Source organism: Choloepus didactylus, chromosome 1 (genome assembly GCF_015220235.1).
Source record: "Choloepus didactylus isolate mChoDid1 chromosome 1, mChoDid1.pri, whole genome shotgun sequence".
Taxonomy (NCBI): Eukaryota; Metazoa; Chordata; class Mammalia; order Pilosa; family Megalonychidae; genus Choloepus; species Choloepus didactylus.
The window spans coordinates 94,557,789-94,629,877 of NC_051307.1; the positions used below are offsets into that span (position 1 = coordinate 94,557,789).

Genomic DNA, 72,089 nt, shown 5'->3' on the forward strand with positions numbered 1-72,089 from the left:
GCTATGGATTGCACAGAATTCTGCTCCCCTCATGTTCTGATAGTAAAAAGTTCCCTTTTTGCTTTGGCAGTCTGAATGGGTGTCTGTTGTCAGCAGTCGAAAGAGGTTTGATTAAGACTGATGTTTTAATCCTGGTTTAAATACTTTTTACCTTGCTCCTATAAAATGAAAAGACGGTCAACATCATTAGCCATCAGGGAAATGCAAACCAAAACCACAATGAGATATCACCTCTTATCCACTAGGATGGCTATTAAAAAAAAAAAAGGAAAATAAGTTACGGTGACGATGTGGAGAAATAGGAACCCTCGGACATTGCTGGGTAATGTAAAATGGTGCAGCACCTGTGGAAAATAGTGTGATAGTTCCTTGGAAAGTTAAACATGGAATTACATGAACATATGACCTGGAAATTTCACTCCGAGGTATATACCTCAAAGAATTGAAAACAGGGACTTAAATATTTGTACTCCAATGTTCAGGGCAGCATTATTTATAATAGCCCAAGGTTGAAATAAACCAAGTATCCACCTACAGATGAATGGATAAACAAAAGTGGTAGATACAGACAACAGAACATTATTCAGCCATAAGAAGAAATGAAGTTCTGGTATATGCTACAACATGGATGAACCTTGAAAACATCGTGTTGGGTGAAATAAGCCATACAAAAGGCCAAATACTCTTTAATTTCACTTATATGAAACACCTAGAATAAGCAAATACATAGAGACAGAAAGTAGATTATAGGTTACCTGGGGTTCGGTGAAGGAGTTATTGTTTAATGTGTACAGTTTGTTTGGGATGATGAAGAATTTGGGTGGTAGTGATAGCTCAATTCTGGGAATGTAATTAATTACACTGAATTGTACACATGAAATTGGTTAAAATGCAAAATTTCATGTCGTACCTGTTAATACAAAAATTAAAAATTTAGGCTCAATAGCAAAAATGATGCTGTACTTGTGTAATTTTCAAAAGATTCCTCTAAAACCTCCAAAGATTATTCACGATTATTAGTTCCTGACATTTTAATAAATATTAGAATCATTAGAGAGCATTGTGAGCCCTAGTATGTTTGTGTTTTCATTTCATTAAACAGTGGCATGAAAGGCACTCTAATGGACATCCAACGCAACCCCTTCACTTTTCTTTTTTTAATCTTTAGACTTAAGTTTTATTTTAAGAGATCATCTCCATTTTCTTCTGTACTAATCTTAACAGGTATCCTCCTATTTGGTCAGATTTATCCTTTATCAGCTAAAGCATTAAATGATGACAATCTTTCAATCCTTAAGAATGTTGTATTCATTATATTTGATTATTTAGCCTTCTCATGGAGGGGAAAAAAAAAAAAAGCCCAGGAATAAACCTTTATACTATCCACCTGCAGGTCCTGCAACACAATTTTAACAAAAGTTTTATTGATATTTGGACAATTTCTATGATGTGGGCAGAGACAGTAACAAGAGTGATGTTAATGTGGCAGTCTTTTTTTGTCAAGAACTATGATCTTTAATTCAGTGTTCAATCCATTTCAGTATCTGATTTCTATCATTCTGGTTCTTCTGGATTATTGCTGGACAGTGTATACACTATTTCTTCTCTGTAAGATGCTATGGCTTCTTCATAAAGAACTTGAAAATTTTCACACTGAGTATTGTCTTGTAGTTTCTTCTCACTATAAACCCTTGATTAGATTCATTTGTGCAATACACTATTTTCAGCACAAAAACTGTATGAAACCAGCCTTCAGGGAAGAAATCACTACCATGGTAATCAACACCTCTACCTTCTTTCATTTGGTTTTCTAACTCACCAACAACTGTATCTTCATCTAAAATGGGATAATCGTACTTTTCATCAGAGCCACCATATAATTGCCCTTCTTTAGCTAAGTAACCCACGTCACTGTATTTTAGTCCTGATCCTGACCCAAGTTCTTTGCCTCGTATGGTTTCCCCAACCTCAGGTGTACCAGTGAGCAGATGTTTAGCAGCAACATGGTCCTCACCACAATGGCTCCACAACACCTTCACTTTTTTTTTTTTTTTTTTTTTTAATCATCATTTTATTGAGATATATTCACATACCACGCAGTCATACAAAACAAATTGTACTTTCGATTGTTTACAGTACCATTACATAGTTGTACATTCATCACCTAAATCAATCCCTGACACCTTCATTAGCACACACACAAAAATAACAAGAATAATAATTAGAGTGAAAAAGAGCAATTGAAGTAAAAAAGAACACTGGGTACCTTTGTCTGTTTGTTTCCTTCCCCTATTATTCTACACATCCATCCATAAACTAGACAAAGTGGAGTGTGGTCCTTATGGCTTTCCCAATTCCATTGTCACCCCTCATAAGCTACATTTTTATACAACTGTCTTCGAGATTCATGGGTTCTGGGTTGTAGTTTGATAGTTTCAGGTATCCACCACCAGCTACCCCAATTCTTTAGAACCTAAAAAGGGTTGTCTAAAGTGTGCGTAAGAGTGCCCACCAGAGTGACCTCTCGGCTTGTTTTGGAATCTCTCTGCCACTGAAGCTTATTTCATTTCCTTTCACTTCCCCCTTTTGGTCAAGAAGATGTTCTCCGTCCCACGATGCCGGGTCTACATTCCTCCCTGGGAGTCATATTCCACGTTGCCAGGGAGATTCACTCCCCTGGGTGTCTGATCCCACGTAGGGGGGAGGGCAGTGATTTCACCTTTCAAGTTGGCTTAGCCAGAGAGAGAGGGCCACATCTGAGCAACAAAGAGGCATTCAGGAGGAGACTCTTAGGCACAAATATAGGGAGGCCTAGCCTCTCCTTTGCAGCAACCGTCTTCCCAAGGGTAAAACTTATGGTAGAGGGCTCAACCCATCAAACCACCAGTCCCCTATGTCTGTGGTCATGTTAGCAACCATGGAGGTGGGGTAGGCGAATACCCCTGCATTCTCCACAGGCTCCTCAAGGGGGCACTACATCTTTTTTTTTTCCTTGTTTTTCTGTTTTGTTTTTTTTTTTTCACTTTCCCTTCTTTTTTAAATCAACTGTATGAAAAAAAAAGTTAAAAAGAAAACAAACATACAATAAAAGAACATTTCAAAGAGACCATAACAAGGGAGTAAGAAAAAGACAACTAACCTAAGATAACTGTTTAACTTCCAACATGTTCCTACTTTACCCCAAGAAAGTTACCTAATATAGCAACATTTCCGTGAACTTGTTCCTACTATATCCATCAGAAATTAACAGACCATAGTCATTTCTGGGCATCCCCAGAACGTTAAATAGCTTATCTGTTCTTCTTGGATTATTGTTCCCCCTTCCTTAATTGCTCTCTACTGCTAGTTCCCCTACATTCTACATTATAAACCATTTGTTTTACATTTTTCAAAGTTCACATTAGTGGTAGCATATAATATTTCTCTTTTTGTGCCTGGCTTATTTCGCTCAGCATTATGTCTTCAAGGTTCATCCATGTTGTCGTATGTTTCACGAGATCGTTCCTTCTTACTGCCACGTAGTATTCCATCGTGTGTATATACCACATTTTATTTATCCACTCATCTGTTGAAGGATATTTGGGTTGTTTCCATCTCTTGGCAATTGTGAATAATGCTGCTATGAACATTGGCGTGCAGATATCTGTTCGTGTCACTGCTTTCCGATCTTCCGGGTATATACCGAGAAGTGCAATCGCTGGATCGAATGGTAGCTCTATATCTAGTTTTCTAAGGAACTGCCAGACTAAATTCCAGAGTGGCTGAACCATTATACAGTCCCACCAACAATGAATAAGAGTTCCAGTTTCTCCACATCCCCTCCAGCATTTGTAGTTTCCTGTTTGTTTAATGGCAGCCATTCTAACCGGTGTGAGATGGTATCTCATTGTGGTCTTAATTTGCATCTCTCTAATAGCTAGTGAAGCTGAACATTTTTTCATGTGTTTCTTGGCCATTTGTATTTCCTCTTCAGAGAACTGTCTTTTCATATCTTTTGCCCATTTTATAATTGGGCTGTCTGTACTATTGTCATTGAGTTGTAGGATTTCTTTATATATGCAAGATATCAGTCTTTTGTCAGATACATGGTTTCCAAAAATTTTTTCCCATTGAGTTGGCTGCCTCTTTACCTTTTTGAGAAATTCCTTTGAGGTGCAGAAACTTCTAAGCTTGAGGAGTTCCCATTTATCTATTTTCTCTTTTGTTGCTTGTGCTTTGGGTGTAAAGTCTAGGAAGTGGCCGCCTAATACAAGGTCTTGAAGATGTTTTCCTACATTATCTTCTAGGAGTTTTATGGTACTTTCTTTTATATTGAGATCTTTGTTTCATTTTGAGTTAATTTTTGTGTAGGGGGTGAGGTAGGGGTCCTCTTTCATTCTTTTGGATATGGATATCCTACTATCCCAGCCCCATTTGTTGAAAAGACCATTATGGCTCAGTTCAGTGACTTTGGGGGCCTTATCAAAGATCAGTCGGCCATAGATCTGAGGGTCTATCTCTGAATTCTCAATTCGATTCCATTGATCTATATGTCTATCTTTGTGCCAGTACCATGCTGTTTTGGCAACTGTGGCTTTATAATAAGCTTCAAAGTCAGGGAGTGTAAGTCCTCCCACTAGGTTTTTCTTTTTTAGAGTGTCTTTAGCAATTCGAGGCATCTTCCCTTTCCAAATAAATTTGATACCTAGCTTTTCCAAGTCTGCAAAGTAGGTTGTTGGAATTTTGATTGGGATTGCATTGAATCTGTAGATGAGTTTGGGTAGAATTGACATCTTAATGACATTTAGCCTTCCTATCCATGAACATGGAATATTTTTCCATCTTTTAAGGTCCCCTTCTATTTCTTTTAGTAGAGTTATGTAGTTTTCTTTGTATAGGTCTTTACATCTTTGGTTAAGTTTATTCCTAGGTACTTGATTTTTTTAGTTGCTATTGAAAATGGTATCTTTTTCTTGAGTGTCTCTTCAGTTTGTTCATTTCTAGCATATAGAAACATTCCTGACTTATGTGCATTAATCTTGTATCCCGCTACTTTGCTAAATTTGTTTATTAGCTCTAGTAGCTGTATCGTTGATTTCTCAGGTTTTTCTAGATATAAGATCATATCATCTGCAAACAATGACAGTTTTACTTCTTCTTTTCCAATTTGGATGCCTTTTATTTCTTTGTCTTGCCGGATTGCCCTGGCTAGCACTTCCAGCACAATGTTGAAAAACAGTGGTGACAGCGGGCATCCTTGTCTTGTTCCTGATCTTAGAGGGAACGCTTTCAGTCTCTCACCATTGAGTACTATGCTGGCTGTGGGTTTTTCATATATGCTCTTTATCATGTTGAGGAAGTTTCCTTCAATTCCTACCTTTTGAAGTGTTTTTATCAAAAACGGATGTTGGATTTTGTCAAATGCTTTTTCAGCATCTATTGAGATGATCAATTGATTTTTCCCTTTCGAGTTTTTAATGTGTTGTAATACATTGATTGTTTTTCTTATGTTGAGCCATCCTTGCATGCCTGGAATGAACCCCACTTGGTCATGGTGTATGATTTTTTTAATGTGTCTTTGGATTCGATTTGCAAGTATTTTGTTGAGGATTTTTGCATCTATATTCATTAGGGAGATTGGCCAGTAGTTTTCCTTTTTTGTAACATCTTTGCCTGGTTTTGGTATTAGATTGATGTTAGCTTCATAAAATGAGTTAGGTAGTGTTCCATTTTCTTCAATGTTTTGAAAGAGTTTGAGTAAGATTGGTGTCAGTTCTTTCTGGAAAGTTTGGTAGAATTCCCCTGTGAAGCCATCTGGCCCTGGGCATTTATTTGTGGGAATATTTTTGATGACTGATTGGATCTCTTTGATTGTGATGGGTTGGTTGAGGTCTTCTATTTCTTCTCTGGTCAGTCTAGGTTGTTCATATGTTTCCAGGAAATTGTCCATTTCTTCTACATTATCCAGTTTGTTGCCATACAGTTGTTCATAATATCCTCTTATAATTTTTTTTATTTCTTCAGGATCTGCAGTTATGTCACCTTTTTCATTCATTATTTTGTTGATATGGGTCTTCTCTCTTTTTGATTTTGTCAGTCTAGCTAGGGGCTTGTCAATCTTGTTGATCTTCTCAAAGAACCAACTTTTGGTGATATTTATCCTCTCTATTGTTTTTTTGTTCTCTATGTCATTTATTTCTGCTTTAATCCTTGTTATTTCTTTTCTTGTACTTGGTTTAGGATTGGTTTGCTGTTCATTTTCTAGCTTCTTCAGTTGATCCATTAGTTCTTTGATTTTGGCTCTTTCTTCCTTTTTAATATATGCGTTTAGTGCTATAAATTTCCCCCTTAGCACTGCTTTTGCTGCATCCCATAGGTTTTGGTATGTTGTGTTCTCATTTTCATTTGTCTCTACATATTTAGCAATTTCTCTTGCTATTTCTTCTTTAACCCACTGATTGTTTAGGAGTGTGTTGTTTAACCTCCAGGTATTTGTGAATTTTCTAAGTCTCTGATGGTTATTGACTTCTAATTTTATTCCATTGTGGTCAGAAAATGTGCTTTGAATAATTTCAATCTTTTTAAATTTATTGAGGCTTGATTTATGTCCCAGCATATGATCTATTCTGGAGAAAGTTCCGTGAGCACTAGAAAAGTACGTGTATCCTGGTGATTTGGGATGTAATGTCCTGTATATGTCTGTTAAATCTAATTCATTTATCAGATTGTTTAGGTTTTCAATTTCCTTATTGGTCTTCTGTCTGGTTGATCTATCTATAGGAGAGAGTGATGTGTTGAAGTCTCTCACAATTATTGTGGAAACATCAATTGCTTCCTTTAGTTTTGCCAGTGTTTCTCTCATGTATTTTGTGGCACCTTGGTTGGGTGCATAGACATTTACGATTGTTATTTCTTCTTGCTGAATTGCCCCTTTTATTAGTATGTAGTGGCCTTCTTTGTCTCTCAAAACATCCCTGCATTTGAAGTCTATTTTATCTGAGATTAATATTGCTACACCTGCTTTCTTTTGGCTGTAGCTTGCATGAAATATTTTTTTCCATCCTTTCACTTTCAGTTTCTTTGTGTCCCTGTGTCTAAGATGAGTCTCTTGTATGCAACATATTGATGGTTCATTTTTTTTGATCCATTCTGCGAATCTATATCTTTTAATTGGGGAGTTTAATCCATTTACATTCAACGTTATAACCGTGAAGGCATTTCTTGAATCGGCCATCTTATCCTTTGGTTTATGTTTGCCATATTTTTCCCTCTCTCTATTAATTTCCTTTATTGTACCCATACCGAATCTCTTTAGTACTGAACCTTTTTCCAAGTCTCTCTGTCCTTTCTTTGTTTCTCTGTCTGTAGGGCTCCCTTGAGTATCTCCAGTAGGGCAGGTCTCTTGTTAGCAAATTCTCTCAGCATTTGTTTGTCTGTGAAAAATTTAAGCTCTCCCTCAAATTTGAAGCAGAGCTTTTCTGGATAAAGTATTCTTGGCTGGAAATTTTTCTCACTCAGAATTTTAAATATATCGTGCCACTGCCTTCTTGCCTCCATGGTGGCTGCTGAGTAGTCACTACTTAGTCTTATGCTGTTTCCTTTGTATGTGGTGAATTGCTTTTCTCTTGCTGCTTTCAGAACTCGCTCCTTCTCTTCTGTGTTTGACAGTGTGATCAGTATATGTCTCGGAGTGGGTTTATTTGGATTTATTCTATTTGGTGTTCGCTGAGCATTTATGATTTGTGTATTTATGTTGTTTAGAAGATTTGGGAAGTTTTCCCCAACAATTTCTTTGAATACTCTTCCTAGACCTTTACCCTTTTCTTCCCCTTCTGGGACACCAATGAGTCTTATATTTGGACGTTTCATATTATCTATCATATCCCTGAGGTCCATTTTGATTTTTTCAATTTTTTTCCCCATTCTTTCTTTTATGCTTTCATTTTCCATTCTGTCATCTTCCAGGTCACTGATTCGTTGTTCAACTTCCTCTAGTCTTGTACTATGAGTGTCCAGAATCTTTTTAATTTGGTCAACAGTTTCTTTAATTTCCAGAAGATCATCCATTTTTTTATTTAGTCTTGCAATGTCTTCTTTATGTTCTTCTAGAGTCTTCTTGATTTCCTTTATCTCCCGTACTATGGTCTCATTGTTCATCTTATTTCTTTGAGTAGCTGCTCTAGGTGCTGTGTCTCTTCTGGTCTTTTGATTTGGGTGCTTGGGCTTGGGTTATCCATATCGTCTGGTTTTTTCATATGCTTTATAATTTTCTGTTGTTTTTGGCCTCGTGGCATTTGCTGAACTTGATAGGGTTCTTTTAGGGTTTGTAGACCTATTGAAGTCCTTATCTCTAATTTATCAGATCTACAGCTTTGCGGAGTACACTTTCTCTAACTAACCAGCAGGTGGCGTCCACGAGCCACCTGTTCTCCACAAGCCAGTTCTCCCCTGCTTAGCCTTTTTGGTGAGTGGGGGAGTGAGTCTTGTGGGGCCCAATTGGTGTACCAAGCTTGCGTGTGTAGTTGGTGTTGCCTGCCCTGTATGTGGGGCGTGTTTCTTGGCAGTCGGGGAGGGGGTTGGCCCTAACAATAAAATCTCCCTGGTTATCCTGGAGTTTTAAAGCTGCTGCAATAGTCTAATCCTTCAGTTCAGTCCTGCCACAGTTTGTCTCTGCCACTGACCCACAAGTCCTTGGTATTGGCGTATGGCTCCTGAGATTTGCAAGTGGTCCCCTCTTCCAGGCTGTGCACCCCGGGTCCTCTGTTGAGGGATGACTGTGCTGTCACAGGTGAGTGCCGTCCCTCCAGGGCAGTTCTGGGCTGCTGGGCTGTGTAGGGAGGCTCCCAGTCTGGTCAAATGATGGCTGAATGGGGCTTTGTTAATTCACACTGCTCCACCTTCCCAACTCTGGGACAATCAGCTGAGGTTGCAGGGAAAGCTAATGTCCACGCCCAGTTTTGTGGTGTGTGCCTGTTATTTGAAGCACTTCCGTCACACTGGGTTGTCTGGGGCAGCTCTGGGTTATGGGGCTGGCGATGGGCAGGAGTGTTTCCTGTCCACCAGGATGGTGGCTGTGAGCGGACACCCCCCTTTTCTTGGGAAGTTGTGGTGTTTAGTGAATTTTCTCAGCCACTGGATTATTGCCTTTTGTCTCAGAGCTCTCTTAGTTCTGCTCTTGACTTGACCTGCCCAAATTGCAAGTCTTTGAAGCTTTCTGTATTGGGCTTCTTAGAGTAATTGTTTTAGAAAAAGAAAAAAGGATTAAAAAAAAAAAAAAAAAAAAAAGGGCCCTCCTCAGAGATCTAATGGGTTATTGAAATGCTAATAGACAAAGCAACCAGGGCCATTAAGGAAAGGTCCATAGGGCAGAGAGATCAGCTTTTCTTCGGGATTTGCATATGCGCCTCAAGGCCTGAGCTCCGCCCTTCCCCTTTCTGTGTTCACCAGAACTCCAAAAATCCTCTGCTTTTATTTTGGAGTTTTTCGTGTTGTTTTTTTTTTTTCTATGCCTGTCTCCTCTCTGCTGGGCTGGCAGCTCTCAGATTCTCTGGTGTCTGGTCTCAGTCTATCTATGGTTGGAGTATGGATCAGTAGAATGGGTTTCCGATAAGGGCTACCACTGCAGTTCTCCCTTCTCCTTCCCGGAGCTGGCAGCCCCTCCTCCCACGGGACTGAGCCTGGCAGGGAGGGGCGTGGGTCCCCTGGCCGCAAAAAGTTACAGATTTCGCTGGTCTCAGCAGTTCGACATTTTCATGAGTGTTGTATGAAGTATGCCCAAAGACAGATTGCTCTGTGGTGTCCAGTCCACGCAGTTCCTGGCTTTCTACCTACTTTCCTGGAGGAGTAACTAAAACTTACAGCTCACCAGTCTCCGTCAATGAGCTTTTAAATTCAAGAATGGTATTACTCTTTCCTTAAATTCCAAGTGAGATCACTAAACATTTACTGATTTTCCATGTAATTGGTTAAGATTTTTAGTTGTAAGTGTTAAGAATCTCGAACTAGCTTAAGTGAAATGAATGAATGAATGAATGAAGGCAGGCAGGCAGGCTCATAGAACTAGGAAGTCCAGGAGCGGTTGTTTCAGTCATGGCTGGTTACAGCCTCAAAATTACAGTGAAGATTCTGTCTCTCCATCTCTAGGAAAGACTTTTTCCACAGGTAGGGCACCTCCAGACTCACATCCTGTCAGCTTAGCAACCACAACAGTACATGTAAACTTTTCCCCATAGTTCTAAAAGAATTATGAAATACTAGGCCTGACTTATGGAACCTCACTTGGAATTTGCCATTGGAAAGAGGGGTTTATTAGTAGGGGGAGAGACTAAAGAGATATGGAATAGTTAAGAAAAAATAGTAAAAAAAATCTATATATTGGGTCTTTTTCAGTTGTTAGTCAGATATGATTAATAACAAGCACTACCTCAAAGAAAACTATTCCAAATAATATCAAGATATTTCAAGATTCTTTAAATGAAGCTCCTTAAATTGCAAAATAAATAAATTAAAAAATAAAAATCCAAGCTTTCCATTTATAATATAAAAATTTAAAGCAAAGCCATAAAGTAGAAAACATCAACATCATTAAACCTTCTTGAGTAGTTTCATTTGTAAGAGCACTAGAAAAACAAAAATATAAGATCATTTAGACAATTCATTTGTTATCATGTAATCACTTGGCCTGATCAGGAATAAACTTTCAAGCATTAATAATTCAGTCCATTCCCAAATAGTAAGAATTTCTAACATATTATAAATTATCTATCTATACAAGTAGTCTTTATTTTGAAAAATGCCCCTTGTTGTTCTTTACATTTTTATTGTAAAACATCTGAAGTTAATAGCATGTAGTTCTTATTTCAGGGTTTATGTCAGATATTTCATACACATGCTTAATTTACTAAACACAGATCAATTTCTTCCTGAATCTGAGTGTCATGGAGGAATCAAGATTTGAACTCAGGTCTATCTCCAACACCTATCCTCCTGCTGTTATTATGTACTACCTCAGGTCACAAGCAAGCCCACTCCTGCCATCCTGGTACTATATCAGATATTTATCAGGCATGTCCTTAAAGGAATGAGAATTCAGTCATTTAAGATAATAGTCAGTCATTTAATCAAAGATATCAGAATGTTTATACACTGACATAACTTATTTTGGAAGACTGATTCCAATGATGCCTGGCATTGCTCAAAAGATTTTTTTTTTGGTAACATTTCCTTTGCCTTCAGAATAAAGATCAAAGGATTGACTTTGGGAGACTGTCACCTTAGGTAAATTCTCAGGGTTTATTAATAATAATAGTAATGTTTTTCAAAGTTGTGGCAATTAAATGAGAAAGATATTAAAACACTGTTAACTATGCAGTACTATCCTAATAAATGGTAAAAATATAACCAGTTTACAAGTTATGTAAGAAATCTAGTAAGTTCTCTGACCAAAGCACTGTGCATTAGTGTATCAACTTTATACTTGACTCTGAACAAGTTCTGGAGCACTCCCAATATGAAAATGTATGATCAAAAAGGGCATATCTGACATAACTAAAGTCTCTTCCCAGCTCTTTTTTTCTCTTATACCAAGTATTTTATTGTATGCTGTTCCCAGTGTATATAAAGTAATTACCCACGTGAAATAGAAACTCATGAAAATTCAGAGAGATAGACGTTAAGGACTGACAGAAGTAGAAATTTGTATACTATGGCACCTGTACTACAGGGATAAGGTTTTGTATAGGCTTCAAATTTAGCCCTCCTTTGAATATTCACTGATTCATGAAAAGTGATTTAGAAAACCTTTGAAAGATTCATTTTACTACAAAAAGGAGCAGACTTTCTGGGATCTGAAAGGATTTGTACTTGAAGATACTCTAGTCAGAAGGGGATCACGTTAAGCATTCTGCAGACAGAACTGTTTCAAATCTGCAGCTGCCCGGGAAACCTTTACACGGTTGAGCCCAGCCTCCAGCTGGAGCTGCTGAACCACTTTCTTCATAGTGGCAACGCTGGAGGAACCAGACATGGCGCATACAAAAACAGAGCAACTTGTCGGACCGTCAGTGGGTCAGTCTGTCTTTCCCTAGCTCTTAAGGCAATTCTCAAAAGAGATGCCAGTATCACTGAAATAAGCCAAGGTGTTTATTTTGCAGTAAAAATGAAGTTCTGGAATGTTAGTCACAAAATTCAAACAAATTACCAAAGAATTAAATATTGTACAAAGTTAACTGAAAAAGGTTCATTTCCCTTAGGTAACATTCTTACAAACAAAAAGTCAAAAATCTTGATCATATGGAAAACTAATATTAGGGACCTTGCTTTTTTAATCAGTTGCCTTATATAAAAGATATCACCTTGGTTCAGATATGGCTACTGTAGCTGAATCCAACTGCTTCCATTCGTGCATATTCATTTCTCCTTAATTGCCTTCTAGCATGAATGGAAGGAACTTCTTTTATTCAGAATTGTGTATCAACTTGAAAAATTTTTTTTTAGTTTGTAAAGCATTAGGAAGTGCTTAAATATGCTTAGAGTCCTTTTAAAGAAAATTAATTTGATTTGTACTAGACAGAAAGAATGTTTGCTTTCCTTCTAAGTAAAAAACTAACTTCACTCTATACAGAAGTCTCTCTCCATTTCATCTCCCTCCAACCACAAGGATGGGTAAATGACCCAGGCTTTACACTAGTCATAATAGTGACTCACTCTGTAATGAGCATGTGACACAATAAGGACCTATGGTCAGTCTTGGGAATTTTGCTGGAACCTTTGAAAAGAGACTCACTTTCAGTTGGGGTAGGAAACTATGAAGCTATATCCATGGGAAGCAGAGCTAACAGAGAGAAAAAAATATCAAACATCATGCCTTTCCCTGGATTTCTCAGTTATGTGAACCCATAAAATTCATTTTTAACTCCCATAAGCCATTCTGTCACTTGCAGCAAGAGTCCCAAACTGTTTTTCAGAAAACTAGATCTGCGAGATGTGAATAGGTATTTCATGCAAAAAGGATTCATGCAAAAACGATTGTAAGGTCAATTTTAGAAACTGATTATAGACAATTTAAGATGAGGACTTCTCAAACCCTTTAATAATACAATATTCATTGAGAATCTCCAAGAGGGCAACTTAGCATGCATAATATTCTCAACTGATTCGACTTTGATCCCCTTCTCTTAGAAACATGTGTAAAAGGTAATTGCCAGCAAAGCCTCTGGACTTTACACAAAAGAAAGAACGGGTTTCCTCTTCCAACTTGGTAAGGATCGTCACTCTTGGGATTAGAAATAACTAATGTTATAACCAATGCAGTGACCACATTTGGCTCAGGATGTGGGCTTCTCTAAGACAGGAAGCTGGACAAGATAATCAAGGTCCTTTTCAAGCAAGTAATTGTGCCTGCATTTCTCCTGGATCCTCAAGTTACTTAACATATCTGAGTCTTGATTCCTGTGGCATTAAAATGGTGAAAATCATCCACTTCATTGATTTGGAATACGAAATGATATATATGTAAAATGGCTGTTACATGGTCAGAACTCAATGAATATGAGTTTTCTTTCCCCTAATTTTTCTGTTTTTTGTTTTTATTTGCCTTTCTTCTTCTAAATTTTGTCATTTACTATATGAAGTATTACCCAATTGTCTTCTTTTACCCAAGTGTCCTAAAATTTCAACAATGGAATGGTATAATTTTACATATGACAAAATTAAAATGAAGAATCAGGATTTTTTTTAACCTAAAAAAAAAAGTTTGCCACAGTTCTTCAAATGTTTTTATTGGACTTAAAATTCATTTAAGGGATATAGAGATATACAACTAGTCTGATCAGCTACTAATATATTTTGGCATCCCTTTATTTTTGTACCTAAGAGCCAGTTCACTTTTTCTCCATGCTCAATACTTAGCTTTGGTAAAATTTTTCCATGTTCTTCATCTGTAACTGAAGCATCAGTGTTTCCACCCTGCTTGGTATAAGTTGCTCTTTTAGTTTTCCTCCTGTGAGTATGTTTTGTAGGACTCTTCTGTTTTTTCTCAACTTCACTGCTCATATCCCACAACATAATCTTTCCATCATTCCCTCCAGTAAGCAGCAAATAGGATTCTGGCAGAAAGCAGACTTGGGATACCCCCGAAGCATGGCCCCTAAATCCCAGTTCCTGTTCACACTTGACTCCCATCACCCTAAAAATTCGAACCTTACCATCCTCTGCACCACAACTAAAAATATTGCCACATGATGCCACAGAGACAGAGTGGGCTAGAGCAGGGTTTAAGAGCTGACCAGGAGATTGTGGGCTTTCTAACTCTTTTGTTTCATCCTCCTGTAAGTTTGTAATCCAGAGTGGCCGGGCTTTCTGAAGGTTCCACAGCATCACCTTGAAATAAGATCCAAAAGTTACAGTGAATACAGATTTCTAGCCATTTTGTTCAACTATCATGGTTATTCAACTTTTAATAAAGCCATCAAAGTAGTCTGAGAATGATTAATAGGAGACATTCTGAGCAATATTAAAAAAAAAAAATTAGCCACTACCAACCACAACATGCCGGTAGAATGCTACTCTGGGCGAAAACTAGAAGGCCAATGAGAAGTCAGGTAGAATTTACAAAAAAAGATACTAAATAAATTTTGATTAGCGAACTCTGTTAAAGTGTAACCCAAATTTTTAAGCAGCTGCCACTTTAAGTCATCTAACCTTGTCTCTTCAAGTACAACTGAAGATTATGAAATTTATTAATTTTAGTCTACGTTGATTACCAGAAAAAAGACCTAATTAACTAAGTAAGCTAAATCTAGAACATCAATGAAATAATTTCAGTCTGTAATCTTTCCTTTCCTTTCCCATTACTCAAACAACTCGTTCTAGGAGCTAGCTTGAGTCCCGGTCCCTCCAAGGTTTCCCTAACTATTCCAGTCTATTCCTTTTTCCCATGTCTAATTCCTACAGTAAAGAATAATTAGCCCATTCTATTAATTGGCATATAGACCGACCTTGTCAGTTTCTTGAGATTTAATTCATTCTAGCATAACTCCTTGAAAAGAACAGGTCAGTTGCTGAACTGGACACCTGGTATTATATTTGGCTTTTTGTTGTTGTTCCCCTACCATGCTTTTCGATCTACTAATTAATTTAAAGTGAAGTGGTAAATAAAACTGTTTACAACAAAACAATAAGCTTTGTGAAAGGAATTTACACTATCATCTAGTGACACTCTCTTCCCATCAAAACCAATTTAAAAAGAAAAATACTGATACTTTGAAAGATAATAGCTTTATTTTACCACGTAGTACTATTCCTGAATTAAGACTCACAATTTAAAATGGACAACAGGATAAGAATGACCTTGTTTAGAGTGTCTAAAGCATTTATCTGAATTAACAGGATTACTATTACTGATACTGTTAAGGATTTGGTTTTCTCTTCAAGGTAACTTCCTCTTCACAATATGATTATTCTCATTAGACTTTTTTCAAAAGAAATGACATCTAATAACACTTATATTCTGCTTCCGCAAGGGAAAGCACTGAATTCCTTTTGGCTTGGATTTATAGCATTTTACTAAGTGGTTAGCAATCACTACTTGGGTGAAGCCAAAACACTAACAAATTGAAATAGACTAAAGAAAAATAAAGAAATATCAGAAAATGTAACACAAATGAGTACTGAAACTAGATATGAAGATAGTCTACTAAAAAACTGAACACAAGGAAAATGGACATTTCAGAATCTGATAGGTTAACAGTATTGGCAGCTAATCCAGATCTCGCTCTACAGACCCTGTATTTTCTGGATTATATTTTCTGTCTACTAAGATATTCACATACACTGCATCCAAAGCATTTTCATCAGCTTAAACATTTTTGTATTTGACTTAAATCATTTAAATGTGTTAATAGCCCCCAGATTCTACTAATTCCTGAATCACTTCTAAGTATTGAGGATTCCCAGGTTGTTCCTGCCTGGACATTCTCCTTATACTTGTTTATTCTTCCTAATCACCAAAGACTCCAAGGTATTTCAGACTCAATTTCTCAACTACCCATTCAAGCAGTACTACTTTAAGCAGGAGAGCTAGATACTGAAGGAAAAGAATGCAAGGGTTTAGGATTTATGGTCTTGTCAAAGGGAGAGAAAACAGACAATTAGCAAATGTTCAGAAGTGAACATGATTGTATTCAAGTGACCCTGCTCAAAAATCACACAATTTTTCTTTCTACATAAAAAACTCATTTTCAAATTAAAGATCCTCTTTTAAAAATGCAAGACTCCCCCCTCCTTCATCCTAAATCCTTAGAAGTGTTGGTATTAGAGATCTTATTTTCAAATATGGAAATTGGAAAAAAAAAATCAAGGTGTATGCTACAGAAATACATGGTTTTAAATTTCCAAAGGTCCTTATGAAAAAAAAAAAAACTATAATTGAGTGGTGTGTAGACAGGTATTTATTTAACGGTATTTATTATAGCTTATACACATACTATAAATATTATTTTGTACTTATTTAATTAAAAAAATGAGCATATCAGTGTCTTAATAAATCATACTTTGTTCTTTAAGTCCCTTTCTCTTTGAATGAGCTTTGCCTAAATATTAAAACCTATCAAAAATCAAAGTATATGATTTTATAATTTATATAATAACAAAGATGGGTGTGTTGAACATGGGAATAATTCAATTCCTGCCTTGAGATAAAATGTATTTGCTCAGGGAGAAATACCCCTCAAAATTATCCTGGTAAAAATTCTCCATTTTTATGCCTACATTCTTGGGCTTCCCCTTAGGCTGACTATCCTTAAATTGCAGACTAACACTGGATAACCAAGTTTTAAGAGGTACATATTATAGAAGAAATTATAAAGTTTCAACTTTGGTTAAGAATGGAATCTCTTTTTTTAAAAAATTTTTAAACTGTATCAAAAAATTAAAACAAACAACCCCCCCCCCACAACTTTCAAACAAAACAAAGGATTAAGAAAAACAAATAACCTAAAATAATTACTTTGCATCCAACATGCTCCTACCATACCCCAAGAAAATTAACAAACCATAATCAAAGGCATAAGAAAAACCAAATAACCTAAAGTAACTATATTGAAGCTAAATTTTTAATGCAATAGTTTTTTAACTTTATCAAAAATTAAAAAAAACCAATTCAAACAAAATAAAGGAATAAAAAAAAATAACCTTAAATAACTGTATTGCTTCCAACATGTCTCTACCATAACCCAAGAAAATTAACAAACCCTAACAAAACAAAGGAATAAGAAAAACAAATAACCTAAAATAACTACATTGCTTCCAACATGATCCTACCATACCCAGGAAAGTCTGCAAACCGTAATTATTCCTGAGCATTCCCATAACATTGAGATTACCTTGAATAGTTTATCTGTTCTTACTAGACTATTGTTCCCCCTTCACTAGTTGCTATCTATCTCTAGGTTCCCTACATTCTACAATATAAAATATTTAGTTTACATTTTTCACAGAGTTCACATTAGTGGTACCATACAATATCTCTCTTTTTTGTGTCTGGCTTGGCTTATTTCATTGAGCATTATGTCTTCAAGGTTCAGGATGAAATCTCTTACATAGTTGTGCTGTATTAGCCACTGTTGTTATATCACAACCCAGCACAGACGGTAATCTACAGTGAACTTTTAGCAATTTTTGGCAGTCGAATTGACTATGCAATTATCTAAGGTTTCCTTTCACAAAATATTAATTTCCTAGACTGTTCTCTACCTGTATGTCACTAAAACCTCTGGCTAGAACTGAAGGCAAAATAGTAAATTCTGGGTACCTACTTATCTAATCTGAAGAGTACAGGTCACTCTTTGCATACCTAATTGCCAGTGCCATGCCTAGTGGTTAATTAATGAACCAGTGATTGAAAAACTGGTACAGGTGAAGAATAAATGATTAGTCAAAGATAAACTGTATAATCTGCTTACTTAAAATAGATAACCACCTGGTTTAATAGGTTTTTCTGCATAACCATGTAGGCAGATACCACCACTAGGGTGGACAATGTAGGTTTATAAAGGGCTTGGTCAAGACCCAGGAGTAGAAAAGGAGTTTAGAGTTATAGGGTTACTGTGTCCTGTACTGTAGAAAGATTCTCAATAGAGGCTCTATAGACATTTTTGGTTGGACAATTCTTTATTGTTTGGGGATGCTGTCCCAACACTGCAGGATGTTTAGTCCACTAAACATCTATTGAGTCCACTGACTGTGCCTACTGGCAGCTTGGGGGGTGGGGGGTGGTGCAATCATTATGACAACAAAAATCAGGCCCATTGATTTCTATTACGTGGGAGGTGGGGAAGGGCTGGTAAAGATCATTGGCCAAGAAGATGAAAAGAAGGGTCTTGGAAGATTCTGCAAATAACTGAAAATGCAGATTAAATGGCTAGAACAGTATATACAGGTCATTAATAAAACAATGGTTCTCCTTCTAGAAGTCACCTATTCCCAAACCAAGAACGTCTTCTACCACATTCTGATGATATTCTGCTTGAATACCTCTGGTGTCACAGAAGAAAAAACAGGCTTTAGAGCCAGAGCAACTGAGGTGTGAATCCCAGTTTAGGCAGCTGTGTGGATACTTAATTTGAATCTGTTTCCTCATTTGTTAAAAGGGAATAACTATCCAGCAGGGTGTGATTAGAATTAAAACTAATAAAACTAATATATTTAAAGCACTGGCAAGTACTAGGTGCTCTGCAAGTAAGAGTAATGTTATTCCAACCCCAGTGAGAACAGATTTACTCTCAAGAGGAAGAATATCCCGCTACGGAGAAGTTCAAGCTCTTTGAAAGCTTTCTTTTATTAAACCAACATCTACTTCCCTGTGATGTCTGCTATTTAGAACAGCATAATCCATTTTTCCCCTCAAGAAAATCAAGAATTAAACACTCCACCTAACGAGGTTTCTAGATACATTTACACTCCTGATGGCCTTCCTCTGGATTTAGGTTAATTTGTTGAAGCTACTTTCAAAACTCAGCATTGAATACAATGCTTTGATCTTCGTCACCAAGACACAAAATTTAATTAATGCATCCCAGAATTTTAATGTCAAACAACAGACTCAGCCCCTCCAACTTTTTTTAAAAACAACACAGAGTATGTAGAGAATGGGTAGTAACCTTTTGCCTTCAGCACTCCCCTCTGTTATTTCAGAATTAATATTTGAATTCTCGGGTTTCAGGAATATCTTAAAGCACAGAGAAAGACAACTTAAAGATTAATGATTACTTTGTGAATAAAATCTATTAGGCTTTGTCAGGCTAGCATTAAATGTGCAGTAGAATTAAAGCTTATGGTTCATAAATGGATGTTAGTAGAGGACAGAAAGTGCAAATATACATTTAGCTCAATCAATATGATTCTGTTAGCAAATCCCATTTAGCAAGTACTCTCTGCAAAGCATCACCTGCATATCCAGTCCACATGACACCAGGCTCTGAGGCCTTTGAGGCCGAAAAGCCACAGAAGAACAGATATTGGAATGTCTCTTCAGGGATCTGCTAACTTTCTTATTTTCCAAGTCTAGGATTTTGATTGCCCCAGAGTCATCAGCAGAAGCCAGCAGGTTTTCTGTTTCATTCAATGAAAGACAATTGATTTCTTCTTCATTCACATGAAAATGATCCAGGGAATCTTTGAGTGACCTGACATCCAGAATGCTAACGTTTTCTCCATGTGAGGCATAGAGCTTGTTGGGGCAGGTAGGGGAGAATAAGACACTCGTAACATCATCAGCTCCCTGGAATCGCATGTGTCCTACTGGAGTCCCATCTTCACCCCAAGTCATGAGATCTCCACCCTCTGCTCCAGAAGCGACTAACCCTTCTTTACTTGCATTCAAGCAGAGAACTGAAGATTGTCCACCAGTCCACTTGACTGCCATAATGGCCCAGAAGACTCTGTGAAGGGGGGGAAAACCATAATTGCAGGTTTCATACAAGGATTTAACAGTAATGCAATAAGAAATATTTACTACTAATATTCAATATTTAATTTAATGAAAAGACATTTTAAAATCTCACATAATAGTGCCTGGCACATTATTACTTTTCCTAGTTTTATTAGTCTAGTCAAAGTGACATATACACTACACCATTGATTTTTAAATTGTGGTCCCCAGACTAACAGTATCTGCATCAAACCTGGGAACTTGTTAGAAATTCAAATTGTCGGACCCCACCCTAGACTTACTGAATTAGAAGCTGGAGGTGGGGCCCAGCAATGTGTCTAACAAGCCCTCCAGGTGATTCTAATGCATGCTAAACTTTGAGAACATGTATTATACCAATAATCATCTGGGAAACTGGTTAAAAATGCAGACCCTTGGGTCTTACAAAACAAAACTATTTGATGTTCACACATACTATATAAATGCATATATATATATATATATATAATGTATCCATATATATCACACATACATATAGTGTTTTGTTTTGTTTTAATGGAGGGAAAAGATATACATTAAATATACAGGATGTTAACTGTCACTGGGAAAGTAAACGTGACAGGGATAGTGGTCAAAGGAAAGTCAAATAATTATTTTTTAATTAACTTCTGACATTAATGGCTTTTATTTCAAAAAGGCAAACAAAATTAGACAAAGGAGTTGCAGTATATTGGCAGTCGCGTCAGTGAACCAATATGGAAGCTTGGGGAAAACCCACAGGTGGGGGAAAGAGAAGAAAGAATTCTGACAGTCTGAACACCAGATTTCTCTGACAAACATAGCACATTCTCACGTAAAAGAGAGACTTGTTCAAGGAGATACTAGGTCAAAAGTGCCAACTGTGTGTCACTAAAAAAAGCTCTTTCCCTTTAAAAAAAAAAAAAAAAAAAAAAGGCAGCCCCTTTGGTCTTACCACCAGAGACTAATTCAGTAGGTCATCTAATTACTCTCAAAACAATCTTTCTGATTGGTATATTCCACTTTACAGATAATAAAACTGAGTCTTAGAAAGGTCAGAAAGGTTAAATAATTTGCACAAGATCAGTTGCTCCTTGGGATTTGGATGGGATACAATATAAAAGGATCCCAAACTTTTAAATAATGAGCATCCTTTTCTAATAACTCAGCTAGACAACAGGCTTACTTATTAGTATTCTTTGAAAATACAGAAATTACTAAAAGCTACTAACAATTCATTACTGTCTTTAAATGTACTCATATAATTTTTACCACACTATCATCTACCTGCACAGTCATGCTTATGTGCAAAAGTTAGATTCCTGGTCCCCTACACATCCAGATCCATAATCTGGGGCTCACCAAATAATACTACCCTGTCCTAACTGCCTGTTTAGCAAGGAAAAAAAGGAAACTGGGGCAATTTATACAATTCTAATGATCAGGTGAAAGGAAGCAAGTCTATCCAGACAAATTTAATTTTTCATTTCACAAGCCAAGGGAGAATTTATTGAGTGAAAAGCTGCCATAGTTGCTTAATTATTTTCAATTAATTAAGATACTGTGAATTTAGTCCAATGGTAGAGAGATGAATTTCCTAATATTTTCTGAAAAAATCATTTAAAATAATCTGACAATAGGCCTAAAGTTTCCATTCCAAACACAAAGCTCCTTATTTCCTCCCACTTCTAGTCACACACAAGGAATTTCTATCATTAGACTGCAAAACATCACTAATCTAATCTTTCAGTAATCAATGTAACAGAAACATGGTCACAAAATCAGATAAAGCAATTTTCATAAAGACAACAAAATGGGAAAAAGAAAAATATACATTTTTTTAAATGCCAGCAGAAGCACTCAATTAGCATACAGAAGAAACTAATAAATAGAGACTGAAGCAAATAAAATTTAAAGGAGAGGCTTGAGGAGGAAATGACTCAGAGGGAGGTAAGACAGGGAACCCTAGTGGTTTGATTTTTGCTGACAAGTACTGAAACAGTAGTTAAATAATTTTATGTCCTAACAAAGACTCTTGCCAAACTCTCCAGATTAACCAAGAAAAAAAGGACACTTAACACAATTAAAAATGAAAGGCATCTAGTGCATATAATAAATGCAAAAGTTTTGTTTAGAGCAGTTATCATCTGAAGTATCTAGTGCATTAATTATTTTTTGCAAGATACTAAATATTTAATATGTGGGAAACCCTTTTGCATGGTCCTTGGGCTTACAATGTGCATTGAACAGTTTCGTATAGAATCCAAAATGGACACCAATAACTAGTCTTTGAAATATGCATGTACTTTGTATTTTCTATATTTGGAACTTTGCATGTACTTGTTTTGATCCATAAAAAATTTATATTTACTATCTGACTGAAATTAAATAGGAGCTCAAATGAGAAAAACAGATATTACTGAGACTTAAAACTGTCATCTGGATATCCCTTTTTAGGTTTTAGTGTATTGGAATAACTAGAAGGAAATACCTGAAACTGTCAGACTGCAACCCAGTAGCCTTGATTCTTGAAGACGATTATGTAACTATGTAGCTTACATGGTGTAATGCTGTGATTGGGAAAACCTTGTGGCTCACACTCTCTTTAACCAGTGTATGGATGGATGAGTAGAAAAATGGGGACAATAACTAAATGAAAGATAGGGTGGGATAGCAGGGTGGTGGTGAAATGATTTGGGTGTTCTTTTTTACTTTTATTTTTTATTCTTATTTTTATTCTTTTTGGTGTAAGGAAAATGTTCAAAAATTGACTGGGGTGATGAATGCACAAATATATGATGGTACAGTTGATTGTACACCATGGATGACTGCATGGCATGCAAATATACCTCAATAAAACTGAATAAAAAAAAAACTGTCATCTGGAAAAAAAAAAGAAAAAGAAATCGTCATCTGTGATGACTAGTGACCTACTATATGGTGACAATACCTTATCTTAAAACATGAAATCTGAATTAACTATTGAAAAGGACGTTTAAGTTAAAAATAATTTTGTTTAACCCTGTTATGAATCTTTTTGGTGTTGATCACTTATTTCCTAAATTGCCATTTTAATTTTTCTATGATGAATCAACTTTCAAGTTTGAAAGACTGCACTTTACAACTTTAGGATTTGCTGAGTTTTGTGTGCATACAGATTTTGGATCCCTACCAGGAATTTAGGTTTTCTCTAAGACAAGAATGAGGCAGGGTTTCTGGTACCTCTATCCCTCCACCATAGCTCTACCAATGGGAGATCTAAGTAAATGTTGAGTGGCAAAATCTAATTCCTTGGAAAAGATCAGCTCAATTTTAAAGGTACATTTGGTTACCCCGATGTGTGAAGAGTTAGACAATAAGTGAGTTTTTTACTACTTTAAGCATACTACAGTTCCTATAAATTTTTCCATAATGCAGCCAGTAGTAACTATGGCTCTGTTCATCTCACAAGACCCTAAAACAGTCCTACCTAAACTCTGTGCACCAGAGTAAAAAACAAATTAAATTGTTAATCTCTAAATCACATGGCTAATATTCACTGACCACCTAGCTAGTCAGAAAAATAAAATAGAGACCTATTATGGGGAATGTTAAGGAAAATAAAACTGGGAAGGCCCCAGAAATCCATACACTTCTGTGAGGCTGTTAATTTTAGTCAATCAACATTTTTCATGCAGAATACTGATCAATAGTTTAACCAGAGCCTTCAAAATCACTTGTTTACTAAGTCTACAAAATTAAAATTATTTCTTATTATTTGAAACACACCCAAAGACTACCAACAGAAAGTGCTGAACAATTAAACTGCTGTGATAGAAGGGTAGTGAGAAAAAATGTAATTCTGTCTAGGTTAAATCAGCAATCTTTCAGAAATGAGGTGTCAAGCCACTGCTTCTTGATTTTCTAATACTGGGACTGGAGAATCTACCAGAAATAGCTCAGTGCCACCATCTCCACATTCAGGTATCAAGTCAACAAGGTTTTTTCTTCATATGTAGATACCTTAAAGGAGGGTCAAGCACAGCAATTAATCATACCCTATTGTGAATGAGATTTAATTAGATAATAGATCTCTTCCAACACCAACTGAGATCATAAAGTGGGTGGAAGAGGAGGGTGGGGGTAATTTGGAGCATTTTTAGAAAGGGTGGGGCACTAATGCTGGCAGTTCTGACAAGCCAAAGAGCAGAATAAGGGTACTGAACATGGGAGAGGAAGCATGGTGGGGTGATTGTGGAGCAGGTGAAAGATTTGTAGAAAGAAAAGGAGTGAAAAAGGCAACTTTTCTGACTTTGAAATTCTACCTGGGTCACTTGAGGAGCAGTCTACCACTAAAAGTCACTTCAATGACTGGACTAGATTAGTACCAGAATTATCTCATCAGATCCTTCAAAGGCTTTACTTCACCTATACTATAACAGATAGGAAAAAGGCCAAAGTCCTTAATGAATGAAACTCCCTAGTTTGAGGTACACTACTATTCAAGGAATCAAATCTGAGAGACAGTCACCATCACTATAATCAATATAGCTCAAATTTTCTTAACATACTTGGATATTACAAGGTTGGTTTTGATGTGGAGAAGCTGGATAGTAACCAAAATGACTTAAGAACCGTGGCATGGAACTTAATAACGATGAAAAGAATTTGGGTTACTGAGCTAGGAGAAAAAGACGTTTGGGAAGCAGGGAACAGCAAGTTACAATCAAACACTGCATATCTGAAAGTAAGGAAGAAGGTAGTTGCTGCTCTTTTGTTTTAGCTAGGGAACAAGAAATGTTATGCACAGCAGGGGAGCTCCAGGAAAGATTTCTTACGTAAAGGTTGCAAGACATTGAAGTTGCTTACTAAGGGAGTCATAGTATTACAATCACTTACATTACAGGGTTGTTTTGAAAATTACATAAAAACCCACGAAAAGGATCTATTATAGTGCCTGGCTCACATTGTGGCTCAAACGATGGTTATTATTCTCTTACTAAGCATTCTCGAAAGGTGTCCAAAAATCTTTTGGGCCCCCTAGGAAAAGGTAGCAGGACCAAATATTGCCTAAATTCTTTCCCTTCCAAGAAGTCACTATAATTGTAACCTCCACATTATTCTCCCTATTGGAATGTTTAATTGAATGAAAATAGCTTACCTTAACACACCTAGTAAGCAGTGGATCTGGGAAAGACAACACTTTGTCCAAAGTAAGTGGCACTTAAACGGCACTTGATGGTTTGCAAGACACAGTGGGGGGCCGGGGGAAGTACAGATGCGGCGACCATGTTTTCCAAATATACGCAGGAACACACGTTCTGATAAGTACCAGTACTTAGGGACACGAAAGGATCTGGCCAGGAAAAGACGACCTTGGCTGCAGAAAGTAAAGAAAGAGGCTCCAACTCAAGCCGAAAGTAACTGAGCCAGGACTTGGCCAGCAAGAAGAGAAGTTTCGTGCTTTAGGTCGGAGTCTAAAGCAGGGACCTGACAAAGGACCTAAACCTCATAGGAGAAGGAGCCCAGGAGAGCCATCACAGGGCCATTATATTAAAAAGGAAACGACACTGGAGAGCAGCCACGAACCTACGAGCACCAGCCTCATACCTGCTCTTCCCGCTCCCCTCCTCGGCGTCTCGTGATGACCTCACCCTCTAATGCCCAATCCCAACAAGCGTAGGGCGCAAGGCGCCTCAGCCAAACAGTCACATCCGGGGCCGAGAGGAACCGCGAGCGAGCTGGGCGTGCGCCCTTGCTTCGTGCCCTCAACAGGCATGGCGGAGCTACGGGCGCGCCGCGGGGAGGCCACGCGAGTCGGGCGGTTCCGGCCGCAGCGCTGAGCCGCGGGAACAGGGGAGGGGCGGGGGACGCCCGCGCGGCCGGCGCGTTTGCCCTCAGTGAGGCGGGGCGCGCGTCGGACGCCCCGGGCCAGGGGCGGGAGTGGTGGAGGAGCCGGGCAGTTGACTGTGAAGGGTTGGTGAGCGAGCTGCTCCGGTCTCTAGGCGAGGCTTGGCCTCCTGAGGAGAGACGGGGGGAAGCGGCGGCGACGGCGGCCCTCGGGCCGGCTGGTGAGGCGATGGCGGCGCCGGCCTCAGGGGCTGGGGCAGTCTCGGGCGCTGCTGGCTGTAGCGGTGGCGGCGCAGGCGCGGGCGCGGGCTCCGGCGCGAGCTGCGGGTCCTCGGGGGTCGGGGGGCGGCTACCCAGCCGGGTGCTGGAGTTGGTGTTCTCCTACCTGGAGCTGTCCGAGCTGCGGAGCTGCGCCCTGGTGTGCAAGCACTGGTACCGCTGCCTGCACGGCGATGAGAACAGCGAGGTGTGGCGGAGCCTGTGCGCCCGCAGCCTGGCCGAAGAGGCTCTGCGCACGGACATCCTCTGCAATCTGCCCAGCTACAAGGCCAAGGTGAGAGCACCCCGGGCCACGCCACTGTCCCCAGTCCTGCTTCTCGGCGCCGCTCTCAGTGTTTCTTATCTAAGCTTCTGAGTCGAACGCCTTGCCTCACCATCCCACCTTTCCACGGCTACAGTCCATACCTTAGTTCACCTCTCCTCTGCTCCCTCCATGAAGATCCTCTTCTCTTTGGATCGCTGTTAAGTTCTGCTGTTTAACCCACCCCACTTCCGTGATCCACTTTTTAAAGGACCAGATGGTTTCCGTCAGTCATACTTTGGAATCTTTCCACTTAAAGACAGCCACCCCCATTGTTGTGCCTTTTAATACGTGTATCGTTTTCCTCCCTGCTCTCCAAATAGACTCTATTAGATCATCTCGATTGCCTTGTTTCCTCCCTTAGTATCATGGACTTAGTTTCTAAGATCTCTGCTTTCACCCATCTTTCACCTTATCCTTTGCAAACTGACTCATAACCGTTTTTTCTTTATTTTACCCCAAGTTCTCTTTAATTCCCTCCACAATGTTGTAGACTTAAAAGTGATTGTGTTCCTAGGCATTCGCAGAACATCCTTTCACCGGCACCACGTAACGTCAGAATTCTTCTTTGTCCCACTATTATTGGCTACTTCCTTGCCAACTTTTTTTTTTAATGCAGTTTTATTGAGGTATATTCACACACCATGCAAATCACTGGCTCATAGTATCATCACATAGTTGTTCATACAACCTGTGATCAATTTTAGAACATTTTTATTACTCCAGAAAAGAAATAAAAATAAAAGGAAACCCAAATCCTCCCATACTTCTTATCCACCCCCCCCTCCATTATTGACCCACAGTTTTGGTGAGGCCCATTAGTTAATGTTCATGAAAGAGTATTAAAATATTCCAGTTGACTATACTCCATAGTTTGCAAAAGGTGTATTTTCCCCATCTATCATTAACTCCTGTAACAGTGTCATACATTTGTTCTAGTTCACGAAAGAACTTTTTAATATTTGTACAGTTAATCATGGACATTGTCCACCACAAGATTCAGTGTGTTATACATTCCCGTGTTTTAACCTCCAACTTTCCTTCTGGTGACATACTTGATTCTGAACTTACCCTTTCCACCACATTCACACACCATTCAGCACTGTTAATTATTCTCAGAATTATGTTCTACCATCATCTCTGTCCATTTCCAAACTTTTAAATTCAACCTAGTTGAGCATTCTGCTCATATTAAGCAACCACTTCCCATTCTTTAGCCTCATTCTATATCCTGGTAAGCTATGTACTATATTTTATGTCTGTGAGTTTAAATATTGTCATTAGTTCATATCAGTGAGATCATACAATATTTGTCCTTCTGTGTCTGACTTACTTCATTTAACATAATGTCCTCAAGGTTCATCCATGTTGTCGCATGCTTGAGGACTTCCTTCTTACTGCTGAATAATATTCCATCGTATATATATATGTATATACCACATTTTGTTTATCCATTCATCTGTTGATGGACACTTGGATTTTTTGCATCTTTTGCGCTTGCTAACTTTTTCATCATTCCCCCCTAATAGTGTGTCTCTTTGATTCTATTTCTCATCAAACTTGCTGTTTCCAGTTTTTCATCTTCTTTTCCTCCTAGATTCTTGCGCAGATTCCTGCCTTTTCCTTTTGCAAATAAAAATGTCAGGTAACAGATTGTGGTAGGGCTGAGAGGACTCTCTAGGCAATGTAAACAAAGGTCCTCAGTCTTGGGTTCAGTCCAGTGGATAACAGCTATTCAGTGTAACAATTACTGAGATCATATATGAGAAAGGATAAACAATATGACTTGGAATGTGGTAAACATTAAAAACACATTAACAACTAAAAAGGGGAAATCCCTTTTCAATGCTAACTGCCAATGGGGTTTAGAAGAGGTAAAAACATTTTTCCTGTGAAATAGATGTAAAATTAATTTCTCTATAGTTTAATAAGATTAAGTTTAATGAGATAAGGAACAGCGCTGTTATGTATGTCAACTATCAAGTTTTTATAATCCTGGCAATAGCATATGTTAATTTCCTAGGCCAGTATTTGTGCATTGTAGATGCCCAGTGGATACTAGTTGTAATTTATATAGCAGAGTGCAGAAGATTGCAGTTTTGCCTGCTAAACATGTAGATTTCATAAGTTTTATTTACTTTTTGTTTTCCCATAAAGTTTATTGTGTTTTTTGCTTGTTTTAAATTAAGACATTTTTGTAATTAATAATATATAATAGATAATATGTTCACATGCCTCAAGACTCATGTAATAATATGTAATAGGTAATATGTTCACATAATTCCAGATTCAAAAGAAGTAAAATGGTATACAGTACAGGAAAAAGTCTTGCTTTCACACTTGTCCAAACCTAGCTACCTAGTTCCCCTTCTTGGAAACAACCTGTATTACCAATTTCTTTTGTATCCTTCAAGATATACTTCAGTTTCTGAAGTGTTTAATACTTTGTATACTTTTCTACTATGTGCATTATAGGTTTGGTAGACTTTCATTCAGCTGTTGCAGGACATTTTGCTCCAGTATCTTGAGGATGTAAAAAAGATTAAATCAAAATGAGTCAGATAATCTAGAAGGGGAGTTCTCAGGCTAGTATAGGAGGAAAAAAATAGAGAAATAATTTCAATGCGTGGTAGAAATTGCTTTTTACTGTTAGAGGTCTAAGAAAAATATACTAGAAGTTCAGTGAAAGGGGAGATTTACAAGTTGTGTGTGGGTTTAGAGAAGCTTTGAGGTTGAGGTTGTATTTGAGATGAATTTTAAGGATGGGAAGGTTTTGAACACTTTGAGAAGAGGAAATGCTCTGAACAGAAGCAGGACAAGAGGAAAGCAAAGGGTTTGTACAGAAAACTTTTATTCAAAAATATGTTAGTGCCAGGCACTCTGCTCAGTATTGGGGATACCGTGGTGAATAAAAACACACATGAACTCTTATGAATGCCTTGCCTTATGGAGCTTACAATCCAGTCAAATAATCAAATAATCACATGGTTATAAAATTGCATTTGTGGTGAGTACTACGAAGAGGAGATACTGGGTGCTCCAAGTGTCAGTAATGGAGGACTAGGTCTTAGAGCTATAGTGTAAAATCCAGGTTGTGCATGGGACTGTGAGACAGAAAATGTGGGTTTTTATTATTTATGTATTTATTTTTCCATTTCATCTGAATTTTTAATATCATCTCTAAAAGATAAAGATGCTTTAAAAAACGTAATCACAATACCATTATTCCATCTAAAAAGGAGCTAGCAATAATTTCTTAATAGAAAAAATGCAGTGTTTAATTTTCCAGTTGTCTTGTAAGTATCAAATGTTCTATTTTTAATTTGGAATTTATTTAATCAGGAGCTATATAAGGTTCCCATTAAAAACATTTGATATATCTCTCAGTCTGATTCAGTCTAAGGTTCACTCTCCATCTCTCTTGCCGCTACCCCTAACCCTGTAATTATTTGTTGAAGAAACCAGGTTGTTTTCCCTGTAGAGTTTCCCTCAGTAAGGAATATGCTGATTTCATTCCTGTGGCTGCTGCTTAACATGTTCTTTGGTCCTCTGTATTTCTTATAAAGCTTTGATCAGTTTAGACTAGATCACGTTTGCAGGGTAGAGACAAGATTTTTTTTTAGTAGAATCAAGTGGTTTAGGATGTGTTGGAAAATAGTATCTACAGAATTAAGTATTATGTGGTACACACTTAAGGTGGGTAGAAATTCAGGAGAGAGAAATGAGGGGGATTAATTGGCCTTGGTTAAGTATAGCTTCATGGAGGTTGGTACTCCTGGAGCTGGTCTTAAAGGATGGTTAAGAGGAAGAAAGCAGTTATGATACTTCAGACAAGGAAAACAACACAAAAGTAGGAAGAGGAATAAGGACCAGATCCAGAGGGCTTTGAAAGCCAGGCAAAAGAATTTACAGTAATATGGTAGTAAATGTGGAACTAACATTTACTAATGAAATTCCAGTTTTAGAAAGACTGGTCTGGAGAGACTTCAGATAGAGAGTTAAGAACTGAGTTCTGGAGAATTGGCAGGGAAGGGGGTTAGAGACAGGAAGGTAGCCAAAAAAGGATACAGTTGAAGGATCTATTCAGGCAGATAGGAAGATGGCAAGTTTGAGGAAGGGGTTGTCAACAATGTCAATTTGACAAAGTAAATGAGGACAGATAGAGCAACTGGAATTTATGAGAATTGGGAAACAGGCGTAGGAAAGTATTAAGTAAACGTTTTATAATGAGAAATTATTCTCGTGATAGTATTCTCTTGAGTTATTTATATTTAGTTCAATACTGCATATTTTAGGGAACTTTTCCTCCCCCATTTACGTCTCAGCAGTAAAATCGAGCGACAGTGAAACAGTAAAGTATTGACTGATGGTAAATGAACACAGAATGGGGGGACTGTATACTCGACTTTGGTGCTTTTGCAGTAACTAGCTGTTAACTTGTCGGCAATCCAATGCATTCTCTGCCTCAGTCATCACATGGCCTTCTCCCCTGTGTCTGTCTGTGTCCTGTTCTTCCCTTGTGGTAAGAATACCAGTTATATTGGATTATGAGCCACTCTCATCCAGTTTGGATTCATCTTAATAATGTTTTCAAATACCGAATTTCCAAATCAGGTCGCATTCACAAGTTTGGGGATTAAAACAAACATAACTTTTGGGGGGACAGTTTGAATAAAGTAAAGAGGGATTTTTTGTTTTAAAACATACAAACCAAATGTATGAGAATGTTATTATTTGTACAGAGTAGATGTTTTCATACTATCTTTATTTCGGAAGCTTAAAAAACTTTGTAATACTAAAGGATCACCTAACCATCTTAAAAGTGGCAGCTGCCCCTAGTGATTCTCTTTATAAATTCCAATGGTTGAATTTAGGTATCTAGGAGATTATTTGATTTGGTAAAATGAGAGTGGTGATGTCTCAGTATATGAGTAATACCTAGCAAGGAGGCTGAGAATCTAGGATAGTTTGTTGTTACTAAAAATTTAATAAACTTTAGAGCTGCTATGAACAAGGTCTCTATTTTACATAAAATATAGTTATTTTTAGTGACAGCATTGCCAGTATGAAAACTGTATCTCTCTAACTTTTTGTTATAAAAATATCAAGCATAAACAAAAGTAGAGAAAATAGCTTAATGAACCTGCTCATGCCCGTCTTCCAGCTTCAACAGTGATTAATTCATGGCCAGTCTAGTTTCATGTTTATCCTACTCACACCCCTGGATTATTTCAAAATAATTCCCATAAACCATTATTTCTTCCCTAATATTTCACTATTGTCTCTAAAATGTAAGGATTCTTGTGTATATCCTTTGATGTTTTAAGAAGTCTCTTGGGAGGAATTAACCTATAACTTAGAATTTTGGTCAAATTCTGAAGAAAAAAGTTGGCAGTTATTTTTAGTGTTACATGATTTGTTATGTTATTATCCCAACGTGAAACCTCAGTCATTTTTTTTTTTTTTTTTTGGAAATACTTACTTTATTATTTAAAAGTTTTATAATTTTATTATTTAAAAACATGTAGTCTTACGTTGGGTATTTTTTAGGACTTAAGAAAAATCAAATTTCTGTTTCTTTGGCTTCTTATCTTTTCAGGTACGTGCTTTCCAACATGCCTTCAGCACTAATGACTGCTCCAGGAATGTCTACATTAAGAAGAATGGCTTTACTTTGCATCGAAACCCCATCGCACAAAGCACTGATGGTGCAAGGACCAAGATTGGTTTCAGTGAGGGCCGCCATGCATGGGAAGTATGGTGGGAGGGCCCTCTGGGCACTGTGGCAGTGATTGGAATTGCCACAAAACGGGCCCCAATGCAATGCCAGGGTTATGTGGCATTACTGGGCAGTGATGACCAGAGCTGGGGCTGGAATCTGGTGGACAATAATCTACTACATAATGGGGAAGTCAATGGCAGTTTTCCACAGTGCAACAATGCACCAAAATATCAGGTGAGAAACTAGATATTTTCTCAGGTATGGGCCTTTATCAAATCACACCTTAATTTGTTTTAAATTTACAAATTTTTATATAGCAGCTTTATATGTCTTTTTGGTAATTTTTAAACAATGGTATAATTGGCTTCTTTTGCTCCTGTGATAATAAGCATTTAGTGTCTCAATATTTGTTTCCTAATATATATTCTACCTTGAGCAGTCCATTTTTTCTGTAGATCAGATATTGGTAAACTTTCTCTGTAAAGGGCCAGATAGTAAATCTGAGCTTTGAGGACCATATACTGTCTGTCAGAACTACTCAAATCTATTGTTGCAGCACAAAAAGCAGTCATAAACACTGTATAAATGAATGAGTGTGACTGTGTTTCATAAAACTTTAGTTACAGGCAGCAGGTCCGTGGGCCATAGTTTGCCAATTCATGCTCTAGATTGTCGTTTTTCCTATACCATGGCATATCTAAATCTTCTCTTTCTAAACACCTTACTCCCACAAACGCACATGTGTACATGCACTGCATACTCAGTCTCTGCTTTAATAAGTCTGTTTGTGGATTCAGAGCCCCTGGAGGCTCCAGTGATTTCTATAGAGACAGGAAGTTCAGATAAACTACTACACATTTTATTCTTTTTTTATCTTAGCTTTAAGTCATACTCATTTGATTCTAGAGTCAAAATTATAGTTCCTATTTGTAAAATAAAAGCCATATTATTATTATAAATTCATCAGAGTCTAAAATACAATGATATGATAAGAAATTGGAAGTCTTGAGGAATTACAGATTGCATATTTCAGAGCCACATGTGGCTTGAAAGCTAGCCTCAGTAATGACCTCAAGTCAGGCATATTAAAGTAGAAGAACTAAAAGTATATCCCATTTCCTGAAGTATAAAAGTCTGGAAGGATTTTCTTTCATAGAATCCTTTCCTCACTGTCCTTTCAGGCTCTGCAAAGACCCTAAAGAGAATGGTGTCTGGACTTAATATTATCACTGGAAATAAACTCCTGTGACTAGGCTTGTGATGATTTTGTAGTGAGAGGCCTTAATTATTTTTCAGAGAACATATTCTGTGTATTTTCATTCCTTTTAAATTTATTGAGACTTGTTTGATTTTCAGCATATGTTCTATCTTGAGTGTCCCATGTGTGCCTGATGGAATATTCTATAAATGACAGGTCAGGTTACTTTGTAGTGTTAAAGTTTTCTATATCCTTAGTGGTTTTTCTTTCTACCTGTTCTATCATTTACAGAGAGGAGTTTTGACATCTCTAACTGTAGTTTTTAATTTGTTCCTTTCTCCTTTTGTTTTTGTCAGTTTTTGCTTTATGTATTTTGGAGCTCTATTATTAGGCACATATACATTTATAATTGTTGTATCTCCCTGACTGGTTAATTCATTTATCATTGTGAAATGTCCTTCTTTGACTCTAGTAATATTCCTGTCTCTAAGTATTTTGATCTTAGAGCTTTCTTTTGCTAACTATTGCATGGTTGTCTTTTTCCATCCTTTTATTTTCAATCTATCTTGATTTTATACTAGGTAGTATATAGTTGGGTCTTGCTTTTTATCCAGTCCAGTCTCACAGTCTTTGCCTTTTGATTGGAATGTTTATCCATTTACATTTAATGTAATTGGTGAACTGCTTTGATTTTGTCCTTGTCTCTGCCCTCTAAAGCTATAATCATTTTTTCCCCAATCTTTTTCTCTCTGTTCTTTGGATTGGATAATTTATCAGTCTGTCTTCCACTTCATGGATTCTGTCTTCTGCCATCTCAAATCTGCTGTCGAACCAATCTAGTGAATTTTGGTTATTGTACTCTGCAGCTCTAGAGTTTTCTTTTCTTTTTTATAGTTTCCCTATGTGTCCACTCATTAGTACTATATGTTTCTTTAATTTTTTGAATATATTTATAATAGCTGCTTTGTAGTATTTGTCTACCAAAGATGACATCTAGGCCCACTTGGAGTCAGTTTTTATTGATTGCCTTTTCCTCCCTGAATATGGATCACTCTTTCCTGTTTATTTTCTTCTCTAGTAGTTTTTGTGGAACAATGTTGGACATTGTAGTTAACATATGGTAGTGACTCTAGAATGTTTTGTTCCTCTAGAAACTGTTCTATTTTTCTGAAGTGTGTTGGTTTCCTTGTTGTAGTTAACATGCCTGGATTCAAATTGTAAACTGTCTCCCCCATGGTGTGCAGTGGCAAATGTCTTTGCTTAGTTTTTTCAGCTTCTAACCTCTGCTTTTTCAACCTAGTTCCCTGGATGTATAATATAGTGTTCAGAGAAGGATTTGGGTACAGTTTATTCTCAGATTATGTGGCTCATCCTTTCTGTGGTTCCCTTGCTTTTGGAGTTCCTCCTAAGTTTCCTGTTGCTCTGCCATCCCGACGTTTTGCCCTCCAACATCTAAAGCTAGTACGATTTCTGCTTTCTGCTCCCTGTTTTATGTGTCTTCTGTTTACTTAGTGAAAGGCAGAGCAAACATGCAAATTTCAGCAGGACCAGTTCTGTCTTCTCAGTTTTATCTACTGTAAAATAGGGATAATTCCTAGGATTGCTGTGAGGATAATAATACAAATTAAGCACAAAACAAATACAGTTCTAAATATTAGCTTTTCATTTCTATTTTTGTTGTTGATGTTTTGTGAGTAGGTGCAGTGATGGTGATGATGACTTAGAAAACTCTGAGGTCCATAAAATTCTGTGTGGATTAATCCACTGAGTTGGGCAAAGGGAGGAAGAAAGCAGATGTTGGCAATTATTTGTGATAGGAAAGACACTGAAGGAAAATAACAACTGCAGGTGTTAACTGTGATCAGGAAGTATTAAATTTTGATTTTTGATTACAAAGGTTAGGACTTTTCTGCCTCAATGTACATAGATGCAACTTCCCTTTCAGATACTTGCCTAGTGTTATTGGATTACTCCTTTCCTTATTTCTTCATATACTTTTCCAAATGGGAAAAGGCCTGTGCTTCAGTTTAGTTTAACAATCAGTGCTGCTGTTTTTATAACAAACAAATGTTTCAGAGCAGTGGACCACAAAATGACTGTTGAATAAGCCTATTCTGCTTATTATATCTTAGTCAGAGTTGACTATGTATGATTATATAAGCTCCATATTGTATGAGGAAGAGTTTTATTTTATTATAGTAATTTGAGAAGATTAGACAGCCTTTTTTTCTCCAATTCAGTTTTATTGAGATACATTCACATACCATAGTCATCCATAGTGTACAATCAGTTGTTCACAGTACCATCATATAGTTGTACATTCATCACCAAAATCAATATTTGAATATTTTCATTACTCCAAAAAGAAAAAAGGAATAAAAATACAAGAAGAATGCCCAAAACATCTCATACCCCCCATCCCCTCTATTATTCATTTACTTTTTGTTCCCATTTTTCTACTCATCTGTCCATATATTGGATAAAGGGAATGTGAGCTACAAGGTTTTCATAATCACACAGTCACACTGTGTAAACTTCATAGTTATACAGTTGTCTTCAAGAATCAAGGCTCCTGGGTTGGGGTTCAACAGTTTCAGGTATTTTCTTCTAGCTATTCCCATACACTAAAAACTAAAAAGGGAAATCTATATAATGCATAAGAATAGCCTCCAGAATGACCTCTCGAGTCCATTGGAAATTTCTCAGCCACTGAAACTTTATTTTGTTTCATTTCACTTCCCCCTTTTGGTCAAGAAGACTTTCTCAATCCCATGATGCCAGGTCCAGGCTCATCCCTGGGAGTCAGGTCCCACATTGTTAGGGAGATTTTCACCCCTTAGACATCCTCTTTTAATAAAATGTACTAACTTATAGATTTCAGTGGTAACATTCTTAAGAAAAGCCTTCAAACAAAAAATAAATAAAATTTGGAGATTGTTCGGGGTAACATTTAAATTTTCAGTATTAAGTGTAGAGCCTGTGTGTCTTAAAAAAAAAAAACTACCAAAAAAAGCCATTCTTGATGAGAATGTTCCATGTTCTTTCTTCTAGTTGTTTCTCCCTGGCCAGAAAACTTCTCTTCTGATTTTTCTAGATAATATTTTGGATACGTATTCTTAATGTTTTCAATTTCTTGGTTTGTTTTAGTATTTCTTCCGGCTTTGCCCTTGTAGGTTTTCTTCTAACCTTCTTTTGATGTCTGTTTACAGATAGGAGAAAGAATTCGAGTCATCTTGGACATGGAAGATAAGACTTTAGCTTTTGAACGTGGATATGAGTTCCTGGGGGTTGCCTTTAGAGGACTTCCAAAGGCTTGCTTATATCCAGCAGTGTCTGCTGTATATGGCAACACAGAAGTGACTTTGGTTTACCTTGGGAAACCTTTGGATGGATGACAGTGGCTTTCTTGGGATGAAAGACTGAATGGAGGAGAGATCTGCTTATGGAAAGTAGAATCATGAAGTGACAGTGTCATACATGCATGTCCAAGAAACATCCTGAAAAAAACACATGAAATTGTAAACCGGAGAAGCAACTCTACAGCAGTGATTATCTTAGTGTTTCTTCTTTCTACCGGGTCAGAAAAATCCTCAGGGTTGCTGTTGGTTGAGTAGGAAGTTGGCATATGCATGTTGCAACAGAATTTTTCTCCAAATTCGCAATATGTTATTTCCAACTTAAAGGTGAGATTTTAGAGATGCCGTAAAAGGGATAAGATAAGGATGTAACAAGATTTTTAAGCAGTTTGTAAAGAAAAACTGATCCCATTTTACAACTGTCCGTTCTTTCTCCAATCCCTTTTTTCCAGCCAGCTTGACTATTAGAAGAGTATGAAACTGGTTGGGTTTTATTTAATATTTTTAATATATTGAGAAGCATGGTCTTCCTGGACTGCACTTCTCTAACAATGAGTTATAAAATTGTGCAGCTATTTTAAAAGTTGTATATACTATATGTATGTTTTAAAAAAATGTAAAAAAAAAAAGGGGGGGAACAAAGGAGTTGCTTTGTTCTAGTTCAATCTCTTAAAAACCACTACATGGTACAGAATTAGAATAACATTTGGGGGCAATTGGATAACTACAAAGGAGAGGATTTTAAAAGGAGATATGTTGTATTGGCTCATTTTGTATTACATTTGGCTTACAGTTTCCATAGCTATTGCAGTCTGACTTCTTTTTTTTTTTTAAACAATCAAAATTATAGTAAAGATACCCTCAATCTCCTGGCTAAAGATTGAGGGAAGGCAAATCTGTTTCTAATTATATCAATAAGGATCATCTAAACATAATAATAATAATAGGCATCTTTTAGTATCTGGTTTTATTTTTTGGCCTTTAGAGAAAAGTGTCTCGTAACAACATAAAACATTGCCATTTACTCTTATAGGCCTCAAATATGAAAGCTATTAGTCATAGACCCTAAGAAAAGACTTGATTAGTGGCCCTTTTATTTTGTAATTTTATAATGCAGTAGATATTATCAAAAAAATTTTCTGATTCCGTATTGTTTACATCATGCAACAGTCTAAGCCTTGAACCCTCCATTGGGGCTATCAAGTAAATGTTTACTCACCCACCTGAAGTCGTGCCAGCCTGAATCCAGGTTAAGAATGTTCTTAATCTCATTATAGGTAATTGCCCCCATGGGACTTGAAATATAACACACATAACACCTTATGCTGAAAACTTCAGGTTGGCAACATTTTGAAGATTTCATTGTAGACGAGTTTAACATTAATTCCTATTCTGAATTTTTGACTGATAAATCGGCTTGCACTTCACTAATATTACTCCAATATTACTCCAACACACATGAGCTGAGATTTTCTTTTGTTAGAAGAGAAACAAACATCATCTTTCTGTATGAAAGTATAAATTGTATGGTTTCAAATACATCTTTGTGATAAGAAGTGACTAAGGCAAGTGGAATCTTTGTACTTTTTAGGTTATTACTGTATGTATATTTTGTTTTAAATCTAATAAAGTTAGGGTCAGCAAGCAGCTGGCTGGGGTTCTTGGGTTGTTCCTTGAGAGTTGAGATTATCAGTACTCCTATGAAACAGAGGATTTCAGCCATAGAACAAAGATATGTTACTCTGGCCACCTGAAAGGCTTACAAGTATTTATTGTGTATTTGGTATGTTGCTTGAAGGTAAAATCTGTTAAAGATTCTTTTTGGCTATTCATATCAAGAGAAAGCTTCTGGAAACTATATTTAAGTAGTACAGAGTGAAATAATGTATTAGAGAATATAGCTGCTACAGAAACTGATTTTTCTTTGTGATAAAAGAACTCAATTTGGCAAAAGTTTAAAATTTGGTTAAAGAAAAGAACTGGTTCAGGTTGAAGATTGACTAATTAGAAAACTGTAAAGTCCGTTAGGTACTTGTTTCGTTTTCAAGTTGCAATATTGACAATTCTAAGAGTGTTTGCTGAGAGTTTTGTTTATATCTTTTGTTTTGTCTTATTAGTAAACATTCCTTTGCCACAAAGTTTTGAAGGTGCTGAATAGGAGATAGAAACACATAATTAAGGCGTATTGAACCTAGAATCAGTAATTGCCTAACTATCTAACAGGTCATTCTTATCTTAGCGATTTAAATTTTCTAATATCCCACTTGAAAACTTTATAAAACAGAGGTGCATAGTTAGAATAAGCAGCAGAAGAGTGAAGAGCCTTCATTTATAACTGATAAAATAATTTATTACTGGAGACTAAATAAATAGTACAGAATATTAAAACAAACTGCTACAACATTCAAGGAAATGGAATCTCTTCTTTTCATTATTGCTAAGATAGCATTTAGGTAGAAAACAGTTGCACCTGAAGATTGACCATAAATCATCTAAACCAATGATTCTCAACCTTAGCTGTACTATGGAGCGTGTGCACTTTAAGAAATATTGATACTTGGGTCCTGTACCTTGAGATTCTGGTATTGGTCTGGGATATGACCTGGCCATGAGGATTTTTTTTAAAACTTCCTATCTGATTTCAGTATGCTGCTAAGGTTGAGAACCACAGATTTAAAATTCACCTAAAGTTTTCTCATCTGCAAAATAGGAAAAAATCCTTGTTCCCTCCCTTCACTACCTCAGAAGGATATTGAGGCTAATGGAGAAAATAATGGGAAAGTGCTTGTTGTGCTATTAATAGGCAAAATAGTGTTTGTTGTGTTTAGACAAGTTATGATCAGGGAAAAATGTGTAATTGAATTTGCTTTGTTGATTGGGAAACCAGGAGCACTCTCTTTCGTTCTTCAGTGAAGCATGCAGATGTGGAAGGAAACATTACTATTACCATTAATTCGTATTATGTTCTGTTTTAATTATCTGATTTTACATAGGAAAGAAAAAATATTAAGACTTGAAGTCTGTAATGGTTAATTGCCCCTAATTGATTAAAACTTTTCCTACAAAGAATTCTGTGATTAATAGATGCCATTTCATAGTTGCCATTATATTTTTATTATCTTTTGAATGTTAAACCCTCTATCGCATTCTTTCTCATGTTCAGATATAGATTTGGTAAAGCACTTAAAGCAAGTAAATTTTGCCCAGTTGAATGTATAATGAAGTCATAACTCAATGATTAGACATCTTCTGCCTTTTAGATATGATTTGACTGGAGAAAGAGAGTTTCAAAAATAATAGGCCCTACACCGTATAGAAGCTTTATTACATTATAATTCACTTTTAATTAAGTCCCCAAATTACTATCTATATAGATACTATATTATTATATACAATATACTGTCTATATATTAATATTTTGTTGATTTTTTTTAAATGACTAGTTTGTAGAGATAGAAACATAAGGGGTGTTCAAGATTAGAATTGATACTACTTTTCAAAAAATTGAGACCACCGCAATTGGGGCCATTTTGAAGCCTTTATTAGGAAAAAAGAGTCCATACCCAGCCCAAATTGCTGTCCTCATAAAGCATTCCTTCCTCTAGCTGAATGTAATCTCTCTTTCCTTGAAATGTCCCTATCTTTATATTTTATCTATACTTCTCATACTGTATTTATACCTTATATAAAATTATATTTATTGATTATTTATTGGTGTCTTTTCTCCCCTAAACATCTTAAGACAGGATCTTTGATTGACTCATTTTTGCACTTCACATCATCAAAGTCCAATAGGTAGGTACACACACATTTCCTGGAGGAACAAATGAACTACGTGGGAAAACAAAGCACCTCTGAAGTTAAAGACTATAGTTGCGAAAGATAGATGAGGAAGAAATTTTGTATTCTATTCGAAGTAAAGCAGGAAGGAAAGAGATGCTATCAGAGGCTAGTAAGGAAGAAATAACTATTGTGAATGCATTTTAGCCATTCTTTATTCATAAATACTAGTAAACTCTGATTTTTAGTTCTTGGTGTAGATTTCATGTTTGTTAGAAGTAAAATTAGAATTCTGTGTTTTAAGTCTTTTTGAAATTGTTTGTTTTGCCTTAGTTTCTTAATAAAAAGTTAAATAAACATTAACCACCTGTGATTGCCTACACTTTAAAAAAGAACATTTTTACACATTGGTGAGAAAAAAACATTAGCGTTCCTTAAGCGGCCAAAGGTGGTGATGAAATTTATAAATTCCATGGCTTTTGATATGGAATCCACATTTCGCATGTTTAGAATGGAATGTGGACGGAATAGTAATAGACTAGCATCCTGTTTCCTTATTTCTTCCACCCCAGCTAACAGTTTTTTTACAATATCGTTTTTTGCCAAGATCCACAAGAGGTGGCCATGCTACCCCTGAATGGGGAGAGGAAATGGCTTCTGTGACCCAAAAGCTTAAAAAATAATCAGCTGTTCATCTCGTTAGAAGTTTCTTGGTAGATGTTAACATTTATACAAAGGGTTTTGATTTTCTAAAGTAAAGAAAATTAAGTAGGTGTAAAATTTCCACATTTATTTTTTTGTTTGGTGAGAAGAGACAGCAGGGACAGTTTTACCAGTCTGTTGTCCTAATTTCTCTTTGGATCCTCCTCCGAACCATTTGCTTTTTATTTAATATATTCATTAGAAGATTGTTGAGAGCAACATGTTCTCTAGTCTTTAGAAGATAGTTTGTTGAAAGAAGTAGCCTCTCAGGATTTAAGATTTCATGATGAGTGACTTGAGAAGTAGGAATCATTTAGGAAGTTTCTTTAGGCTGCCCTGTTGATAGTGCTTAATTTGTTTCCTTTAAAACAGGAAAACAGAAGAAAAGTTTAGTTTATGGAAATGAAGTCCTGTCTAACTATTATATGTTATGACACTTACTAGGAAGTCATGTTGTATTTCTGCTCCATTCTTTCCTTTATAAATGAAATGGGGGATGAAATGGAGTAATAGCAGTGGTTTTGAGGTCCTATTTCTTGGGAAAGGGTTCTGTGGAAGAATTTGTTAAAATGCTGATGTTCAAAGTTAAATTAACTGGGGACATGGTAATGGGAATCGGTCAGACCCTTTGTTTATTTTATTGTAGCTAACTTCGTTTATTTCCTGCCAGTGTTTAAAGTGTATTTTATTTATCTGCACCCCTTTGTTGATGCCTTCACCTTTAATGGAAGGGATGCTTAAGTAAATGTCCGTAAAGTAGGGTTGTAAATGACATCTCTCCCCTTTCATCAGGCCAAAGAGCAATAGTTCATGACCAAATTGCCCAGAGCATGGCAGATAGCCACTTGCTAAAAGGTACCTTGGTAGCTGAAACTGCCTGCATTGAATTTTTGGAAACAGCCAAATGCATCCATCCTTTCCAAGCACAGCCTACAGAAATAGTGAACTTAAGTGCCTATGGAGCCACATAGAACCTACAGTGACTCCCTAGGCCACTCTGGATTTGATGAGGCCATAGCTGGGCCATAGCTTCCGAAATTGTGAAGGATCTCCCTGCCCACCCAGCTGGTAGCTGCCCACTCATTAACTTAGAAAGCATGTTAAAAGCAGAAAAGATGCTATGTAATTCATTAAATATTTCCTGAGGGCCCATTATGTACCAGGCTCTTGCTAGGGCATAGGGATGCAGAGAAGTAAAAAACAAAAACTAAACAAAATGCAAACATGATCTGTTTTGAAGGTGCTTACAAACTAGTGAGAAAGCAAATGTGGGAAGAGACTACCTTAGTATACTGGAATAATTCCTTTAATGTAGTTATGTATGAGGTCCAGCATAGCATAGGAGGAGGAATATTTTACTAAACATGAGTGATATTTAAACTGAGTTTTAAAAGATAAATATGAGTTAATGGGGGGTGGATCCACTATTCTGGGTGGATGGAATAGTATGTGTGATGATACAGAAACATAAGTAGATCCAGTGTGTCAGGGAGCAGGGTACATACTGGAGGAGTGGTAGGAGAGAGTGTATAATAGGGGATTTGGGACTGGATCATAATTGTCATGCTAAGGAGTTTGGGTTTTATCCTATTTTCTTGGAGAAGCCATTAAAAAGTTTTCAGCAGGGGCATGACATGATGCATCATGTTTTAGAACAATTACTCCAGCTGCAAAAGGCAGTAAAAGAAAGGTAGGAGATCAGTCAGGAGGTAAAGTCAGGAAATAAGGACCTAAACTAAAGTTGTGACTGAAAGGAAGTAGAGGAGGGGATGAATTTAGGAGATATTCAAGAAGATAAATGGACACCATTTGGATGTAGAGAGTGAGGCACTTGATTTGGAGTGGAAATTTGGAAGGAAAATGGTACTCTTTATTAAGGTAGGGAATTGAAAAGGTGAGATAGATTTAAGGGGAAGGTGATGAACTTACTGGATTTGAGTTAGAAATACTCAAAAGGCAGTTTGAACTGTTAAGTCTGGAGTTAAGGAGAGGGACAGTCAACAGGCCACTTGTATTAGGGTTCTCTAGGGAAACAGAATCAACAAGAGATACCTGTAAATATAAGATTTTATAAAAGTGTCTCATGCAACTATGGGGATGCACAAGTCCAAATTCCTTAGGGCAGGCAGTGAACTGGCAATGCCAATGAAGGTGTTTGATGAACTCTTCAGGCAGCAAACTGGCAACTCTGATGAAGGTGTTTGATGAACTCATCAGGAAATGCTTTGCTGGCTAGCTGAAGAAGTGAAGTTCTTTTATCTATTTCACTTAACTGATTGGATTAAATCCAGCTGATTACATTCTCTCATTGTGGAAGACATGCCCTTCTTGAAGTAATCAGTCACGGCTGCAGCCAATTGATTGATGATTTAATAAGCCAGCATTCTGGTTTATTAACCAGCCACAAATGTCTGGGCAGTAACAGTTAAGCCAGTGCTTGCTTGACCAGACACCTGGACACCATCACCTGGTCACGTTGACACATGAACTGAACCATCACAGTCTACCCCTTGTCAACTTGGCAGTTATACACATCACCTTAAACCATCTTTATCTCTAAGTAGAGGACAATAACAGACATATTTTGCCTAACAATACTTAGCTGTCCTACGTACAACTGGAAATGCACTTAATCTCTCCAGAACAGAGTGCAAGTCCTTGGGTGACATTAACTATCAAACTTGATTTCTTTAACTTAAATACTGTGAAATGAAAAATAGAGCTTATGTCATATGATAAGGGGATAAGATGGGGAAGAAAACAAATATATTTGCTTTACAGACAAATACAAACATACTCATAAAAAAACAAGGAAATATGCCATCGTAGTCCTTGTTTCTGTAACTGCTCACATGGTCATAGTTCATGTATCTAACCATCTTCCACAGCCATTCCATGTTCTCTTTACCCTCAGCAAGCACTTCAGCTGGCCATGGTTGTTTGCCTGGTGGGGTGATCCAACCCTTTGTGTCTGAAGTTTCTTGGCTATTGGTAGTCCTGCCTGGACTGGGTTGTTGCAGTTTTCCATTGACTTTAATCACAGGACAGGGTAGTACTAAAAGATGCCCTAGCAGATCTCTTGTATTCCAGGAAAACTCTTCTTTACCACCATTGTGTAGTTGCAGTGATATTTCCCCTCGATAGTCAGGATCAATCACCCCAGCCAGTACAGTAATACCCTTCCTTGCCTGTTGATTCAGAGGCATAAGAAGCCCAAAGTGGCCACATGGCAATCTTAACTTCCAGTTCAATGGGATTATTATTGTGTCTCCAGGGGGAAGCCCTCCTCCTTTTGCAACAAAGACTTGCAGACCAGCAGAGCTTAAGCTTGCAGGGACAGGAAGCAAAAATTTTCCTAGTGGATCACTAGGACTGATAGTGAGTGGTGCCATTTCTGTTTCCACCCCTTGATTCCTGGACCTGTGAATCCTGGCTATGGGAAAAACAGCACCATAGAGTAGACACTGATTCAGAGCATACACAGCCTCCTGGAGAACACTGTCCTAGCCCTGCAAGGTATTGCCACCTAGTTGGTGCCATAATTGAGTCTTTGACAGACCATTCCACCATTCTATCAACCCAGCTGCCTCTGGATGATGGGGAATATGGTAAGACCAGAGAATTCCATGAGCATGTGCCCATTCCATCACTTCATTTGCTGTGAAGTGTGTTCCTTGGTCAGAAGCAATGTTGGTGGAATACCATGATGGTGGATAAAGCATTCTGTAAGTCCACGGATGGGAGTTTTGGCAGAAGCATTGCTTGCAGGGAAGGCAAACCCATATCTGGAGTTTGTGTCTATTCCAGTGAGAACAAATTGCTGCCCCTTCCATGATGGAAATGGTCCAATGTAATCAACCTGCCACCAGGTAGCAGACTTTTCACCTTGGGGAATGGCGCCATTTTGGGAACTGAGCGTGGTCTCTGCTGCTGGCACATTGGGCACTCAGTGGTGCCTGTGGCCAGGTTGGCCTTGGTGAGTGGAAGTCCATGTTGCTGAGCCCATGCATAACCTCCATCCCTACCACCATGACCACTTTGTTCATGAGCCCACTGGGCAATAATAGGAGTGGCTGGGCAAGAGGCTAATTGGTGTCCACCAAACAGGTCATCTTATCCAACCACTTGTTATTAAAATCTTCCTGTGCTGAAGTCACCCTCTGGTGAGCATTCACATGGGATACAAATATCTTCATGTTTTTTTGCCCTCTCAGAAAGGTCTATCCACATTCCTCTTACCCAGACTTCCTTGTCACCAACTTTCCAATCATGTTGCTTTCAAGTCCCTGACCATCCAGCCAAAACATTAGCAACAGCCCATGAATCAGTATACAAACGCATCTCTGGCCAATTCTCCTTCCAAGCAAAATAAACTAGCAGGTGCACTGCTCGAAGTTCCTCCCACTGGGAGGAATTCCTCTCACCTCTGTTCATCAGGGACATCCCAGAAAGGGGCTGCAGTGCTGCAGCTGTCCACTTTCAGGTGGTGCCTGCATATTGTGCAGAACAGTTTGTAAACCAGGCCCAAGTTTTCTCTTCCTCAGTCAACTGATTATAAGGAAATCCTCAAGATGCCATAGCTGTGGACTGGGAAAGAGAAAGTAAGGTGGAAGGAGAGGAGGCCATGGGCATTTAGGCCATTTCCTCAAGTAACTTACTTGTGCCTTCAGGACCCACTCAAGGTCTATCTCATAGATACCATTTCCATTTTATGATGGCGTGCTGCTGTGCACACCCAACTTTATGTCTTGACGGGTTGGACAATACCTAGCTCATGATAGGTAACTCAGGTCTCATGGTAACTTGGTGGCCCATGGTTAAGCATTCTGCCAATAGAAGGCCAAAAGCTGTTTCTCAAATGGAGAGTAGTTATCTGCAGAGGATGGTAAAGCTTTACTCCAAAATCCTAAGGGCCTGCATCGTGATTCTCCCATAAGAGCCCGCCAAAGGCTCTAAATGGCATCTCTATTTGCCACTGACACTTCCAGCACCATTGGATCAGCTGAATCATATGGTCCAAGTAGCAGAACAACTTGCACAGCAGTCTGGACCTGTTGTAGAGCCTCATCTTGTTCCAGTTCCCACTCTAAACTAGAAGCTTTCCTGGTCACTCGATAAATGGGCTGGAGCAGCACACCCAAATGAGGAATATGTTGTCTCCAAAATCCAAAGAGGCCTACTAAGCATTGTGCCTCCTTTTTGGCTGGGGTGGGGGTGGGGCAGATGCAACAGCTTATCCTTCACCTTAGAAGGGCTATCTTGACATGCCCCACATCATTGGACACCTAGAAATTTTACTGAGGTGGAAGGCCCCTGTATTTTGGTTGGATTTATCTCCCATCCTCTGACATGCAAATACCTTACCAAGAAATGTAGAGTAGTTGCTACTTCTTGCTCATTAGGTCCAATCAACATGATATCATCAATATAATGGAACAGTGTGATGTCTTGTGGGAGGGAGAAATGATCGAGATCCCTGCAGACAATATTATGACATAGGACTGGAGAATTGATACACCCCTGAAGTAGCACAGTGAATGTAAACTGCTGGCCTTACCAGCTGAATGCAAACTGTTTCTGGTGGTCCTTACTAAGAGCTATGAGAAAAAAGCATTTGCCAGATCAATAGCTGCATACCAGGTACCAGGGGATGTGTTGATTTGCTCAAGCGATAATATCACATCAGGAACAGCAGCTGCAATTGGAGTTCATTAAGCTTATGATAATCCACTGTCTTCCTCCAAGAGCCATCTGTTTTCAGCACAGGCCAAATAGGAGAGTTGAATTGGGATGTGTTGGGAACCACCACACCTGCATCCTTCAAGTTCTTAAAAGTGGCATTAATCTCTGCAATCCCTTCAGGAATCAGGTATTGCTTGTGGTTTATTATTTTGCTAGGCAGGGGGCAGTTCTTGGTGCTTCCACTTGGCCTTTCCTACCACAATAGCCCTCACTCCATGAGTCAGGGAACCAATGTGAGGATTCTGCCAGTTGCTAAGTATGTCTATTCCAATTATGCATTCCAGAACTGGGGATATAACCACAAATGGATCCAGGGACGCACTGGACCCACTGTGAGATGGACTTGAGATAAAATTCCATTGATCACCTGACCTCCATAAGCCTCAACTCTGATTGGTGGACAGAGTGACATTTTGGATCTCCTGAAATTAATGTCCTTTCTGAACCAGTGTCTAATAATCCCTGAAATATCTGATCATTTTCTTTTCCCCAATGCACAAGTTACCCTGGTAAAAGGCTGTAGGTCTCCCTGGGGAAGGCTGGGAGGAAGATTAACAGTATAAAATTTTGGCAGTGTAACAGGATCTTTCCCCAAAGGTACCTGGCCTTCCCCTCATTCAAGAGGCTCTGGATTGGTAAACAGTCTCAAATCTGAGAATCGATTAAGAGGCCATGACTCTCTGTTTTTGTAATTCAAGGTAGACTTTTGTTCACTTGACTTATAATTCTTCTGCTTACAAGCATCACACAAGAATTTAGTAGACTGCCCATCTATTTTACTTATAGGTACTCCGTGATCTACTAGCCAATGCCATAAGTCTCTGCAAGTCAGATTATTCTGAATATTGCTTTGAGCCTGTTTTCCATTATGGTAGCCATGCCCACCTTGTCTTTGATGATTAACTGCTGCCACATGGCTTCTGCCAACTCAGAATCTGATTATCCCCATCGTGTTTAAGGATTCCAGTTCAGTGGAATCCTTAAATACAATGCAGTTCCCACAGTAATATCTGACCTACAGAGAAGGGCACCTACAGATCTCTTCAGGGATGACAGAGCTAGTCTCACAATTTTTTTTCTCACAGTTCTGGTAAAAGATGTGTCCTCTGGACATTCCAGGGATGTGTGAGCAGATCTTCCATGATAAATCCACTCTAACATTCCAATCTCTCTAAGTCTTTGAATCCCCTCCTCTACATTATACCAGGGCAGTTCTGGCATTTTGATCTCAGGTAACATTGGCCACCTTTTGATCCACATTTCAGCCAACCACCCAAGTAGTTAACACCCTTTCTTGAGCCACAACATTGTATATAGAATCTCTGCTTAGTGGACCTATCAATAAATTCAGCCTGATCCAACTTTATATTCCTTCCACCATTATCCCAAACCCTTAATATCCATCCCCACACATATTCCCTGATTTCTGTCTGAATAAATTGGAAAACTCATACAGTTCTTTTGGAGTATAGTGTACTTCCTCATGGGTCACACTTTGTAACTCACCCTTCAGGGCCTGTTGGGATTTTAGACACGTTATAGGTCTTGAAGCAAAGACTTGGTGGAGGTGTGTCACAAAAAGAATTAGAAGTATCCCTCAAGCCATTTACTTCAGGACATTCTGTGCAGTTTCATCTCATGAGACAGGATTAGTCTCTCCAGACAAAGGATTGAGGGATGCTTCCTCAAGGGAGGTGATCACAGGTTTAGCAGGCACTGAAGGGTTAATCTCTTTAGGTGGAGGTTGCATGGCAGGCTCCTCAGGGCAGACTGGAGGTCAGGAAGCTGTTTTCTCAAAGTAGGCTGGAGGTTGGGTAGTTGTCTCCTAGGGCAGACTGTAGTTGTGGGGTAGGGGGAGGGCTGTTTCCTCAGGGCAGACCGCTATAGGTATATCTAACAAAGATTCAGCAGAATCCAGGGTTCTAATGTCCTCACTGTCATTATTATTAATCCATGTGTCCCCATCCCAAGTTTCAGGATCCCATTCATTTCCAATCAATGCCTTTAACAGCAGACACCCTGTGAGGTCGAGATTTTAGTTTTCATTGTAAATCTGCTGCTCTCATAATGAGTCTCTGGGTGTGGTTTTTGGAAATCTCAAGTCTGTGGCCACAGGAAATAAGATTTTCTTTCAGGGCACACATAGAAACCTTTACATCTGTCATGTGGCACTTAAGTTTTAAATTTGAAGCCTTTAGTTCATCCCTTTCTCTTATAACTTTATCCAGTGTATCTAAGAGCAACCAGCCAACATCATTATACCTCTTAACTCTGGAAGCTCTGTGAAGATGTCAAAAACACTGTCACCCAGAGCCTTGCTTTGTACAAAAGTATGATTAGGAGAATCAAATGATGATATTTTGTATATCTCCATTGCCAGCTCACATTATGGACTGTCAGTGCCATCTTGACTATTGGAAATGGAGTCATTAGTGCCTTTGAATCTAATCAGAGTAGAAAACCAATTGTAAAAGCCCATTTTAAGGTTCTGTTTCTCAAGAACCACTCCCAGTACCAAGTTGTACTAGTTAGGTCTCTCTAGGGAAACAGAATCAACAAGAGATATCTGTAAATATAAGATTTTATACAAGTGTCTCACACAACTGTGGGGATGCATGAGTACAAATTCCTTAGGGCAGGCAGCAAACTGGCAACCCCAATGAAGGTTTTTGATGAACTCTTCAGGAAACACTTCACTTGCTAGCTGAAGAAGAAGTGAAGGTCCTCTATCTTTCTAGCTTAAAAGTCTTCGACTGATTGGATTAAATCCAGCTGATCGAATTCTCTCGTTGTGGAAGACACACTGTTCATTGATGTAATCAGTCATGGCTGCAGCCAATTTACTGATGATTTAATAAACCAGCCTTCTGGTTTATTAACCAGCCACAAATGTTCTTGCAGTAATGATTAGTCCAGTGCTTGCTTGACCAGACACCTGGACACCATCACCGGGTCAAGTTGACACATGAACCTAACCATCAACCACTGGAGTGAGAGCTGATACTGTGCTGCTTTCCTCTCTGGCTCTGCTGGCCTCAGTAGACTCCACAATCTAGTGAGCAGAATGAGGGGAGACTATACCTGGTGTACACTGCAATGACAACCAGTTGCCCTTTTAAGTTGTGACTCTACCAGCTAAAGGCTGGGTTCCTTTTTGTAGGTCCCCTACTACATACCTCATAGCATTGCCACTTCTGAGTAACAATCCCAACATTTTGAATTTTTTAAATGCTTTTTTTTTTTTTTTTTTTTACTTTTTTGAGGAGCTCAATTTTCTATTATTTTTGTTTTAAGGAAAGTACACTAGTTTAGTAGTTCAGTTTGTAGTTCCTGGGCAGATTTCTTCCCTTTTAGGGCTATTTCATTATTTGCTAAAATGAGGAGGTTTACCTAGTTCAATGGTATTCAATTTGAGATGCCCATCAGAATCACCTGGGGAGCTTTTTTTTTTTTAATGCTTTATTGAGATCTAATTGACATACAATAAAATGCACATATTTAAAGTATACAATTTGAGAAGTTTTGACATATGTATTTACTCAACACAAGCAAGATAATATATATGTAAAAAGTTTTAAAAAAAGATGCTCAGGCAAATTAAATTCAGTTGGGTAGGTGTATGGACTTATGCATCAGTATTATTTTTAAGTTCCCAAGTAATTCTACCCCACCAGTCAGAACTGACATTTGAGTGGAGGCAACATCTCTTTTATGACCAGGAAAAAAAATGTGTATATATATATATATATATATATATATGTATATGTATATGTGTATATACACATACACACACACACATATATATATATGCATATCCCTAGATACAGAGCAAGGCAATGGCAGTCAGAGCAAGTGCCCAAGGCATCTAATATTTCCTCTATTGGTCTTTCCATGGCTTTGTCTGCCCTTTACTGAGCTAAATATATGCAGTAATTTGTAAGAGTTCAGTGTCCTCATCAGGATTCCTTCAGGAGCAGATTTTTAGTCCCTCCCAAAAGGGTGGTAATGAAATCTGGGTGCTAAAGTAAAGCTGAGAAGCTGCACCTGTAGTTTGTCACATCTTAGAATCAAACTTTTTACCTCTTTGAAAGAGAAGGAGATATAATTATTGAAAATTTCTGTAGGAAAGAAATAATGAGAGCAGGTAAGTTTTCTCTCTACCAATTATTTTATTTCTCTCTGGTCTCTGGAGAAAACTTGGATGGTGGATTTAATTGTTTGATGGAACAAAAGGGAAAGGCCAGGAACAGTTTTAGGGGTGTTACAGGTTAGTTGGAAAGTCTTTTGTCAGGATGCATTCGTAATCAGTGTTTGTGAAGAAAGTAGTGTGGTGGTTAAGAACACGGAGTCTGGAGCTGACTGCCAGGATCCAAACCCAGTTCTACCACTTATTAGCTCTGTGATTTGGGGCAGGAAATTTGAACTCTTTGTGCCTCAGTTCCCTTAAAATGGGGGAAGTAGTGCTGCTCACATTAAAGGGCATTGTGAGGATTAAGTGAAATGCACACTGAGCTGCTTAGAACACTGCTAGGAGCATAGAAAGCATCTAATACACTTCTCATTATCATCACTAAACTGATCCACAATTAGTAATAACCATTAGGAGCCAGTCATGAGAGAAAAGCAATTTTAGTTACTTTGTGTGTGTATGTATGTAAAATACAAAACTTTCAACTAATCTGGTTCTGAAATTAAGAAGAAACATTTTTAAAATATTCAAAGCAACAGAAATTTAAGGTAGTTTAAGCAAAAGGAATTTATTATACATACAGGGGTATTTCACAAGAGGTCCATGGCAGGAATGTAGCTGAGCTGCATGAGGGACTTGGACAAGGCAATGGAAAACCACTGGGAGCCCAGGAGCACCACCTCTCCCTTGTCCCTTAGACATCTTTTTATTCTTTCCCTGAACTTTCTCTTCTAAATGGTCCATGTTTTGAAAAATATTCAGCCATCACTCTCCTCTTTTTCAAGAGATCAACCCAGAATGAGATTAGATCCTGGGGTCCCACTACCAAATTCCCAATGTAGGCACTCCAATTCCCACTGCTAGTCCAATAAGCTATGGTCATGGAGTGGAGGATGGGTTCACGTGGACCCAAGAGGCTCCTAGGGTCCCAATCCTGTGACCCTATGGCTGGTGGATGGTGGAGGTGGGAGGCAGTGACAGAGAAGAGAGGCTGGGTGCTGCACAAAGACGCTAACAAACATACTTTCCTTTCAAAGTTTGGACATATGAAGAATAGCACGTTTGGGAAACCCAAGAGAAAAAAAGACAAAGGAGACTGAAAGGGGCAAGATGAAAGAGATATAAATGGGGAGAACAACATTCTAAGGCAATCCTATAGAGTGATGGAGACTCATAGCAAGATAGCCACCCAGGAGAGGAGCAGCAGTCTCAATGCACTCTGGATGGTGCCTTGCTGAGCCTCTGCTCTGGGAGGCAGCAGATGCTGCCTGGCCTGCAGGGGCTTCTCCTTAGCAGGAACTGATTTGCTAAATCAAGGGCAAGAATAAAAAGTTCATGTCTTTTGGATCTTGGAAAAAAAAAATGACTATGTTTCTTGCCTCACACATCTGTTCCCTGCTTTAAGACAGAGATTTAAGAATGGTGAGGTTTGAAACTCAAAGGGAAACCAGTTTTTTGTTTGGCTGATCTTGAATCACTTGCACCCAGATGCTCACTGGCTGTTCATTTTGAGCATTTAAAATGAAGATAGTTTCTTCATTAGTAAGTTGCTCCCACTATTGTGGGCATTATGCTTACATCTTTCACAGGACCTTTTTCCTGGAGATCCCAGGGGTTTATTTTGGTTGTTTTAGGGATACTGAAGTGAATTGAGGATCATAGCCTGGAGGGGAGTTTGGTGATGAGGAGAACTGAAGAAATATTTTAGGGAAAGGGTGGCAAAGAAATCTTCTACTGCTTCAACCACCCTCAGGCCTCTCCTCCCTGCTCAAACCTGTTTCTGTCTTCTGATTTCATGAGCAGTTGTGGCCTGCCACACTCACACCCAAGTCCCTGACTTGAAGACTCCCATGAGGAGTTAAAGGCTCTTCTCAGCCACTACCCCTTCCATGATGAAGTGCAGAATATGGGCAAATGACAAAGAGTGTCACAAGGCCTTGTCCTCTGTGCATCTCTTTCAGGGCCTTATCAGAGGTGTGTGGTTAGAATTTGAGTGAGGACTTCTTATCTCTTTTTCCATCAGAGTCAGGACTAGCCACAAGAATAAAATATTGAGCCTGTAGTCCACACTATAAAGCTCACATTCCTTGCTTTGATTGTTCATTGATCTTTCCAACATTTAATGCACACCCCTGTGTAGCATACACAGTGCTGGTACTGCTAGGACTAGGTTCCTGCACTCTACAACATCACAGATGTTGTGCTTAACATTTCTGAGCATCTACTAGGTACTTTACCTATTGTCTTAGTTTGTCAGGGCTACTATGACAAATACTACAGAGTGATTTGTTTAAAAAAAAAAAACAGGAATTTAGGGAGACCAAGAAGATGGTGGCATAGAGAGGAGTGGAAGTTAGTCCCCCTGGAACAACTAATAAACAACCAGGAACAACTAGTAAATAATCTGAAATAACTGCTGGGGGACAACTGTGACTGTCTACACATTGTACATCAACCTGGATTGGGAGGAATGCCTGAGATCACAACATAAAATCTGTAAGTAAAAACTGCAGACCTGAGCCAGGAGCCCCTTCCCCCATGGCAGCCCGAGCTGCAAATCCTCACTGTGATTGAGAGCAACACTCTCTGAACACGTGAATATACCTCAGTCCAGCTCCAACTTGAGTTTTAATTAACAAATCTGGACTGCTCATTACAAACTACAAATCTCCAACAAGCAGACAGAGGCTTTTAGTGGCAACTGAACTTAAAGAGCTGCAGGACTTCTCTGTCCAAGGAGGGGAGCCCAGAGGACCAGGTGGTATCTCTGGTCAGTGGGTGAAGCTGGGGAGGCCCTGGACTGGCCCTGAGGGGGCTTTCTGTCCCTTTTCTTCTCTCTCAACCTGAGTGGCTCAGTGGAGAAAGCCACGACCATTTTCAGTTCACAGCCCTCAGACCCAGAAAAGGGTGGAGATAGCAGAGCCAGAGAGACAAAGAACCTATTTAAATGCTGACCATCACTCCCTAGGGGGTGTATCTTCCCTTAGAGGAAGGAGGTGGTGCCCAGCCCTACTACTGGCCTCCCATTCAGAACCAGATCCCAGAGCCTGTGGGAAAACAGCCAAAACAGAAACTAAGCAGGCCACACCTCCTTATACCAGTCAGGAGTGATAGGCTGACAGATGTCACCTGCTGGGGAGGTTAGAAAAAGCGCAATGGCTAGAGGCCTCACAGGGTGTGTCAATCTTCTAAGAGATACCCTCAGGGAAACCTGATACTGAATATTGCCCCCTTCTGAGATCTGAGCCTGTTCTGGTCTGGGAAAACCTGATTGGGGTAACCAAGGAAACCAGATGCCTAGACAACAGAAAACTACAACTTACACTAAGAAAAACAAAATAATGGCCCAGTCAAAGAAACAAACTTACACTTCAACTGAGATACAGGAATTTAAACAACTAATGCTAAATCAATTAAAAAAGTTTAGGGAAGATATGGCAAAAGAGATGAAGTGTTTAATGAGAACACTGGGTAAACATAAGGTAGAAATCAAAAGTTCAAAAAAACAACTGGCAGAATCTATGGAAATGAAAGGCACAACACAAGAGATGAAAGACACAATGGAGACATACAACAGCAGATCTCAAGAGGCAGAAGAAAACACTCAGGAACTGGAGAACAAGACACCTGAAATCCTACACACAAAAGAACAGATAGAGAAAATAATGGAAAAATATGAGCAACATCTCAGGGAATTAAATGATAACATGAAATGCATGAATGTACGTGTCATGGGTATCCCAGAGGAGAAGAGAAGGGGAAAGGGGCAGAAGCAATAGTATAGGACATAATCAACAAAAGTTTCCCATCTCTTATGAAAGACATAAAATTACAGATCCAAGAAATGCAGTGTACCCCAAACAGAATAGATCTGAATAGGCCTATGGCAAGACACTTAATGATCAGATTATCAAATGTCGAAGCTAAAGAGAGAATCCTGAAAGCAGCAAGAGAAAATGATCCATCACATACAAAGGAAGATTGATAAGACTATGTGTGGATTTCTCAATAGAAACCATGGAGGCAAGAAGGAAGTGGTGTGATATATTTAAGATACTGAAAGAGAAAAACTGCCAACCAAGAATCCTATATCCAGCAAAATTGTCCTTCAAATATGAGGGAAAGTTTAAAATATTTTCTGACAAAGAGACAATGACAGAGTTTGTAAACAAGACACCTGCCCTACAGGAAATATTAAAGGGAGCACTACAGACAGATAGGAAAAGACAGGAGTGAGAGGTTTGGAACACAATTTTGGGTGACGGTAGCATAACAATGTAAGCAATGTAAGAACAAAGATGACTGTGAGTATGGTTGAAAGAGGAAGCTTAGGACCATGTGGGGCACCAGAAGGAAAGAGGAAAGTTAAAGACTTGGACTGTATAACTCAGTGAAACCTAGAGTGCTCAACAATTGTGATAAAATGTACAAATATATTTTTACATGAGGGAGAACAAATGAATGTCAACCTTGCAAGGTGTTAAAAATAGGGTGGTATTGGGGGAAAATATAATCAATGTAAACTGGAGACTGTAATTAACAGAAACATTGCATTATGCTTCCTTTAATGTAGCATAGGCAATATACCAAAGCTAAATGCATATAAGAGGGGGACATAAGGAAGGGGTATGGGACTCTTGGCATTGGTGATGTTGTCTCACTCTTTAGTCTACTTTAGTTTAATGCTATCTTTCCTTTTGTTGCTTCCTAGCTGTCATGTTTCTTTTCTCTTTCTTCTTTGTTTTTCTTTTGTCTCTCTTCCTCCTTCTTTGTAGAAGAAATGGAGGTGTCCTTATATAGATAGTGGTGGTGGTGGTGAATACATAAATGACTATACAGGGAACCATTGATTGTTTACTTAGGATGGAATGTATGGGGTGTGAACAAAGCTGTCTTTAAAAAATGGGTTGATGAGACCTTGAGGACACTGTATTGAGTAAAATAAGTCAGACATATAAGGACAAATATTGCAGGGTCTCACTGATCTGAACTAATTATAATATGTAAACTCATAGACATGAAATGTAAGTTACCAGGATATAGGATGAGCCTAAAGAATGGGGAGCAGCTGCTTATTATGAGCAGAATGTTCACCTAGGTTGAATTTAAGTGGTTGGAAATGGACAGAGGTGATGGTAGCACGTTGTGGTGGAAAAGGGAAGCTCAGAGTCACTTATGTCACCAGAAGGAAAGTTGGAGGTTAAAAAATGGGAATGTATGAAACAGTGAATACTATGGTGAGCAATGTCCGTGATTAACTGTACAAATATAAGAAATGTCTTTCATGATCTAGAATGAATGTATGACACTGTAACTAGAAGTTAATAATAGAAGGACATATAGGGAAAAAATATACTTATTGCAAACATAGGTATACAGTTAGTAGTATTTTAACATTCTTTCATCAACAGTAAAAAATGTACTATACCAATACTATGAGTTAATAATGGAGGGGGGTTTAGGAGTATGGGAGGATTGGCGTTTCCTTTTTTTGTCTTTATTTCTTTTCTGGAGTAATGAAATGTTCTAAAAATTAAAAAAAATTAATTATGTGGGAAGGCCATGTGGATCACACTCACCTTTGTCCAGTGTATGGATGGATGAGTAGAAAAACGGGAGAAAAAAAAAAAAAGGTACCCATTGTTCTTTTTTACTTTAATTTTTATTCTTATTACTTTTGTGTGTGTGGTAATGAAAATGTTTAATTTTGGTGATGGACACACAACTATATGGTGGTACTGTGAACAATTGATTGTATGCTTTGTATGACTGTATGATATGTGACTATATCTCAAAAAAATTGAATTATTAAAAAAATTAATTGTGGTAATGGATGCACAGTTGTATGATGATGCCAGGGGCAACTGATTGTACACTTTGGATCTTTGGATAATTGTATGGTATGTGAACAATCGCAATTAAAAAAACAAACAACAACAACAAAAAAACACAGAACTTTATCATCTCACAGTTTTGGAGGCTGGAAATCCCAAATCAAGGTCATGGCCAGCCATGCTTTCTCCAAAGTTCATAGTGTACTGGCAGTAGCTTGCTTGTAATTATTCTCTATCTCTATCCCATGGCAATCTGTCTCCTTCTATCTACTTCTCCGACTTCTACTCTTTCTACTCCTTCTCAGTCATCTGGATCTCTGTCTAGATTTTCTCTCCTTATAAGGACTCCAGTCGCATTGGATTAGCCCCTCCCCACTCCCACCTCCCAATTCAATCTGGCCTCATCTTTATAGGATCTTCAGAGATGCTATTTACAGATGTGTTCACACCCACTATACCAAGATATGAACATGTCTTGTGGGAAACATGATTCAATCCTCAACCTACATTATCTCATTTATTTAATACAATGTCTCAACAGTATTCACATCTTATGGAAGAGAAAACTGAGGCTGAGAGGATAAGTGACTTGCTAAAGCCAAACAGCTTTAAGTTTCAAAGTAGAGATTTGAACACAGATACCTCTGACTCAAAAGCTTGGTCACTTTCCACTCAATGTGGAGGTAGATAAACATCCTATAACAAGGTAAGTGCTCTCAAAGTGGTAGACAGGGTAGTGGCGGCAGGTAGTGGTGGCAGTGGCTGTCTTTGGGGAGTCAGCAGAGACATTCCAACATTTGTTTTATTCACCAGAACTGGGGAGATGAATGGGAATAATACATGTTCCCTGCCCTCAAGGCATATCCAGGGTCTGGACTAGCTCCTCTCTGCTTCTGTTCTCACCTCCTCGCCTGCCTGTTAATTATGATCACTATATGGCCCAACCCCTTACCTATATCTGCAAACCTAGTAGAGTTGCCACATAAAATACAGTTCCCCCAGTGAAATTTGAATTTCAGGTAAGCAATGAATAATTTTTTTGTATAAGCATTTCCCAAATATTGCAAGGAATATACTTATACTAAACAATGATTTGCTGTTTTTCTGCAATTCAAATTTCCTTGAGCATCCTGCATTTTTATTTGCTAAATCTGGCAATCCTAAAGCCCAGCCAGAGGCTTCTTGTCTGGTCCTGATCATCATCAGCCTTAGCCTTCTTAACCCATGTAGCATCCTGACAGCAGCCTGGCTCTGGGCATCTGGTCTCCACCCAACCATTCTTCATCTGCTGCTGCACATGCCCTAGCATGAGAGCCAGGTCTGCTACCGCTGCTGCCGCAGGAAAAAGGTTACATCACATTTTCTTGCTTTGCTTCCTCTGAGAGCACCTCCTTGGCACCACATTGGCAGGCTGACACCATAGGCTGAACCTGAAAGTAGAAATTGGCAGAATTTCATCTAAAAGGAAATGGTCCAAGAGAGGAAAATGTTGAAACAGCAGAAGTCTGTGGCCTAGACTCAGAGTACAGGCTGTTAGAGATGTCCTGAACTTAGCAGGCTGGAAGAAGCAGACATTTTTAGTTATTCTATCCTTTCCTCAGTTAGCGTCCCAGGTGCGTCTTTCTCCTCAACCCTTTTCAGATACTCACTAAGGACTAACCATGAGTACCATACTTTCAGGCAGGCCAAGACAAGTAAAGCCTTGCCCTCAAAGATCTCATAGTTCAGCAGGGAAGTCAAGGCCTGTCTAAATAGCTGCCACCTATGACAGAAAATGATGATGTCCAAGCGAAGTGCAGAGAGAATACTATGGGACTTTAGAGTAAGAAGGGGACATTTTTGGGTGCGGGAGGGCTTTCAATTCAAGCAACTGTGTGAAGGATGTGTCATTTGAACACAACCTTAAAAGATAAATAGCACTTGAATATGAATCAACATGCCTAAAAAAACTTGAAAACTAGTTGATTAATAGCAATTTATCAATTTAGCTCTTTACCAAATGACAAACTGACTAAACATTGTTCCTTTTAATTATAGAACATACAGCAATTTTTTTTCATCAAGGCCTCCAAATATCCAGTTTATTTTATTTATTTATTTTTAATTCCAGGTGATTTTATGTCCCAAATGTCAAAAATATCATGAGATTGACTTCACTTTCACCCAATTTTACATCCAATTTGCTGTCTCCTTGGAATTCTGTGACTCTACTGGCTTGATTCCTACAGAATTCCCTTCTATAGACATATACTTGAAGTTTCTTTCCTTTTTTTTTTTAGGTGTATTTTTTCCATATACCACTCTAGTAATAGTGATGTACATTTGTTATAGTTCATGAAAGAATATTCTTAATATTTCTACTATTAACCACAGTCATTGTCCACAATGGGGTTCACTGTGTTACACAGTTCCTTGTTTCATCCTCTAGCTTTTCTTCTAGTAACATATTCAAGCACATTCACACACGAAATTCAGTGCTAATTACACTCACAATAATGTATTACTATCACCACTATCTATTTCCAAAAATTTAAATCAACCTCGTTAGAAATTCTGCACCAATTAAGCATTGGCTCCCTATTCTCTACCCCCATTCTATTTCCTGGTAACCTATATTCTAGATTCTAACTCTGTGTTTGCTTATTATAATTAATTCACATTAGTGAGATCATACCATATTCGTCCTTTTGTGTCTGCTTTTTTTTCACTCAACATGATGTCCTCAAGTTTCATCCACATTGCTGCATGTATCAAGACTTCATTCCTTCTTAAAGCTGAATAATAGTCCATTGTCTATATATATCACATTTTATTTATCCATTCATTGGTTGAGGGACTCTTGGGTTGTTTCTGTCTTTGGGCAATTGTGAATAATTGGTGTGCAAATGTCTGTTCACATCCCTGCTTTCAGTTCTTCTGGGTATATATCTAGTAATGGGATTGCCAGACCATATGTCAATTCTATACCTAGCTGCCTGAGAAACTGCCAAACTGTCTTCCACAGTGGCTGCACTATTTTACATTCCAACCAGCAGTGAATGATTGTTCCTATTTCTCCAAATTCTCTCCAACGCTTGTAGTTTTCTGTTTTTTTGATAGTGGCCATTCTAGTAGGTGTGAAATGATATCTCATTATGGTTTTGATTTGCATTTCCCTAATAGCAAGTGATGTTGAGCATCTTTTTAGCCATTTGTATTTCCTCTTTGGAAAAATGTTTATTCAAGTCTTTTGCCCATTTTTAATTGGGTTGTTTGTCTTTTCATTGTTGAGTTGTAGGATTTCTTTATGTATTCTGGATAGTAAACCCTTATCAGATATGTGGTTTCCAAATATTTTCTCCCACTTAGTGGGCTGCCTTTTCATTTTCTTGACAAAGTCCTTGGAAGCATAAAAGTATTCGATTTTGAGGAGGTCCCATTTATCTATTTTTTCTTTTATTGCTTGTACTTTAGGTGTAAAGTCCAAGAAGCCATTGCCTACCACAAGATCATGAATATGTTTCCCTACATTTTCTTCTAGGAGTTTTATGGTCCTGGCTCTTTAGGTCTTTGAACCATTTTGAGTTAATTTTTGTATAAGGTGTGAGATAGGGGTCCTCCTTCATCCTTTTGCATATGGATATCCAATTCTCCTAACACCATTTATTGAAGAGACTATTCTGTCCCATTTGAGTGAATGTGGCAGCCTGGTTAAATATCAAGTGGCCATGGATGTGAAGGTCTACTTCTGAACTCTCAATTCAATTCCATTGGTCTATATATTTAGCCTTATGCCAGTACCATGCTGTTTTGACCACTGTAGCTTTGTAATATGCTTTAAAGTCAGGAAGCATGAGTCCTCCAAACTTGTTCTTATTTTTCAAGATGTTTTTGGCTGTTTGGGACCCCTTATCCTTCTAAATAAATCTGATAATTGGCTTTTCCATTTATGCAAAGTAAGCAGTTGGAATTTTGATTGGATTGCATTGAATCTGTAAAGACACTATTTAGTCTTCCAATCCACAAACATGGCATGTTCTTCCGTTTATTTAAGTCTTCTTTGATTTCTTTAAGCAATGTTTGTAGTTTTCTGTGTACAAGTCCTTTATATCCTTGGTTAAATTTATTCCTAGATATTTGATTTTTTTTAGTTGCTATTGTAAGTGGGATTTTTTTTCTTGATTTCCTCTTCTGATTGCTCATTACTGGTGTATAGAAGCACTACTGATTTTTGCTTGTTTCTCTTGTATCCCACCACTTTGCTTAACTTGTTTATTAGTTTTAGTGGCTTTGTTGCAGATTTTTTGGGATTTTCTGTATTTAGGATCATGTCTTCTGCAAATAGGGAAAGCTTTACAGCTTCCTTTCCAATTTGGATGGCTTTTCTTTTTCTTGACTAATTGTTCTTGCTAGAACTTCTAGCACAATGTTGAATAACAGTGGTGACAGTAGGCATCTTTGTCATGTTCCAGATCTTAGAGGGGAAGCCTTTAGTCTTTCACTGTTGAGTACGATGTTAGCGGTGGGTTTTTCATATATGCTTTTTACCATGTTGAGGAATTTCTCCTCTATTCCCATCTTTCTAAGTGTTTTTATAAAGAAAGATGCTGGATTTTGTCAAAGGCCTTTTCTGAATCAATCAAGATGATCATGTGGTTTTTCTTCTTTGTTTTTTTAATGCGGTATATTACATGAATTGATTTTCTGCTGATATCTTGACATCTGAATACCTTGATGGGTTTATTCTGCAAGTCAGCTTCTTTATCTTGTCTAGGATTTTGATGTTGATTGGATTTGTGTTAAGGCTCTTCTTTGACTGTTGTTTCATCATTATTTCCCAAGCAAAATGGGGCCAGGTACCCACGCAAGGAGTGCAGACCAGATTCATAGGGACTTGGGAGAAGGTCAGGAAAGACTCCAAAAAGCCTTTTATTCCCCTCTTCCACGTCACAAGGCTGCACTTCTCTAGCCTTCCGAGCAGATGGCATTGCTCAGCAACCTATTCCCCTCAGCCATACAAAGGCAGGCTAGTTTGGGCCGTATGCCAGCCCCACCTCTAACATGGTCAAAACAATGCACTCGGTGGTCTGATCAGGACAGGCTAGAACAGCAGGATCCAATGGTCTAAATTTGCCAGCCAATATTTGGCTCAGTACTGTGCTGTGTCACCCTCTGCACTTGGGGTGGGGGGCTCCCATGGCCATCCCAGTCTGCTGCAGCCCCCCAGGCAAGGATTGGACCACCTACCACTGCTTCCTTTCAGGGTGGGTGATGGATGCCAGGAGCCGCAAACATAACTACTCATAGTCTTTGACCACAATTTCTCAGTCTTTTTGTCCTGCACTTCCCTGGATGCTGTGCAGAGCTCCCCTGGACTCTGGAGACCCAGAACAGTTGGTTTGGACTGTTCATACCTGTCTAACTGCTGCTTATGAGAAAGGAGTATGCTCTGGAGCTCTCTCCTTATTCCTCCATTTTCCTGGAAGTCCTCTAATATATTTTTTACTCTTTCCTGTTGTGACTTTCATTCCTGTAAGTTCTGTTATGTGTCTTTCCATACTTTCAAATTCTTCGTTATGCTCACCCAGTGTCTTCTTAATATACTTTATCTCTTTAGCCATGTTTTCCTTCACCTCCTTGAATTGATTTAGGAGAATTGTTTGGACATCTTTGATCAGTTCCTTTGACTGGGTCATACCTTCCTGTTTCTTAGTATGGCTTGTAATTTTTTGCTGATGTCTATGCATCTGATTATCTTGATGAGTTTACACTGAAGGTCAGTTTCTCTCTCTTGTGTGGGGTTTTTATTATTGCAAAAGCAGTGTGGACATTGTCCAACTTGTCTCATGAATGCCTCCCAAGTAGGTTCAGGGGAAATTTCAGAGGAAATCCGAAGACACAGGAGGGAGTGCCTTGAGGCCATGGGTGCACATGGCAGGAAGCTTCTGGCTCTTTCTGTTTAGTGGACCCTCTCCTGACCCTCTGGCTAAATCACTGAAATTGTGTTCGGATTACTCAACGCCAGTGACTCATCCTCAGTGAAATGGACCCCTCAGCAGAGTCAACATTGGAAGTCTGGAAAGAAGAATATGAAGGTTTCTTTGTCTAATAAGTCAGTAACTATTATTTTTTTCCAAACAGCTTTATTGAGGTATAATCCATATACCATATAATTCACTCATTTTTAAAGAGTAAAATTCAGTGGTTTTTAGTTTATTCATAGATATGTGCAACCATCACCACAGTCAATTTTAGAATTTTTTTTTATCATTTCAGAAATAAACCCCATATCCTCTAGCTATCACATCAATATGCCTTCATTCCCTCACACCTTCAGCCCTAAGCAATCACTAATTTACTTTCTGTCTCTATAGTTTTCCATAGTTTGAACTTTCAAATGAATGGAATCATAAAATACGTGAGCTTTTGTGTCTGGCTTCTTTCACTTAGCACAATGTTTTTGAGGTTTATCCATGATGTGACATGTATCTGTACTTCATCCCTTCTTCTGGCTGAATAATATTCCATTATATGGATATACTACATTTTGTTTACCCATTCCTTAGTTGCTGGACATTTTGGTTGTTTCCATTCTTTGATGATTACAAATAATGCTTCTATGACCATTTTTTTTTTACAAGTTTTTGTGTGGACACGTTTTAATTTCTTTGGATAGGAGTGGAATTGGTGGGTCAGATGACAATGCTAGGTTTAGTCAATTGAGGAATTGCAAGCCGCTTTCCAAATTGGCTGCATAATTTTATATTCCCAACAGCATTGTATGAGCATTCTGATTTCTTTTCATTGTTGCCAGCTCCTTCATTATCTGATATTTTTTATTCTAGTCATCCTAGTGGCTGTGAAGTGGTCTTGATTTGCATTTCCCTAATGACTAATGATGTTGGGCATCTTTTCATATACTTATTGGCCATTTGTGTATCTTCTTTGGACCAATGTCCATTCAGGTCCCTTGCCCATTTTTAAATAGGCTTATTTGTCTTTTTGCTGTTGAGTTGTACGAATATTTTATATATTCGGGATATTAAACTCACACCAGTTATAAGATTTCCAAATTTTTCCCCATTCTGTAGGTTGTCTTTTCACTTTCTTTTTTGATGCTCAAAAGTTTTTAACTTTGATGAAGTCCAATTTATCTAGTTTTTATTTTGTTGCTCGTGCTAAGAATCCATTGCCTAAAACAAGGTTCTGAAGATCTTCCTGTTTTCTTCTAAGATTTCTATGGTTTTAGCTCTTATATTTGGGCCATTGATAAATTTTGAATTAAGTTTTGTGTATGGTGTGAGGTGGGGGTACAACTTCATTCTTTTGCATGTGGCTATCCAGTTGTCTCAGCACCATTGTTTGAAAAGACTATTCCTCATTGAATGGTCTTGGCATTCTCATGAAAAGTCAGTTGAGAGAGTGCTGTCAGGATGCACATGCACAGCAGAGCTCTGGAGAAGGTGCTGCCACATCCAGCATCTGATGGTCTGCAGATGTTTTATTTCCTTGGCTGAAGCTAAAAGAACATGAGGTGGCCCGGCATGGTGCAACACCAGTCTCTAGACCAACTGCATGGGTGGGAGTAGACTGACTTGGAATAATGTTTGGATTTCTAGAGGGCCTGAGATGCTCAGAATGTATTTATTGGGGGTTGGGGGTGTGTGTGTCTGCAATACTATTGCTTCCATTGCTGCTGTTGTTCTATTTTTTACAGGCTGATGTATTATCATAGATGCAGCTGTTAATTATCCCACTATGGACGAGTTCAAACACTCATATGATGCCTGTGGTGTTACAGCAACAATAGCCTTCCTAATGATCAGTGTAGTATCAAATGGACAAGTCCAAGGTGATGGTTATGGTGAAGGCTTCCTGGGTCAAACATGTGCTCACATTTGGCTGTTCATTGCTTTCATGTTGGACTTTGGATATCTGATTGTGTCTATGTGGATCTCTTTGGAGGTTATGTTGTTAAAGAGAAACCCACAATATCCCCTGGAATTGCTGTATTTTTCCAGAATGACATCATCTTTTTTGGAGGACTGGTTGTTAAGTTTGGCCACAATGAAGACTTATGGCAGTGAAAACATCTGATTTCCTCCAGAACAGCAGCCTTGAGTGGGTTTTTTTTACTGCTCACTCCCTATATTTTGTAATGCCATTTTCTAAACTTATTTCTGGGCACCATCTCAGCTTAAAGTTGTGTAACACTAAAATCATAAGAACTCTTTAAGCAACCAAAAAATCTATTGTGGTATACACTTGATAATTTACAAAATGTTAAAGAAAAATACTTCACATGGGTAATTTTCTATGAAGTTTTATTATGGTATAATTTGTAAAAATAGAAATAAATTACAAGGAAAATTTATGGATACATCTATATAAGTATTTGTCATATCTGAGTCCAAAACTCCAACCAAAGTGCCCTGAAGATTTAATATATGTATTTACATGTGGCATCTTTGTGTCAAATATTAAATGAAATTAAAAACTATTCAGTGGTCAGAAAAAAAAATCCAATTGAGAGACACAGGAGCATGATGTTGTCCTCAGCAACCATGTACTTAGGTCCTGGCCAAGAGCTAGGAATGGAGCCTTACAGAGCTGCAGGTCCTTTGCAGTTTTGCTTTTCGCCCTGTGCTTTCAGTGGAGGTACCGTATAGGCAATTGCAGAAGATGATTTTTCAATTGTTGTTTCTGACTCTCAGTTGAGTAAAGGGTTTTCAATTCACACCTGGGACCCCCCAAATGTTATATATTAACAGAAAAAAACAACCATTGGATGCAGCAGTTTTTATGGAAACCATCTCACACTTAACAAAAATTATCAAAGCAAGACCAAAGATGTACCATTCCAGTAATAAGGCCAGGACTATGGTGTTAGCTGTGGCAATGCTTTCTACAATCCTGTGTTCAAGATACTTCTTTCCATATTATGTTTACAACATTGGTGGGCTTGAAGAAACGAAGGGAGCCCTGTACAGCTTTGATCCAGTAAGATGTTACCAGAGAAACTCCTTCAAGGCTGGAGGCTCAGCAAGTGCCATGTTGCAGTCCCTATGACTATCAGGTTCGTTTTAAGAATATGCAGAATATGGAACATGTTCCATTGTCCTTGGACAAAACCATGCAGCTGGAGAAAGATGTATTTATTTCTGCAGCTGAGAGAGATGTGTCCCCTGGAGACGCACTTGAGGTCTGCATTGTTAGGGCAATAGGGAGGAGACTATTCCCTTGAGGAAGGACTGATTTATGTACTATTATCATTAAACAGTTGAAAAATCTTAATTTTATTCTTTGTAACTGTGGATCTTAGAACCAGTAGACTAAATGTTTATTAAAAAAGAAACCCAAAGACCTCATCCCATTGTAATTTATGGTATTCTCTAAGCCAGACAGATCTAGAATGTAGAATTTATTCCTATAATTTTCTCCATTTTCCTTACACATTTCTTCCTTTGGGAGCTATTTTTGTATTTTAAGGATGAAAAAATAACATAAACAGAGGTCGTATCAGTATTCCCTTACATTTATGAGCAAGAAATTTATTACTTATGATGACCAACTTAGGGTAATCAATTTATTTTATAAAAAGGTCTCTTTAGAATCTTAGTCCACCCAACTTGCCTTGATGTGAGTACTACCTTTAAACCACCCAAAAGGGACAGTGTTTATCTTGATTTGATAAAGACTTTGATGGATGTAAATAGAATATCTTAAGATATTTCATTATTGGGACTGTTAAGCAAGTGGTATGGGATAGAAAGACGGTTTTGGAGAAGTACAAATCAACCAGAATAGAAGGAAAATGATAAAAGCAAGTAGCTCTTTAAACAGGATCTATCCAGAAATCTGGGGTAATCTTTTTCAAATAGTGTAGGAATGTTAAAATTGAGACCTACTTTTTTTTTTTATTAGAGAAGTTGTGGGTTTACAGAACAATCATGCATAAAACACAGGATTCCCATACACCACCCCATCACCAACACCTTGCATTTGTATGGAATGTTTGCTGCAATTGATGACAGAACATTTTTGTAATTGTACTATTAATTAAAGTCCAAAGTTTAACTTAGGGTTAACTGTTTGTGCAGTGTTGCTCCATGGATTCTTTTTAAAATCTTTATTCTGTAACCATATATACAATCTAAAATTTCCCCTTTAATCATATTCAGATATATATTTCAGTGCTGTTCATTGCATTCACAATGTTGTGCTACCTTCACCACCATCCATTACCAAAACATTTCCATCACTTCAAATAGGAACAGTGTACATTTAAGCATTAGCTTGCCATTTCCTGTCCCCACCCCTTGCCCTGGTAACCTATTGTATTTGCGGGTAGCTGAGCTTGTACCTCGGCTTGCCAGGCCTGGGCCAGGGGACCTGATCACCCCCTGGGGAGGGTAGTAGGTACGGGCGTGAGTGCCCTCTGCAGCCCCCCCGAGCCTGGGGAGCGAGGTCGGGGCAGCTCCCTTTTCCTCACCCAAAATGCCACTGGCAGGGGAGGCTTGCCGGAGGAAACCGCCTTTCTCCCAACCGCCCTTTCCTCACTTCCCTATCTTGCCCACACACTCCCTTGTGCCAAGGCCACTCCTGCCACCGCCAGCGCGCATGCACCGTGGCCAGAACAACCCCCGCCCGCTGCAACGGCTCCTGCGTCCTCTCAGAACCAATCCTAGCCCCTATCCCTTCAGTATTGCCATTTAAGGCTACTTCACCTCCTTTCCAGCCCTGCCCTTCTTACCAGCCTATATAACCTGTGATCACCCCTGAATAAAGCCTCTTTGGCGCATGCTCCTACTGGATGAAGAGTGTCTTGTCCTTATCGCCGCCCTCCACACCTTGCACGCCTCTCGCCGAGGACCCGGCCAAGTCCTCCGCCTCGCCCTCGCCTCCGGGAAAGAGCCCCCGCCGCCGGTACCCTTTAAGCAGCCCCGAGAGCTGAGGGCTCAGCTACCGGCCGCCACTCCCCCTAGAAGCAGTAACCCCGACCGCAGTATTATTTAGGGTTCTATAGGGAAACAGAATCAACAAGAGATATCTATAAATATAAGATTTTATAAAAGTGTCTCATGTAACTGTGGGTTTGCATGAGTCCCAATTCCATAGGGCAGGCAGCAAACTGGCAACTCCAATGAGATGTTCAATGAACTCCTCAGGAAACGAACTGGCAACTTCATTGAACTCCTCAGGAAGTGCTTCACTGGTTAGCTGAAGAAGTGAAGGTCCTCTGTCTTGCTTAAAAGTCAACTGATTGGATTAAATCCAGCTGATTGTGTTCTTTCATTGTGAAAGACACACCCTTCATTGATGTAATCAGTCACAGCTGCAGCCAATTGACTGATGATTTAATAAACCAGCCTTCTGGTTTATTAACCAGCCACAAATGTCCTTGCAGTAATTGGTTAGGCCAGTGCTTGCTTGACCAGACATGGGGGTACTATCACCTGGCCAAGTTGACACATGAACCTAAACATCACAGTTCACCCCTTGTCAACTTGACAGTTATACATGTCACCTTAAATCATACTTTGTCTCTAAGTAGAGAACAATAACAGATAAATATTTCACATAACAATACACCACTGTCCTGCGTACAACCAGAAATGCACTAAATTTCTCCAGAATAGGGTGCAAGTACTTGGGTGACATTAATTCTTAAAATTGATTTCCTTTAACTTAAATATCATAACAAAACAAGAAGGAAATATTCATGCTATTTCCTTTTTTCGGTAACTGCTCATGTGGCCATAGTTCATATTTATCACTCACTACCTTCCTCTACTACCCATTCCACGTTCCTTTTACCCTCAGCAAGCACTTCAGCTGGCCGTGGTTCTTTGGTGGAGTACCCAGACCTTCATACCTGAAGTTTCTTGGCCTTTGGTAGTCCTGCCTGGATTGGGTTGTTGCAGTTTCCATTGACTTTAAACACAGGGCATGGTAGTACTAAGAGACACCCTAGGGGATCTCCTGTATTCCAGGAAAACTCTTCTTTACCTCCCTTGTGTAGTTGCAGTGCTACTTCCCCTTGAGAGTCAGGATCAATCACCCCAGCCAGTACAGTAATCCCCTTCCTTGCCTGTTGATTCTGAGGCATAAGAAGCCCAAAGTGGCCAGGTGTCAGTCTTACCTTCAAGTTCAGTGGAATTATTGTGTTACTTGGGGGAAGCACTCCTCCTTTTGGAACTAAGACTTGTAGAACAGCAGAACTTAAGCTTGCAGGGACAGAAAGCAAAAATTTTCTTAGTGGATCACTAGGACTGACAGTGAGTGGTGCCACTTCTTTTTCCACCCCTTGATTCCTGGACCCATGAATCCTGGCTATGGGAGAAACAGCACCATAGAGTGGACACTGATTCAGAGCACACACAGCCTCCTGGAGAACACTGCCCCATCCCTGCAAGGTATTGTCACCTAGTTGGTGCCATAATTGAATCTTCAACAGGCCATTCCACCATTCTATCAACCCAACTGCCTCTGAATGATAGGGAACATAGTAAGACGAGAGAATTTCATGAGCATGTGCCCATACCATCACTTCATTTGCTGTGAAGTGGGTTCCTTGGCCAGAAGCAATGCTGAGTGGAATAGCATGATGGTGGATAAGGCATTCTGTAAGTCCATGGATGGTAGTTTTGGCAGAAGCATTTCATGCAGGAAAGGCAAACCCATAACCGAAGTATGTGTCTATTCCAGTGAGAACAAATTGCCGCCACTTCCATGATGGAAGTGGGCCAATGTAATCAACCTGCCACCGGGTAGCACGCTTTTCATCTCGGGGAATAGTGCCATATCTGGGACTAAGGGCTGGCAGATTGGGTACTCAGCAGTGGCTGTGGCCAGGTTGGCCTTAGTGAGTGGAAGTCCATGTTACTGGGCACATGAATAAGCTCCATTCCTACTACCATGACCACTTTGTTCATGAGCCCATTGGACAATGACAGGAGTAGTGGGGGAAGAGGCTGATCAGTATCCACCACTCTGGTCATCTTATCCACTTGATTATTAAAATCTCTGGTGAGCATTCACAGGGAACACAAATACCTTCATGTTTTTTTGCTGACTCAGCAAGGTCTGTCCACATTCCTCTTCCCCAGACTTCATTATCACTAATTTTCCAATCATGCTCATTCCAAGTCCCTAAACATCCAGCCAAACCATTAGCAACTGTTTTAGTTTGCTAATGTTGCTGGAATGCAAAACACCAGAGATGGATTGGCTTTCATAAAAGGGGGTTTATTTGGTTACACAGTTACAGTCTTAAGGCCATAAAGTGTCCAAGGTAACACATCAACAATAGGGTACCTTCACTGGAGGATGGCCAGTGGTGTCCAGAAAACCTCTATTATCTGGGAAGGCACGTGGCTGGCATCTGCTCCAAAGTTCTGGTTTCAAAATGGCTTTCTCCCAGGACATTCCTCTCTAGGCTGCAGTTCCTCAAAATTAGCTTCTCTGGAGCAAGAGTCTGCTTTCAACAGCCATCTTCAAACTGTCTCTCATCCGCAGCTCCTGTGCTTTTTTCAAAGTGTTCCTCTTGGCTGTAGCTCCTCTTCAAAACATCACTCACAGCTGCACTGAGTTCCCTCTGCCCATCAGCTCATTTATATGGCTCCACTGATCAGGTGGGGCCACACCTCCATGGAAATATCTCATCAGAGTTATCACCCACAGCTGGGTGGGGTGCATTCCAAAGAAACACTCAAAGAATTACAATCTAATCAACACTGATAACATCTGCCCACACAAGATTACATCAAACATAATGGTGTTTGGGGGACACAATATATTCAAACTGGCACAGCAACCATCTGTGAATCAGTATACAAACGCACCTCTGACCAGTTCTCCTTCCAAGCAAAGTGAACAACCAGGTGCAGTGCTCAAAGATCTGCCCACTGGGAGGATTTCTCCTCACCACTGTCCTTTAGGGACATCCCAGAAAGGGGCTGCAGTGCTGCAGCTGTCTACTTTCGGGTTGTGCCTGCATATCATGCAGAACCATCTGTGAACCAGGCCCAGGTTTTCTCTTTCTCAATCAACTGATTGTAAGGAACTCCCCAAGATGTCATAGCTGTGGGCTGGGAAAGAGAAGGTAATGTTGCAGGAGTGGGGGCCATGAGCATTTGGGCCACATCCTCATGTAACTTATCTGTGCCTTCAGGACCCACTCAAACTCTGTCTCGTATGTACCATTTCCATTTTATGATGGAGTGCTGCTGTGCACACCCAACTTAATGGCTTGGTGGGTCGGACAACACCCAGCTCATGTTAGGTAACTGAGGTCTCATGGTAACTTGGTGACCCATGGTTAAGCGTGCTATCTCTACTAAAGCCCAATAGCAGGCCAAAAGCTGTTTCTCAAATGGAGAGTAGTTATCTGCAGAGGATGTAAGGCTTTACTCCAAAATCCTAAGGGCCTGCATTGTGATTCTCCTATAGGAGCCTGCCAAAGGCTCCAAACAGCATCTCTATTTGCCACTGACACTTCCAACACCATTGGATCAACTGGATCTTATAGCCCAAGTGGCAAAGCAGCTTGCACAGCAGTCTGGATCTGTCGCAGAGCCTCATCTTGTTCAAGTCCCCCACTCAAAACTAGAAGCTTTTCTAGTAACTCAGTAAATGGGACAGAGTAGCATACCCAAATGAGGAATATGTTGTCTCCAAAATCCAAAGAGGCCTACTAAGCATTGTGCCTCTTTTTTGGTCATAGGAGGGGGCAGATGAAACAGCTTATCCTTCACCTTAGAAGGGGTATCTCAACCTGCCCCACATCACTGGACACATAGAAATTTTACTGTGCTGGAAGGCCCCTGTATTTTTGTTAGATTTATCTCCCATCCTCTGACATGCAAATACCTTACCAACAAATCTAGAGTAGTTGCTACTTCTTGCTCACTAGGTCTAATCAACATGATATCATCAATATAATGGACCAGTGTGATGTCTTGTGGGAGGGAGAAATGGTCAAGATCCCTGCAGACCATGTTATGACATAGGGCTGGAGAGATGATATACCCCTGAGGTAGCACAGTGAATGTACACTGATGGCCTTGTGAGTTGAATGCAATGTGTTTTTGGTGGTCTTTACTAACAGCTATTGTGAAAAAAGCATTTGCTAGATCAATAACTGCATAGCAGGTAACAGGGGATGTGTTGTTTTGCTCAAGCAATGATACCACATCTGGAACAGCAGCTGCAATTGGAGTTAGCACCTGATTAAGCTTATGATAATCCATTGT

The 72,089-nt window shown here is 38.7% G+C and overlaps 2 protein-coding genes and 4 pseudogenes across 3 annotated transcripts; 3 read left to right on the forward strand and 3 right to left on the reverse strand.

Annotated features, from left to right (window-relative positions):
* Window positions 1-1,499: 1,499 nt before the first annotated feature.
* LOC119518599 lies at window positions 1,500-10,209 on the reverse strand (annotated as a pseudogene).
* A 1,588-nt stretch (window positions 10,210-11,797) lies between these two features.
* Window positions 11,798-12,004, reverse strand: LOC119538841 (annotated as a pseudogene).
* Window positions 12,005-12,107: 103 nt separating this feature from the next.
* Window positions 12,108-25,927, reverse strand: WDR53 (WD repeat domain 53). 2 transcript variants are annotated; one of them, XM_037837668.1, is made up of 3 exons: window positions 25,514-25,927; window positions 19,424-19,916; window positions 12,108-14,358 (listed from the first exon to the last, which is right to left on the reverse strand). In XM_037837668.1, exons 2-3 carry the CDS (start codon window positions 19,898-19,900, stop codon window positions 13,765-13,767), a joined length of 1,071 nt encoding a protein of 356 aa, XP_037693596.1. In that variant the 5' UTR covers window positions 19,901-19,916; window positions 25,514-25,927; the 3' UTR covers window positions 12,108-13,764. The 2 variants fall into 2 exon arrangements, with proteins under 2 accessions (XP_037693596.1, XP_037693605.1); XM_037837677.1 differs by lacking the exon at window positions 25,514-25,927 and adding an exon at window positions 25,065-25,505.
* Window positions 25,800-40,316, forward strand: FBXO45 (F-box protein 45). Its single transcript, XM_037837690.1, has 3 exons — window positions 25,800-26,306; window positions 31,933-32,289; window positions 36,463-40,316. The coding sequence occupies exons 1-3, from the start codon at window positions 25,983-25,985 to the stop codon at window positions 36,646-36,648; spliced, it is 867 nt and encodes a 288-aa protein (XP_037693618.1). The 5' UTR covers window positions 25,800-25,982; the 3' UTR covers window positions 36,649-40,316.
* A 24,122-nt stretch (window positions 40,317-64,438) lies between these two features.
* Window positions 64,439-64,922, forward strand: LOC119538971 (annotated as a pseudogene).
* Window positions 64,923-65,381: 459 nt separating this feature from the next.
* LOC119539051 lies at window positions 65,382-66,090 on the forward strand (annotated as a pseudogene).
* The last annotated feature ends 5,999 nt before the right edge of the window (window positions 66,091-72,089 follow it).

Coding starts and splice junctions, on each gene's coding strand:
- FBXO45 (XM_037837690.1), top strand. CDS start 25,983: ATGGCGGCGCCGGCCTCAGGGGCTGGGGCAGTCTCGGGCGCTGCTGGC. Junction 26,307..31,932: donor TGCCCAGCTACAAGGCCAAG/GTGAGAGCACCC, acceptor TTATCTTTTCAG/GTACGTGCTTTCCAACATGC. Junction 32,290..36,462: donor ACAATGCACCAAAATATCAG/GTGAGAAACTAG, acceptor GTCTGTTTACAG/ATAGGAGAAAGAATTCGAGT.
- WDR53 (XM_037837668.1), bottom strand. CDS start 19,900: ATGGCAGTCAAGTGGACTGGTGGACAATCTTCAGTTCTCTGCTTGAAT. Junction 14,359..19,423: donor CATGTGGACTGGATATGCAG/GTGATGCTTTGC, acceptor TCTTATTTCAAG/GTGATGCTGTGGAACCTTCA.